Raw genomic sequence first — 72,089 nt, forward strand, 5'->3', positions numbered from 1 at the left:
AGTTAAACAAACTGTATTTCTATATATCAGCAATGAATAGAAAATTAAATAAAATACTATTTACAACAGCATCAGTAAGCAACAAATTCGCTAGGAATACAGCTAATAGAAACACATATCTCTACAACAGAAAACTATTAGGGTGGCACAAAAAGTAACTGTGTTTTTTTTTATTACTTTTAATGGCAAGAATTGCAATTACTTTCACACCAACCTAATAATAAATATTACTTAAGGTAAAGAGAATCTAAATCAGTGAAGGATATAAGAGCTTCATTGATTGGAAGAGTAAAGATATTAATATAAACAAATCAATTCACCCAACACCATATTTATCTGTAGATTCAGTGCAATCCTAATTAAAATTTCAGGTTAAAAAAAATTGAGAAGCCTATTATAAAGTTTTATGGAAAGCAGAAGGCCAAAAGAAAAAAAAAAAGCCAAGGCAATCTTGAGGGAAAAAGTGGGAGAATTTATACTATCAGATATTAAACTTATTATAAAGCTACAGTGATTAAGTGGATATAATATTGGCTCAAGGAAGGACAAAAAGATCAACTTATACAAGAGTACCTGATTTATAACAAAGCTACCACTAAAATGCAGTGACAGATAACTGTTCAATAAGTAATGCTGGATTAATTTGATAATTAAGAAAAGTAAAAGCTATTTGAAGAAAACATAAAAGAATATCATCATGACCTTGGGATAGGCATTTTTTATACAATAGGACACAAAAGCATTACTACTAAAAATATCAGATTAAATAAGAATCTTTGTTTATAAAAATGTCATTATGAGAGTGAAACGGCAAAGCACAGAATCTAAGAAGACATTTGCATTGCATATGCTATAAAAAAAAGACTTAAATCCAAAGTATAAAAGAATTTCTACAAGCCAAGGAACTCAAGGGGAAAAAAATGTGCAAATTTCTCGACAAGATAGGATATCCAAATGGACAAAAATCGTATGTAAAAGTGGCTGATTCATTAGTCATCTGGGAAATGCAAACTAAAACCTCAATGTAATGCTAGTATAGAACCAAACAGAAGTAAGAAAAGTAAAAGAAGAAAATGAAATATCAAATGTTGGTAAAGATGTAGAGCGTAAAAGATAGAGAGTAAAAATTAATAAATATCATTTGAGGAGACTGCTGGGCACTAGCTATTAAAGCTCGTCATACACATACCCTAAAATCCAGTAATTTCATTCATATTATTAAAAAGAAATGTATGCACACGGATACCAAATATATGTACAAGACTATTACCTGCAGTATTCTTAAGACTCCCAAACTGGAAAGAATCCAAATGTCCATTAGTAGTAAAATATATTTTAAAAAAGTACGGTATATTCACACAATGGAATACTGTGCAACAATTCAAAAAGGACAAAACTGTGTAAACGAATTTCACAAATATAATGTTAAGGGAAAGAAATCAGCACAAAAAGGACCTATTGTTTGATTCAATTTATGTAAAGTTAAAAAAATAGCAGTTAATACTAATGGTAATGAAAGTCAGAAGAGTGGTTTTCTTTCTTGGGGGTAATGTCTGGAAGTGGTAAGGTAGGTTTCTCAGATTATAGTTATAGCCAACAACTTGATCCAGGTGATAAATAGGTTTGTTCAATTTGTAAAAATTTATAGCATAGCAACTTAGGATTTGTGTGTTTTTCCTAAATATCTATGTTAGAATTCAATGTAGGTTTACAAATGAAATGGGAGTAACAGACATATCCATTAAAATGTGGCATCAATTCTATCAGGAAATATACCATTATCAGTGTTCACACATCCAGACCAATAATGAGTAAAAAATATACGCATACAGGGGTCTTCTAAACATTACAAATATACTCTTCTAAGAATCCAGCCCTCAAAACTTAGCTAACTTTTGCCAGTGTGGTAATAATAGTGTGAATTTAAGAGTGGAAATGTAAACATGCAGTAAATTTCAAATAATTTTATTTTAAAATTGGATAATTACAATTTTACTATAACAGCAAGACTGGCAAGCAGAGGCTATCTCTAGGAATTAAGATTAGCACAAATATTTGCACAATAAATGATTTTTTTCCCAGAAATTCCACAACATAATCCTCAGGGTGTATCTCACCACTATTACATTCAGCCCTTCCTATCTGCGGATTCCGCATCTACAGATTCTCCCAATTGTGGATGGAAAATACAATATTGGAGAGATGCAGAATATGCAAATACAGGAGGCCAACTGTGGGACTTGAGCATACACAGATTTTAGTATCCACCTGGGTTCCTGGAACCAATCCACTCATGATACAGTGGGATGACTGTAGTTGGAATCCTTCCAACTGCTACAGCAAAGAAGTGAAAACATTAGTCATCACCAAGTTCTCAGTGTATTTCCTTGGACCATTAGCTAGAAAACTCCATGTAAGTTTATTCAGCTACCGGTCTGTTTTTAAATTCTTCTATGTATATCATACATTTGTGTTTAAACACATTTTGTCATATGATTTTTTAGAATAAGATTTATATTAATTCAACAAACTTACAAAAAAAAAACTGCAGAACACTACAATTTTCATGAAATTACTGAACAGAAGATACCTTGTTGGCCTTTTTAGAAACCTCTCTTTGGAGTAATAGGATAGTCATTCATCAGTAAACAGAGATTGTTTCCAGGACTCCTGTTGGATACCAAAATCCTCAGACACTCCTGTCCCTTATATGAAATGGCACAGCATTTATATATAATCTACGCATATGCTTCTGTATGCTTTAAATCATCTCTAGATTACTTACAATACCTAACACAATGCCTACACATCACTTCATTCAGGTGGACTCAAGGTAGTATTTAGCACACAGCAAATTTGTTTTTCAGAACTTTAGAATTTTTTTTTCCGAATATTTTATCTGAGATTGGTTGCATCCAGGGAGGTGGAACCCACAGATTCAAAAAGTCATGTGTGTGTGCATACATACAGTGTGTGTATGCTGTGTTCTGGTAGGGGAAAGAGGTCATGAAGAAGTGACTCAAGTTTACTGAGTGAAGAAACACACAAATTTTATTTAGAAAATGAATGAGCATATTTGCAACAAACTCCCAAAATATCCACCATAAGATGGCCATAATATTCTGATGATCAAGGAGCACACATGTACAAAATTTATTGGATTACTGCAATTCTCAGAGGCACAAAACCTGACATGTTGTGATGTAGTATATAATCAGTCGTAGGGGGCGGGCGGGAAGAACATTAAGTCCTTAAAACGGCTTAGGAAGACAAACACTAGATCTTTTTGTTTTTCTACCTTCCTTTGGACAGTGTTATATTTCCCTTTCTTCTTTGCAAAATGTTTCTAAATTCATTTGCTCAGGATGTATTTAAGATAATAACTTAAAACAACAGTTGTTTACACTCTATGCATATCATGCATGTTCTACTGGTTCAAGGACAAAATTAAAACAAGATTTTCTCTGTAAAGCAAATATATTTATTATGCACTTTCATATACATAGGGATTTTTTGAGTAATATCATACAAGGGATAAAATAAAACTTTTACAATGTGAAATTCAATGTACACTTTAGGCTATTTACATACCCCAAACCAAAGGAAAAATAAAAAGAAAGCATTTGTTTGCAACTACATTTGCTGAGAAGTGTAAATGGAGGACATTAAGCAAAACAAATATTTGCATAGCCAAACAATATTGAGAAAAGTATTTACTTCTATTTTTTTAAGTATCAAACTATTTTTTGGTGAGAATTCCAGTGAGGGTGAGGGTGAAGACAAAGAACAAAAAATATTCACTGTACTTTGCAGTACACACTGATTTCAGGTCATTTTTCCTTCCAAAACCTTTCTTAGAAACATTCAGATTTTTATTTCATTACTGTACTTTTATCACTTTCCTTATTATAAACTCATGATATTTAGGGAACAGACACAGACGGAATGTTATAAAAATGTTATAAGCACATGCCATCATAGTTGTGTAGTGGCAACAGCTGATTTATAAAATTTAAAGATTTTAATTTCAAAAATATCTATTAAGGAGTTTTATATTTGGAGGACAATTTTTACTTTTTAATAGAGCAGAAGCCATTTTCATTTAGAGTATTAAATCCCCCACAGAAACAAATAAGCAAAGCAGGGCATCTCCAGCACCCATCCTATCATCCTTATCCTAACTCAAAGTCATTTATGTTCTATTCTAAAACATAATTTATATAAAAAACATCCGAGGAATACTTACTTTTGAAAATCGTATTTTTCCAATAGGTTCTCTTCCTACCAACTGCTTCAAGTGTATATAGTATGGATATGAAAACATTTAGCTCTTTGAAAAACATAAATCCCTTATGCAATGTCATATCTTTGCCCTTTGGACACAAGGTGCAATTTTGTAAAAACAATAAAATTAAATAAATACAATTTCAATAATTCAAAGTTAATAGAAAAACTGGCAGCTTTCAGGGTTCTCTTTCTAAAGAAAAATACATGTAATAGAAATTAGAGCTTCATCCTCTATAGTAATGTAAATGTACTGTATTTATGAGTAAAGTTGGTTCTAATAATAGTATGTGTTCATATTTATTAATAGACTCATTAACACTTTTAAGGCTACTTTGCAAGAGTCCTATTAAGTGTATTTAATAAATGTCCCATAGGGACAAGAATTCAATACTTGAAACATTCACATTTGAGTTATTAATATTGCCATGTCACCTTAATATCAATTGAACTTATCAACTTATCTCGTAGTCCTCACTATGACTCACAGATGACAGACAAAATGAGTTTTGCTGACTTTAAAAAATAAAAGCGAGAAAAGCCTTACAGTAAGATTCAAGTGAAACATTTATCATAATTACACATTTCTATTTCTACGAACAATGTATCACGTGTCCTTCATATATGAAGATGACATTACTGACCTTTGTTACTAGGACATATTCTAAAGATTTTGTTCTAGAAGTATCAATGGTTTTGTGCTGAATCTCCAAATTCTCTTTCCTCATTCCTCCTTATCAACAGTACATGAAAAGAACAGAATTTCTGGGCTCTATAAGATTAACAGGCCCATTCTAAGATCAAATTCACAACCTTGGCTTCTGAACTGTTATGACAACTTTTCCAGACATATAAACGACCCATCTAACCTACAGCTCCACTGATTTAAGAGTAAGGAGACTAAGGCTGTGGGTCACATGCTCATTTGAACCTATTTTACCTTCCTTGTCATGAATTTCTCTCTTAACCCTGGCATCCAGCCCTCCTGCATGCAAATGTACAAAGAAGAAAACAGGAAAGAGTATGAGGATAGAAAAGTGCAAATCCATCACTATTAAGTCACAATAAAAAGTACATGTGCTATGATTGACAGGTGAGTGGTGTCATCTGTGAAGGACAGCACATTTTATATTCATCAAGAATAATCATTCATCCAACCAAACCATTAAAATTAATCCAGTTGATTTTGAGTGGGGCTATTTTGGTCATGCAGCAATTTACAAAATAGAAACAGCTGTGAGAGAAGCCAGCAAAATTAATTTATTTAGCCAGGAGGAAGAGGTCAGTTTAGTCAATGAATTATTCAGGGATCAAAAATCTACCCTTAGATAGTCAGGTGCATTTCTCTCTGCACACACATGAGACTGAGGCATGGCTTTGTCCCTGAGAATTTTCATGCCTCAGGAATGATAGTCTGTCTTCTTAGAGGTGGAATGACAAAGTGAATGGAAGGTGAAATTGTATCCCAGTGGATGAAATAGGACTTTGTTCTGCCTACAGACTGGTTGGTTGTTTGTCCTGATATGTTTAGCCAGAGATGAGAAGAATTCTACTGGGAAAATCCAGATTTAAACTACTTAAAGCAGCTCCCTAAACTACTACAAAATATTTTTTTAATCTGCCAAGAAATCATTTTTTCATTTCAATGTGATATTTATATAGAAACTGATTTTTATCCAATGCTGAAGGTGTAGTGAACATAGAACAGTTGCAAGATTTGTTTTATTGAGTAACATTTTTAAAGATACAAGAAACAGGCCATACACTACAATACAATGTGACTAAAACAGTATGTTTAAGTTTCTTTTGCCACAAAAAGAAAAAAAAAAATAAATACAAGGAACACTGCCTTTTCATATATATTTGATCATGGCACATGCACATTTTTAAATCAAATCTTAACTTAAAATACTCAATTTTTCTTTTCAGCTTTTATCAGGGAACTGCAGTATGTATCTGCATTTTTAAAAAGTGCTTATTCCTGTGTAGTGAATACAAAGCACACAAAATGAAATTTTTTAAGCACAGAGGGTTACACTGAGAAGGCAGCCTTACTATTTAGGCACATTACAGTAATTAAGGTAACTGTACTGCAGAGATCACATTCTTCATTTTTTTTTTTTTCCAGCAAATCAACAGGCATATGTTTTTATCCAGTAGCTGAAGAACCACTCCATCACAATGTCTTCTGTTTCACAGAATAGGAAACTAATGCAAAAGTTAAAAAAAAAATAATAATAATTAATTTCTACATTGTATTACAGAGCTACATATCATTTTAAAACTTTATATAATACATTTACCTCTCCTTATCTTTATCTATATATTTACCATGCAAAGCACACAGTAGACTTAACTATTATTTAACTTATAAGGCACTTTTTAAATTCCACAAAATGTTTACCTTAATTCTGGTGTTTCATTTTTAATATGTATTTATACTTTGCCTTTGAAACAGATATCATGAAAGTTGAAACGATGTACCATCAGAACTAATTATTTTAAAAATGAATTGCATTTGGGGACTGAATTAACTACTTTATTCAAATTATTTTTGAATGACATTTGACTCATCACCCCTAGATTCACACTGAAGGCTGTTTATTATTAGAAGATATGGGGAATTTATCTTTAATAGTATTTTACCTATCATATCCCTAAAATATATTTACAAAGAAGCAGCAAAAAGGAAAGACTACAATTTCGTTAAAGGAAGAAAAATCATTAAGCAAAGTGGGATAAATATAGCTGCAGTGTAACCTAGGAAAGATCCCTAATAAAATCTTCAGATTTATCTCCAACATAGGAAATGTGCTTCTGAAAAAGCATCTAAAGTATAAAACTTTCATATCTATTTTTCTACTAACGTCCCCTGTATTATTAACGAAGCATCCTTTGTCACGGGGAGGAGAAATAAATATTTTTATTTAATAAATATGACTATTTTATCTAGGTATAAAGTGCCTTAAATACCAATATTGCAAAAACATCCATTTACCATTCTTCACATCTATGCTTTATGTGTGAAAACTTTACTTGGAAGATTCTCAAGAGATCATAAAACATACCTTCTACTAAGTTTTTTACTTCTTTCTGGGTGAAAAGGAATGAAATTAATATTTACTATCTACTAAGTGCTACAGACATTGTTGTACTCAAACCAAAAAGATGAGTTTGAAACAGCCCCTCCCTCTGCCACCATCAAAATTGTTTCAAAAGGAGGAAATAACTGAATAGGAAAGAATTCTTAATCTGGGATCCATAAGTAGTATATTCATTCATTCGTTTGTTCACTTATTCAACAAATTTTTACTGGGAAACTACCATAGGTCCAAGTACTATTCCAAGTACATGAAATACGGTAGTGAACAGATAAAAATCCCTAACCTCACACATGTTGTATTTTTAGTACAGAGGAGAAAAATAAATATAATGAACAAAACATCTCAAGTATTTTAAATAGTAAGTGCTTTGGATAACATAATGCAGGAAACGGGGAAAGGACTGCTAGAGGCAGGAGAATTCTGATGTAAAGGGGTGATGAGGAAGGTCTGGCCCAGATGACATCCGAGTAGAGATTAACTGAGGGAATTGGCCTTGTGATCAGGGAAAAGAGCATTCCAAATAGAGGGAACTACACTTTTGTTTTTTACTCTTTATGTTGACAAAATATTACCTTCTATAATGGTGTTTCCTTTTTATAGTTGAAGCTAGGGTCAGAACCTTCAATCTGAAGCTTCAGAGCTTGTTTAAGGCTTAATTCTGTCTCTGAGGAAGGGTATCCCTCCAACACTTCCTGATGCCCTCTATCTTGCATTGTTCGTGGGACTGAAACCCTACCAAGAAAAACCTGGTTGCTCTGAAGATGGTAATTTGGATTTGTCATTATTCCATTTCTCTTCTTCTGTTCCCCACTTTGTTGGTGAATAAGAAACTGCTGTTGAGATCGACCAATTTCCTGCTGAGCTGACGGTATCGTAATTTTGCACTGAGATTCTGCTGGCATTTGTTTAGGTGGTGCAGCAGTCCCGGATTTGGCTATAGGTCCTCTTTTATCAAACTGAGTCATTTCATATTCTAAAACCTTTGGCTGTGAAGAATTACTTTGTTTCGCTTTTTTTCCAGCTGATCCAGACTTGGCAGAATTTTCTGATTTCCCCCCTTTATTTGCTTTAGTTGACTTCAAACTGGGCTTTACTTGACTCCACTCAAATTCACTACTTGGTGAATTATGACTCTGTCCTAAGGACTGTGTTGTGGAAGATGGGGAAACAATTGACTGTCGACTTCTACTGCGTGGCAATGAATGCTGCTGAATTTGTTCTGTAAATGACAAGTTATGAAAGCTATCAATTGGCACTGTTTGAGCTGTTGCTGTAGATGAAGTAGTTCTCAAAGATGAATTTTTTGAGCTTTTTAGGGAATTATTTGACAGTGATGACTTCTGCCGGTCAACTGTAGAATCTGGAGATTCTGAAGGAGAACTAAATGCATGAGCTGGCCCATTAGGTAAACCACGTAACGAAGGCTGCATATCCCCTCCACCAGTACTACCAGAGCTATTTGATTTAATTGTTAATGACTGCATTTTTGAAGACACTGACTGTAGAGGTTTTTGTTCCATTGTGTGAACAGGTGATGGGGAACAGCCATTCAAACTAGATGCACCGTATTTTTCTAATAATTTAATTATTTGAGAATGTCCATTTTTGGCTGCAACACGCATAGCAGTGCGTCCAAATTGATCAGCATGGTTTGGATCAGCACCATGCTCTAATAAGACCTGCACAACATCAATGTGCCCTTCCTGGGCTGCAATACAGAGTGCAGTTGCACCTTGGTTACATGTATGGTCAACTATAGCACCATGCTCAATTAGTAGCTGAACCACTTTTACATGGCCCTGCCAGGCTGCAGACTGCAAAGCAGAGCGCTTTTCGTTGTCTGCAGCATTGACATCAGCATGGTATGCTATCAGAACCTGCACCATTTCCATATGGCCTTGCCAACAAGAGACATGAAGTGCTGTCCTTCCTTCAGCATCACTTGCTTCTACATTTGCACCATTTTCTAAAAAATATTCGGCCATTGTAAGTTGATTTTCTAAGGCCAAGATATAAAGTGTGGGCCTGCCATCAGCATCTTTGCAGTTAACATCAGCTCCATGGCTAAAAAGCAATTCAACAATGTCCCTGTGCCCTTCTAACGCAGCAACTCGCAGTGCGTTTCTTCCATCATAACCTCTTTGATCAATGTTAGATTTGTTTTCCAATAATATTTGAACACAATCATAATGACCCTCTTGTGAAGCTAATATGAAAGGGATTCGTCCATCATTGTCAATCTCATTTGTTCTAGCACCTTGTTCAATAAGTGCTTCACATATTAATCTGTGCCCTTCGAAAGCTGCCATGTGCAAAGGTGTCCATCCAGCATCATCTCTGTGATTTTCATCTAACCCTCTATCCAGTAGAGTACGTACCACCTCAACGTTTCCTTGTGCTGAAGCTATACTGAGGACTGTCCTACCTTCACTATCAATACTATCCACAGCTGCACCCCAAAACAAAAGTGTATTTACAACTGATGCATGACCCATAGAAGCTGCTGCTAAGAGGGGTGTACGACCATTGTTATCTGTGTGATCTACATCTGCTCCCCCTTCTAGAAGTAAGTCAACCACATCAACATGTCCTTCATAGGCAGCTACCAGCAGTGGAGTCATGCCATCTTTATCACAATGATCTACTTCAGCACCTCGATCGATTAAAAGGCTAACAACTGATGCGTGTCCTTTACTTGCAGGCACACAAAGTGCAGCTACAGAGAGTGCAGTCCTGCCATCAACGTCCTCATGATTTACTTCTGCTCCATGGTCCAGGAGGTGTTCCACAATCTCCCTATGTCCCATGTATGCTGCTGCTATCAAAGCAGTTCTACCTTCATTATCAGCTTTGTTCACTTCAGCACCATGTTGTAGCAAATTCAGAACAATATCCTCATGTCCTCCCCATGCTGCTGCTCTCAAAGCTGTTCGGCTATCAGCATCTGCACAATCCACTTTTACGCCAGCATAAAGTAGTGCAGAAACTACCTCAGTATGGCCACCCCAAGCAGCAGATCTTAATGCTGTCCAACCATCTTGATCAGTATGATTAATATTTGCTCCACACCCAATCAAACAATTAACCACCTTAGTATGTCCTTGTCTAGCCGCTAGGGTGAGTGGTGTATGTCCATGAGCATCTTCTATCTCTAAATTTGCTCCCCTAGAGACAAGTAAATTGACTACATCAAGACTGCCACTATATGCGGCATTAGCCAATAATGTTCTTCCATTTGAATCACACTGATTTACTGAAGCTCCATTATCTAATAATGTCCGAATGGAATCCTCTCTTTCTAAGGCTTGTCGAACTATGCATGATGTGCGATCGTCTTCACTGTTGACATGAGCCCCAGCTTTAACCAACAGCTGCAGTACTTCTTGTTCCTTGGGTATTAAAGTAGAAAGGGAATCTCTAACAGGTGTACCGTTCCATATCATCCACAGAGCTAACTCCGCTGTCTCTAATTGTAAGTTTGAGTTAATTAAGTGCAAGGCAAATTCTTGTGCTTCCAATGGTGTTAAATTCTTGGCTTGACAGGTATAACTCATGGCCAACATTCTGTGTCCTTCTGCTGCATTACATAAATACTTCTGAGTACAGTGTTTCACATCCAGAAGCCACTCTGCAAAACTATAGTGAAACAGTATTTTTGTATTTCCTAGTCCATCAACAAGAAGTTTGGAGAGGACATCTAACTTGCGTTGAAAATCTTCCAAAGTTAACGACATGTTTTTGGTCCATACTGCATGATATAATTCCGTTATGGTCAAAGGTCGGCAGGCTGCAAGAATCACATTCAAAATAGGCTGAACCTTTGCAAATTGTTTTCTTACAAAAAGTCTTTGGCATAGCCAGAGATATAAGCCGTTTAGAGTTCCTGGGATGTCACGAATTTCTCTTAACATAATAAAATTTTCTACAACTCCATCTAAAACTCGTTCTAGGTAAAGAAAGCATCCGCTGCTTTTAATGTGCAGTTGATTTAACATCTCTGCAGTTTCTTTTGTGAGGTGTTGTCGCAAAGCTTCTTCTTGATCTAAACGATGAAGAATGTACTGCTGAACATCCTTGACAATATATGCCTTCCGAAGGTCATCTAAACTTATTTTTCGAAAACCTAAAGAAGAGATAAAAAAGTAGATGTCATCAGTTGAAAAGGATTAAAGAAGTTACCATATCTTCAAAGATAATGTCTTCAACATATAATAAACTAACAAACAAATCAATTAATAAATTAATACTAATAAGCAGATCAATTAATACCTATTAGTATGTAAATCAGTTTTCTTTTCTTTCTGTAAAAGCACACTGATGGCAGAAAAATTTCATTTTCCTACCTACAAATCAAACTACTTATTCCTTTAGTAGCTTGGTGCCTCTCTCAACTCCATTGTAATAGATACTAATTAAGAAGCAGACAGTCTTACATAACCATAAAAGTATCCAGTTAACATTATCTGAACTCCCAAGTGATTAGGAAAAAAAGTTGCAGGAGATATAACAAGTAAGGTTTCTTTTTACGAAATATTTTCCATATAAATAATTTATATTAATTAATATTAATAATTTATATTAATCAAGTGCATAATTTATACACTTGAATGTACACTAGCCTTAATTATGTAACTGAATATTTACATCCAATTAGAATATTCAGTTATTGCATTTGAACTACATTACTGTACATTTTATCAAATTAAAATAACTAAATCTCAGACCATCAATAAATAGCTTGAACCAATTAAGATCCAACTTTTTGGCCAAATTATGGTAAAAAAACTTCAGCACTGTAAAATAAATAAAAAAATTTAAATCAACCTAAAAGTATACTAGCTATAGCTATTTTAAACTCATTTTAAATTCTTTAAAGGAAGCCATAATTTCACTGTCTAAAGGGAGATGACATCATGATGTACAGATATGAATTTATTAGATAATTGTGTATTCATCTTACAGAACAAAAAACTGCCGAGTGAATGAACTTACCAAGTCTCTAACATGACCAGATTTGCATTTTGAAGGAATATTCTAACATCTAAAGAAGAACTGGAGCAAGTCAAGACTAAGGGAAAAACCTTTTTTAAAGAGGCGGTGATAAACTCTAGATGAAAATCACTATGAGCCTGAACACCCATGGTGGTGGCAGCAGTTGTAGCAGCAGCAGCAAAAATAACATGATGGACTTGGGAATTTTTAATCAGAGCTAGATTATATAGTGTTTGGTGAATGTGGAGAATTAAAGAGAGAAGGAGGAGTTGAAGCTGACATTAACTTGTGGTTCTGCCAACAGGAGTGAAAAAGAGACCACTGAAGGACAAATAATAGGTCTGGAGAAAAAGCTGATGAATTCAATTTTGTAATACTAAGCTTTAAGTATGTAGATAAAATGGACAGTTACTGAAAAAAACAACCTACCAAGAATGAAATATGAATAACAAAGTTGTCCTAATACAGTCTTTTGTATATAGATTTATATAGCCCTAAATCTATATAAAAATAGAATCTAATTTTACATATATGTGTATACACACACAATTATTAAATCCTTAACAGAAATAATTTCAAAAGATAAATTTCAAACAGACCTGAGTTTAAATGCTGAGTCAGCCTGATATGGTTTGGCTGTGTCCCCACCCAAATCACATCTTGAATTGCAACTCCCACAATTCTCATGTGTTGTGGAAGGAACCTGGTGGGAGACAACTGAATTATGGGGGCAGGTCTTCTCTGTGCTGTTCTCGTGATAGTGAACGAATCTCACAAGATCCGATGGTTTTAAAAAAATGGCAGTTGCCCTGCACAAGCTGTCTCTTTGCTTTCTACCATCCATGTAAGACTTGACTTGCTCCTCCTTGCCTCCACCATGATTGTGAGGCCTCCCCAGCCATGCAGAACTGTAAGTCCATTAAACCTCTTTTTCTTCCCAGTCTTGGGTATGTCTTTCTCAGCAGCGTGAAAACGGGCTAATACACTTCCTCTTACCATTATGTATTTTTAGTATATTTTTAAAATTTCTCAGGCCCAGCAGAATGGCTCAGTCCTATAATCCCAGTACTTTGGGAGGCTGAGGCATAGCTGAAGCCCAGGAATTTGAGACTTACCTGGGCAACACAGTGAGACCCTGGTGTGCACCTATAGTACCAACTATTTGGGAGGTGGAGGCAAGAGGATCGTCTGAGCCCAGGAGTTGGAAGCTGCAGTGAGCTAGGAATACACCACTGCACTCCAGCCTGGGTGACAGAGCAAGACCCCACTTCTAAGAAAAAAAAAAAAAAAAAAAACTTATCTGTCTTCTCTGCAAATCAGTTAGTAATCTGTGAAATTTGCTGTCAATCCTGTTAAATACAAAAATACATTTTTTTGTTCAAAGTAGATACATGGATAATATTTTCTAAACTTGAAAATATTTGAAATTGAATTCTATTGACTTCATACAAGGTAGATAATTTTTAGGGTGTGCTTGGAACATAGCTCTTATTGAATTTTTCCCTCGAAATCATTTTGTTTTAGCTTGTTTTATTATTTCTTTTTTTCCTGAACTCTTTTATTATTTTTTTCATCCTGGAGTAGAAAAATTTTGCCAGTATATCTCTACATCTATTTATTTTGTATTTATTTTGCTTGGAAGAGAGGCAGCTTCATCGATCTTTATCTATTGTAACTTTTGCAGCTGTGTTCTTTTTCTCTTCTTAAATTTAATTTTTACCTGTGTAAAAGTAGTGTATAATCATCAAATACACTGATTTAAAAAAATACACTGATTTAAAAATGTCTCTCTACTCCCAAATCCCAGTTCTCTCACCTTAGAAGCAACTACATTCAACTCCTTTCACTATTTCTTCTGCTATTTGCCACCATATTACTAAATAATGTGTTGTAAATAAATTGTTATTTTCTAAATTTAAACAATTATTTATTGACTTTGGACTATAGAAAATATCTAGCTCTCTTACAACTCCTCTGCCAACCCAATCAATAGTTATCTCTCACTCAACTTTCTTCACACATTTTTGGTCAAATCAATATTTGCTTTCTCCATTATCATGGCTATCAATTAGGTCAGATATATCAAGTAATTGCTCAATTCCATTTATATATTGCAGACATTTATTTATTTATTTATTTATTTATTTATTTATTTATTTATTTGTTGAGATGGAGTTTCGCTCTTGTCACCCAGGCTAGAGTACAATGGTGCAATCTCGGCTCTCTGCAACCTCTGTCTCCCAAGTTACAGCAATTTGCCTGCCGCAGCCACTCGAATAGCTGGGATTACAAGTGCCCGCCACCACGCCCAGCTAATTTTTGTGTGTGTGTGTGTGTGTGTGTGTGTGTGTGTATTTTTTGTAGAGACAGGGTTTCACCATGTTGGCCAGGCTGGTCTCGAACTCCTGACCTCAAGTGATCCACCTGCCTCATCTTCCCACAGCAGGCATTCTTTCTGAGTATCTCCTCCCTCCTCCCCAAGCTGAACTTGTGGAGCTCTAGACCTTCAGCACAGCTGATATCCTGAGACTTTTCTTTAACCTTATCTTGGGAATTTCCTTTGTCACTTTTGTTTGTCTCTCTTTTTGTTTTATTTTTCTTTCTTTCTTTTTTTTTTTTTTATTATACTTTAAGTTCTAGGGTACATGTGCATAACGTGCAGGTTTGTTACATATGTATACTTATGCCATGTTGGTGTGCTGACTCAGCATTTAAACTCAGGTCTGTTTGACTTTAGTCATTATGCCACGTGGGAGCATTACTCCAGGAGCTCGGCAATGTCCCCTTCTCCTCATTTTTCCTCTCTTGATGTTTATTTCTCTTTATTCTGAAAAAAAATTCTGTAACAGATTCTTGGGCAAGAACTTCCAAACTCAGAATGCAAAAGTTTATTAATCTTTCCTAAAAAGAAAAGAAGAGAAACAATCTATTATTATTATTATTATTATTATTATTATTATTATTATTTTGCAGTGAAACCACAACAGCAACAAAAGAAACAAAATCTATCTGCTGAGTGCTGCTGGATTCTGGAGATACAGTGTGTTAAAACGGATATGGCACTGTACTACTGAAGGGTCCATTCCAATGGGGAAGATGGACAAAGAGACAAAAAACCAAAAATAAAGTATTAACTTCTAATAACTTTTAAGAAGAAGAAAAGGGACTGGCAGAAAAAATGATGGGAACCATGGGGACTACTTTAAATTGGGTGGCCGGGAGAACCTCTTTGAAGAGATAAGGTTGAGGCTGATTTGTGGCAGGTGAGAATGAGCTCATCACATGCTAGCTGGGGAGAGAGCATTCCAGACAGAGAGACTCGAAGTGGCCCAGTCGTTCTTTGGTTGGCAAGAATGACTACCAAAATGTCTAGTCTGGTGTGGACAAATACCTCTCAATAACTAATCCTATTATTTTTTATTTTCAAATATTTATTTGGTTTCTTGTGTGGGCGGCATAATTCCAGCCACTAGGAAATATACTCTTTGAACACAAAGAGCTTACGGTCTAGGAAAGAAAACTTGCAAGTCAACTGGAGATAACCAAGTGGAGTGGAGAGGCTTTATATAAGAAGAGCACCTAATCCCAATTTGGGTAGGAGTGACAGAATCAGGAAAGGTTTACTTAAACAAACAGTGCCTAAGCAGATGTAACCCATACAGCAAGAACATACAGGGGCTTATTATTGTCTTCTTGAGTTGGATAGAAAGAGTTAAGTAGATGACTTCAACAGTGTTATGAGTTGAATTGCATGCCCCACCAAGTTTGCATGTTGAAGTCCTAACCCTGAAGATCTCAAAATATGACCTCTTTTGGAAACAAAGTTATTGTAGAAGTAATTAGTTAAGATGGAGTCTTTAATGGTGGGCCTCAATCTCATAGGACTAACGTCCTTATATAAAGGGGAAATTTGGACACAGAGGTAGAGACACACAGAGTGAAGAAGATATGATGAGACATGATGAGAAGATGGCCATCTACAAGTCAAAGAGAGATGCCTGGAACAGATCTTTCCCTCATAGCCCTCAGAAGGGCTTTGAAGGGCCTTCACTTATAGATGAAGAGTATCCACACCCTGATTTTCTGGCCTCCAGATTTGTGAGACAATAAATTTTTGTTGTTTAAAAAAAAAAAAAAAAAAAAAAAAAAGATAAATTTCAATTATGAAAAACTCACTCTTCACCAAAGGAGGGTTCAAAACATACCTAGAAATTTACAGCAATCTACATTTACCAATGATGTGAGACGATTTGCCTCCAAATCTTGTTCTGTGTGTTCATTTGTTTTTGGCTTTATCAATTCACTTAAAAATTTAAGTTAGATAAGGGAAATACCTAGTACATTGCTAATAAAATAAGTTACTTAAGAAATAATACTATCTTACATTATATAGTGTTTTAAAGTTTCTGAAGTTATGTAATACTTTACATTATTTTAATGTAATACTTTATATTACATTACTTATTTACATGAAAGATCATATAAAACATTATGAATAAATATCTAAAATTTAAACCTAATTAACTAAGATGTAGTGGTTGGAACTTGAGATTATTAAGATGGAAACTCCACAGTAAGAGGAATGGTTCTACAGAAAAGAATAAAAGAGAGCAACCTTTGTTGAGAGTCAACTATTTCTAACGCAGCACTTTAAGTACTCATTGTATAAACTTCCTTGTCTGTTAAGTCTGTGAGATAAATATTTCTATTTTTAAAAAATGAGAAACCTAAAGCTCAGAAAGGCTAAATAAATTGCTCACAGTAACACAGCTAGAAAGTGATCAATCAGAATTTTGATTGTTTTGTTTGACTTCAAGTTTGCTCTTTTCATTAAGATAGGAACAAGAACAGAAAGCTGTGAAAGAAAACTCAAGTGTTTGATAGGGGAATAGAGGAGGGAGTAGGCACATAGGATTAATTCTATAAGAAAGTATAGAATTTCATAAAGAAAACTTACAAAGAATTTATAATTTAGAGAATAAATCTCCCCCTAATCTAAATACTTAATAATATGGAATTTAGACAGAAGAAATTATGATGTTCATTATCAATAATAGTTATCTGTTCATTAAAACAGAATTAAGAATATCTATTAATCAACAACTTAAATATCTTGAGTTAAGGTACTGAAAATAATTACTTTTTAAAATTACAACTTCTGACTAATACACATGTAATCCTCCTATTATGAACACACACAATATATTGCTATCAAAGCACTTTTAAACATAAGATAGGGTTGAAAAATAATCAAACCTTCTAGGGGAATAAAAACATGACTTACTGAAATGATGGACCACCTACCTCCCTATTGCTTTTCTATTCTTACTTGAATAGAAGTATTTTTCTATTCTATTCTTACTTGAACTTTTCTATTCTTACTTGAAACATTTCTATTATTTTCTATTCTTGCTTCAATTATTTGTCAGGGTATGGCATTACGTAGTACTGGTGAAAACAGAGTAAAAAAGAAGACCTGTGCCAATATTTATAAATTGATGCTTACTGAAATTACTTATTATCATGAAGAAACTGTGAGGATGAGCAATATGAAAATAAAACCTAAAAATATAACAATAAATTTAAGCAAATGCCAGCATATTAATATACAAATAACATATGTAGGCATTAAATAGCCATTAAAAAGACAATATGGTGACCCTGAAAGGTTTGTCAATGTTAAATTTAAAAAGCAGAAAATCAAATTGATATATAGCATGATCTCAACTAGGAAGGGAAACATATACAGAATTTAACACAACGTGTTAAGAGTGTTTAATTATTATTTCACCTCTGGTGTAATATTTGTGTATGTTGTCATTTAAAATATGTTCTAAATGGAGTCTGTATTACTTTTATAATCAGATAAAATAAACACATAAATAATCTTTAAAAAATCTTGGAAGGTTAATTTCTTGTGCACAAAATGTTTTGAAATAGGCCGCTATTTCTTTAAGTTCCGTAACAAGGCCTAACAACTATCAGCCTATGATAATATCCTAGTTGTAGTCAAAATTCTGCTTAGTGCCAAAGTGATTTTCATTAGATTAATCTGAAGCCATTAATGAAAATGCTAATGCTCAGTATGGTGAATACATCAGAAATGTTATAAAAACTCTCTTTCCAAAGGCTTAATCCTCAGATATGAGTAGGTGAAGCCAATTTAGACATAGTAAAGATCTTAATGTTACTGGCTATGATGATAATTTCAAAAGCATACAACTTGAAACTCATACATTTCAACTTAAAGCATAAGCAAAAACCAGAAAGATATGTGTAGGACACATAGAAGGAAAACTGGAAAATCTAAGGAGAAACTTGAATAAATGCACAGATATGCTATGCTTATGAGTAGAAAGAAAGCATATTTTAAACAGCAAATTATTTCTTATTTAAATTGCAATTTTATCAAAATCTTAATTTTTTTGGCTTATATCACTGACAGTTATAATTTAAAATATGATATTATAACCTAGAGGAATGCAGGTAAAATACATAATTTAAAATAATAATATTGATGGCTAAGAGGGCTGGGAAGTAATTGTACAAGAAAATTACAAAAATTAAGCCCAATATTTTATTTGCAAAATAATGCTCATAGATAGTTTAGAAGAGTAGATGAATAGTTTAGAAATATAGTAACAGCACACAGACATATCTATACGTACACACACCCAAACTTAATGTATGACGGAAAAAAATCACCAAGTAATTGTAAAGGAAGTCAATAAATTGCTGAGAAAATTTATGATTTTACAAATTATTTAAGTTAGAGCTTTATTTCATATCTTTCAGTAAAAAAAAATTATATATGGGCAAAATCATTAAAGGTAAAGTAAGAATACGGAATAGTAAAGGACAATACATTAGTTTACATATAATATACTTCATAATAATCATTACAATTTTAAAAAGCTGAAGAAAACAGATGCAAAGAATTGAAAAAATATCAAATAAAAGTCCTGAAAATCAGTAAGAAAAGAACTTTGACTTCCCAATAAAACATAAAGGTCAGAGAGCAGAATTTCATGGAAAAAAGGGAAATTGATGAAACAGGCATAAGGGAGAAAGGGTTCAACAGTAAACAAGAAGTACAAATAAAAATGATAGCGTATTTTTCATATATCACATTGACAAATTTAAAAAAGACATAATTCAATACTGGTGCAAGTAAAAAGAAACCACCCAACACTTTCAGGTAGGAATATAATGATATATATCCTTTTGGAAGGCAATTTAACAATACGTATTAATACCTTTACCAATATCCTTATATTTTTACCTCAAAATTCCACATCTACCATGAACAGAGAGGTGGTCATATTTATATACAGCCCAACATTTTAAATAATTAAGATCTCAAAAAAAAAAAAAAAAGAAAATTAACTGGAGTTCAAAATATACATACTCTATAATCCAACAATTACAAGTCTATGTTTATAACATAAACTTTCAGTACATGTGCACAATACATGAACAAGTATGTTCATGAAGCATTTTTGTAACAGCAAAAAACTGAAAATGATGTAAATGTCCATGAAAAGGATAATCGAAAAACAATAGAAGGTTTATTGATGGGAAGGAGTACTATCTACCAATTAAAACCAATGAAACTGATTTATAATGAATAAGGCTCAAAAATAATGTTTGCTAAAAAAAAAGAGAAATAAGAATAATAGCAACGATATATTTCTGAAGCACTTACTATGTATTAGGCATTGTCCTAAGTGCTTCATATGTAATTTGTCATTTAACCTTACAAAAATCCTATAAGAAAAGTAATATTATAATCCTCATTTCATAGATAACAAAACAGAGGCACAGAGAATATAAATTGTGTAAAGTCACATGGCTAGTGAGTGGTAAAAGCTAAGGTGGTGTATGCAGTGTTTCATTTATGTAAACTATAAACATACATAACATAAAATATGAGCTGAAAGCATATAAAATAAGTTAATAATACTGGTTTTCTCTAATGAGGAAAAGAAAAGAATGGTGACACAGGCCAAAAGGGGCTTCTACTTTACCTACGCCTGACATACTAAGTGCTATATAAGTGTTAGCTATCGTCATTTAAATTACTAAACTTTTACCAACTCCATTTTTATCAATAACAACAAAAAAGAATGTCATATGTGAAAACCAAAAGTGCTGCCATTAGTAGCAAGGGAATTGAAGAGGGACAACCTGAAAGAAGAAATAAAGCAGCTTACAGAAAATTATTTTAACAAACTAGTAAGATTTCAACATACTGTAAAATGTATAGAACTACTCAAAAGTTATATGACCAATTAACCATTAACTTAATTAATGTCTCTCCAATTACACTATATATCCTGTGATAGGTCCTTGTTTTACACTCCTTTTTTTCCCACAAGACAAAGAGGAGTGTGTTACATAATCTAATAGGAGTAACCACAACTTTATTATGGTAGTAAATAAAGAAAAGTAAAAAAAAAGTAAGAGAAAAGAAAAAATAAAAGAAACTCTGATATTGTACTTTTATATATTATATAGACTGTAATCTGAAACATCAGAAAAAGGTTTAAACTGATCATGATACAACAGCATAATAAATGCAGCCCCAAGATGTACAGCAGCAAATAATGGCATGAGATACTCCTAACCTTTACTAAAGAACTTAGGAAAAGAATCTTGAAAAAAAGGTAATGTTTAAATGATCTTAAAAACATGCTAAGGCTTTTTTATGTAAATTTCAAAAGGCACAGTTGAGAATAGCTGATAGAAGGAGCAAATGCAACATGCAGATCTTCAACTGCATACCTTTTCCTCTAAGAAACTAGTGCATTAATGAAAAGCATTTGAGAATGGCAGTACGTAATTATGCTTACCAGTAAACATTTTAGTAACAGCCTTACTCTGCTTTCGGGCAGAACAGAGAAGCAATAGCCATGGTGGAAAGAACTCATGGTGACCAGCTAAAAGTTCTGCAACAGTCCCAGATAAGCTGGTAGACGTTTGTTCACCTTCAGTAATGTTACACCCTTCATCAACAGAATCAACAAGCAGGTATAGGCTTTGCTGGGGAGGCTTCATTCCCAGTAGAGGGAGTAGAACACACCTGTAGAACACATACACATGAGCATTTTGAATGTTAAGTGGCTATAAGATTTATTATTCAACCATTAGAGTATTAATTATAAATTCTTTAAGAATAAAATAAAGTATTAGAAAAAAAATTATACAAGTTTCAATTCCTTACTTTAAGTACAATACTGGTCCCAAACAGTTTGTATTTCCAATTACAGCATTTTGAACAATAAAGAATGTGTGTGTGTGCGCGTGTGTGTAATTCAGCATAATTAACAAAGGCATTCAGAACTGAAGAAAACTGTATTTCAAAATTTCCTTTCTGATTCTTTTGAGTCAGTGCTAAAAAGTGTGATTTCCTTATGACAAAGCTAAAATGTGTTGCAGAGTGGAAAACAAAACAAACTCTAGGGATCATCGTAATAAAAAGAAAAAATATCAAGAGTTCTGTAGAATTTAGAAGTATTTTATCACCATTTTTCTCACAAAATTACTGCAGTTTATACAAGGTCGTCTTTCACAAATTTTATTTTAAAAGACTACAAAGATGAACTATATTCTAGATCTCATTTGACGTATTTTCAAATTGCAAAGTAAATAACAAAGTATTATGCTTTACTCCATTAATTAATGCATTTCCTATGCATGTAACTTATATTGCAGTTGAATATAACTTTTTCATAAATACAACAATGCTCATTCATTTTCAACAAATATTTACTTGATGTGTGCTGTGGGGTCAACAAGGTGCTGAGCAGATACAACAGTGAAGAGGAAGTAATCCATCCAGTTATGCACACCAAAAACTTACAAATAATGTTTTCTAAAACTGTTTTCTTAGTCTTTCAATGTAATAGCCACCAATATCTAATTTATCATCATGCAAGAATGAATATTTCTTTTTAAAAAAATCTCAAATATCCAGTTTCATCATTACTGTAGGCCAAACTACCTCAATTCTTCATCTCTTTTACCTGGGCTACCCTAACAATCTACATGCCTCCAACAGCTCCCCTCTTGTGAGTTTCTACTGCAGCCAGGGTCACTTCAAATGTTATTCCAGCCAGACTAGCCTTCTTTCAATGACTTCATGAGACACGATTACACATGGGCCTTTTCATTTGCAGTTTCCTCTGCCTGGCATGCACTTCCTGTCTCTCTTCATATAGTTTATCTTCAATTTTGAGAGTAACCTTCTCGAGGTCAAATCCCTATTACATGCATTCATAATGTCAAATACAGTTCTTTTCCACTCCACTATCAAATTTTCAATTTTATATTTCATTATTTAATGTCTTTTTTTTTTTTTATTTCTCTTTAGCTGTAAGCATCAAGAGAAGAGAGACTAAATTGGTTTTGGTCATCAGTGTAGCCCCAGAACCCTAGCATAGTGCCCACAGTAGAACCTACAGACTTGACATTGTTGCAAGCTAGAATGGAAAATCAATGAACTGCAATGCAGTGGTCTCAGTGCTATGAGAAAAAGTAGTAAAACTGCTAACAAGATAAGAAGAAATGACTAACAAATGCATTAGGTAGGGAAGGAAGAGAATGTCAGAATAATATTCATTTATTAGGTGCTCAAGATGAACTAAGTTATGAGGAACCAATCACACTGATACAGGAGGGTAGAGGGAAGGTGGGGTAATCCTGGCAAGGAACGTGCTGAGTTTGGGAAAACCTTCACTATTGTATCTTACACATATATTTTGTCCATTATGAGCACAAAGATGGCTGATGAAAAAATCAGTAACCTAGTCATATAGTACAATACATATACAACACAATATACTAGAATAATGTACATAATAAGTACCACTTCAGATATAGCACACAGGAAGCCATCTTAAGTTACTTTTGATAGGGAAAGTGTGGAGGAGAGGTCGGGGAAATTGGGAATTGAGGTTGGTAAGGTAATGAGCCAGGAGTTGTTTAGTCAGGAGAAACAGCTGGAGGACACAGGAAAGAAAATCTAGTTGAGGCAACAGCACATGCAAAGGCTTAAAGAAGAGAAAAACCAGTGAAGTATGGAAGAAAGAATTACGAGAATCATGAAAATGAGTAAATGCTGGATATTATAATAAATTGTGGGCTTTGCTCTAAGGGTATTAAGGAGCCACTGAAATATTTTAAGCAGAAAATTGATAACTCTGGTATATGTGAAGGAAAATCTGATGTAGGTAAGTCCAGAAGGAGTGACATACGAGGCCAATGCTTAGAACTTAGAAAAAAAAAATCTCCATCCAGAACTACCACTATCACCAAGGCCATCGCTGCCAACTTAAATTCAGTGTTCTATATGCTTTAAGTACTTCACACATCCATTAACTCATCTGATTCTTACATTAATTATTTTTATTTATTTATTTATTTTATTTTATTTTATTTTTTTTGAAACGGAGTCTCGCTCTGCCCCCAGGCTGGAGCGCAGTGGCGCGATCTCGACTCCTTGCAAGCTCCGCCTCCCGGGTTCACGCCATTCTCCTGCCTCAGCCTCCCGAGCAGCTGGGACTACAGGCGCCCGCCGCTATGCCCGGCTAACTTTTTTGTATTTTTAGTAGAGATGGGGTTTCACTGTGTTAGCCAGGATGGTCTGGATCTCCTGACCTCGTGATCCGCCCACCTCGGCCTCCCAAAGTGCTGGGATTACAGGCATGAGCCACCGCGCCCGGTCTCTCACATTAATTATTTAAGGTAGGTACTATTATAATACTGATTTCCAGGAGAGGTAATCAAGCCACAAGAAGATCAGTCACTTGTTACTTTATAAGTGATAAGAAAGGGATTCAAGTCCAAGGTCTGGTTTCAAAACCTACACAAAGGGGACCATCCATCCTGGTTTGCCTGGGACATTCCCAGTTTCAAGCACTGTCTCAGGACCCAGCCCCGCCTCTTCCCAGTCTTCTCCCCTAGTCCTGAGCACATCATAGTGGGGGTCACCCTAGTCTCCACTCTTACCCACTATGGTCCGCTGACTAGCCATAACCAAAGGTGAGAAAGTAAATTATACATTAGTAGCAGTGGGGATAGCAAAAAGTAGACAGATTTGAAAGAAATTTGGTGAGTAATATTAGTAGGATTTAGTGATTATCTCCTTTCTTTTGCCTATTCCAGGATATCTGCTCTTCTTTACCTAGCTTCTTATAGTGGAAATTGAAGTCATTTTTCATACTTTCTTTGTCCTCTAATATAATCCTTTAATGCTATTAATTTCCCTCTAAGCATTTTCAGTATCATCCACTTAAAAATAATTTCCCTTTGATTTCTTCTTTAAAACATCCATTATTTAGAAGTAAGCTATGTAGCTTTCAAATAATTGAGAATGTCCCAGTTATTTTTATCTGTATTATCACAGTTTAATACAATTGTATCAGATAACATGTTTCATATAACTTCCATAGCTTCAAATTTATTGTGACTTATTTTATGGCCCACAGTATATCTATCCTAGCAAATGCTGTGTATGCACTTAAAAAGAATGTATATACTGTTGTTGCTGGGCAGACTGTTCTGCAATTGACAATTAGGTTCATTTGGTAACAGTATTGTCCAAGTGTCCTATGTACTTACTGAGTTTTGGTTTATTTACTCTATCAATTGTTAAAAAGAGAGTGTTAAAATATTTGATTATAAGTGTCTACTTCTTAAAATAGTGTTAGTTTTGCATCCTATATTTTGAATTTCTGTTATAAGATGTACAAATTTTATGATTGTTATATCCTCTTAAGAAACTGGCCCCTGTATCATTAGGAAATGACTCTCTTTATACCTGGTAATATTCTTTGCTCCAAAATCTACTTTGATATTAACGTAGGCACACACCACCTTTTTCTTTCTTTTTTTTTTTTTTTTTGAGACGGAATCTCGCTCTGTCGCCCAGGCTGGAGTGCAGTGGCCGGATCTCAGCTCACTGCAAGCTCCGCCTCCCGGGTTTACGCCATTCTCCTGCCTCAGCCTCCTGAGTAGCTGGGACTACAGGTGCCCGCCACCTCGCCCGGCTAGTTTTTTGTATTTTTAGTAGAGACGGGGTTTCACCATGTTAGCCAGGATGGTCTCGAACTCCTGACCTCGTGATCCACCCGTCTCGGCCTCCCAAAGTGCTGGGATTACAGGCTTGAGCCACCGTGCCCGGCCCACCTTTCTTTTAATTAGGGTTAGCATGGTATATACTTTTCTATTCTTTTATATTTAAGCTATTTGCCTCTTTATATGTGAAGTGTAATTGTTATAGGCAACATATAATCAAATCTTGTATTTTTACTCAAATTCTATCATTTAATTAAGATATTTATCATTTACACTTAATGTAGTTGCTGATAGAGTACAGTTTAAATTTATCATGTTTTTGTCCACATTATTTTGTAATGTACATGTATGTCAGTAGGATATATTACTAGGAATAGAATTGTCAGATTAAGAGGCACTTTCATGTATATTTTGATAGATTGCCAAAGTGATGCTCCCCTTATAAATTTTACATATATATACACACACACATATATATACACACATGTAATGTATATATATACTCATATATGTGTGTGTGTACACATTTATCACACATATATAGGTAATATATATATTTATACACACATAGGCAACAGCTATGTAACACTGGGTATTTTCCTAGCCCCTCCATAATAGTGATCAATGTTATTTACTTTTTCTACAGCTAGGTGAAAAATGGCATCCTCATTATAGTGAAAAAAACTATATTATATATATATTAATATTATATACTATATATTATAATATATAATGGCTGTACATATTTTGGGGGCACATGTGATATTTTGATACCTACATGCAATGTGTAATGATCAAATCAGGGAATCGTGGTACCTATTACCTCAAACATTTATATTTTCTGTGTATTAAGAACATTACAATTCTTCTTTTCTAGCTATTTTGAAATGCAATAAATTATTAACTTTCTCTATTGTATTACTGAATATTAGAACATATCCCTTCTATTTATGTACCCCTTTATGTTTTTAATTTATAATTCCTTACCATAAGGGCAATCATATTCACATGTGCCTAGGAATCACATTTCTTTTTCTTTAAATTGTGTTTTCATACACTTTACCCATTTCCTCAAAGACTACTAATTTTTCTCTTATTGGCACTCTTTAAGTGTTAAGAAATTGAGAGAGTGCCACTCCACTCCAGCCTGGGTGACAGAGTGAGATTCCGCCTCAAAAAAAAAAAGAAAAAAAGAAATTGTTTGTTGTATGTAATACAATTTTTTTCCACCACTTGTCATTTTTCTTTTGACTTTTTGAAAGGTTTTTCTTGGACATGTACAATTTCTTTTTTCTTTTTTTTTTTTTTTACTTTTATATAGATAACACATCAGTCTTTACTGTTTTCCGTTTATAGCTTCTAAGTTTTATGTCACATTTCTGAGGGGATTCCCCAGTTCAGTGCTAATAAGAAAAGATTTTTGCTATGTTCCATCTCATTCTGTTGTTTCACCAACTCTTTTCCAAGCAGTTAACATCTCTGCTTCATGCAACTGTTTAACTCACGCAATCACTCATTGTTTTCATTTAAGGCAATATATTTGGTCACAGATTCCTTTTGTTCGATGGAAACATTTTTTATGGTGTTTCTTGTGCCCTGTTTTTCACATTCCTTCCCCATTTGTTCTTGAGATGTATTTTATATATCCTGTGATAGCTCTTTTTGAGTAAATTCTTTCTGGATCAGCAATTACAAGTTGAGTGTATACCGTGTCCAGGCTGGCAAGAAGTCTCCTTACGCATCAGAGTTATAGGTATAAACAATTTATTTGAGCTTGGACTTCTCCCCAGTCAATTAAGATCAAAAGCTGTAGGGATGTACACAACCGGTAGAGTTTACTACACCCAATACCTTTTACTACACCAAATACTACACTCAATACCTTCCTCCTGCACATACATGGCTCTTCTGTGTGACTCATTGTGCCCTGCCCTCTTCATTCTTTCTATATGCTTATCTGGGTCCAGGAAACTTCTAGCATTAAGTCTATAACTTATCTCGCTGGAATCAAATGAGAGCTTTTGTCCTCTTGATATTCATCAGAATATGCACTTATTTCAACGAATAATGGTCTGCCAGCTTTGCATCTCAATCTGATATTCACTTTCACATCATACTGAGGTTTGGGATTATAGGTCTCTCATAGTTTCAAAACACAGAGAGCTTTTCATTCGCTTTCTTGCCTTGAAGCTATTTCCCAGTACTATTTAAAATGGTCTTCGTCATGTTAAAAGCAGATAGGATTCATTCCTAAGTCCTCTTTTTCGTTTTAGCACATTGTCTTCCTTTGTTTTAACACCAAGCTTTTTTTTTTTTCTTTTTCTTTTTCCATTCAGCACCTATTTCTAACACTGAGATTTTTTCTGTCAAGAAAGCTTCTTCCCCTGGGCAGTATTTCTTATTTCAGCACAAGTTTCACTCCTGAAATAAGCCTTCTCTGACCACCATATCTAAAGCAGCCCTCATCACCATCACTGTTCCTGCAATTGTTTCTTTGTAGCATTTATCACATTCTTAGATTAACTGGTTGGGTTACTTCTCTGTACTGCTTTTGTTATAAGGCTGAGAGTGAAGCTCCCGCACACCTCCACATCTCCTTGCCCTATTATGTAGGCTCCAGGAGGGCAGGAACTATGCCTATCTTGTGCACTGTTAAGTTTCCCAGCACTCAAAACCACTCTTAGCACATGATAAACACTCAATAAATTTGCTTCACGAATGAATGATACTTGATGGAAAAAGTTTTGTTACTTTAAAACAAAGGATTAAAAATTTAATAAACTCAGAATTCCCATATTAAGCTCCCTTTCAATTATTTCAAAAGCACCTATTTGGGGATATCTATACCAAGTGATACACAGATTTACATTTTTCTATTAGGTAACATTTGATCATTTGTAAAACGAAAATCCCACCAAAGTATGTATACACAAAACAAATAATTTAGACAGTCTAAAACAGACTTTTCTGTATTTGTGAATAATTACATACATGTATATTATTATTATTCCAAAAGAGATAATGTAATGACAGTTGGTTATCACAATCATACAAAGATAACACCGTATTTAAAGGCAACGGTATGATACAGGGTTTGACTTTGCATGTGTACCTTAACTAAATGTTCTACATTTCTTACCTTCATTAATATTTAGCCAATATTTATTACATTCTTAATTTTTTGTTAATTCAATTTAAAATCCTTGAGTTAGTTTTTCCCCCATTTTCAATTGTCTTAAAAATGAGGAATGCCAAGATCATCCTTCTGTAGCTAGCCTTTAATTGATTTACTTTTTTTTAAAAAAATGACAGATAAAATTATATGTATTTACCATGTATAACATGATGTTTTGAAGTAGATATACGTTGAGGAAGGCCTAATTCTAATTAACATATATAGTACTTCACATAGTTATAGTTTTTGTGGTGACACTCTTGATTTCCTGGCAGAGAGGCTGCCGAAATTCTGAAATGAAAGACATCCATTGTTCTTTTCCTTTGATACAATGAATTTACTTACTGCCTTTTTCTTAGGAGATTAATGACCTTTTAAAGCTACTATAAATAAATTATAAGGAATATACTATTAGATAGATAGATGAACAGATTGAGCATGTAAAAAGTGTCTTCAGAGTTAAAATTGTTTCTGTGAAACATCAGGTTTCAGCTCACTTTCTTCCTCACTTGTTCAGAAATAGAGTAATAGGAAGAGTGTCCCTCCTAGCCTTTTAACAAAACACCTCAGACAAGCTGGAAGGAAAAAAATCGTGAATTACAGACAGAATGTGGAGCCCTTGGGGCCACTGATAAACAGCATTCACACTCTCTTGTTGCCTTTTCTCTACTGACCCCTTAGGGCTTTAAAAAATACAGCAATCACCCTGGCTGGGAAAAGTATGGAATAAAGCCCCGTCCCCAGTCTAGGCTCTTCTCCCATATGACCCCTATGGAAAAGCCTTAAGGAGGAGTGGGTGGGGAAGAATGGAATAAGCATTACTTGTCCTTGAGGAACAAGTGAAATCCACTGCAGTCTACAGCAAGGGGATGGGCAGAATCAGAAGACCTCACCCCAGATCAAGGGGTATAACATAATCTTTATCAGAAAAACAGACTATGTCCCCATTCTCTGCCCTCACTGCTGAGAGAGTTGCAGAAAAGAAGAATTTGAGAGCTGAAGGTAGAGTAGATATTGAAAAAATCCACCCGGAAAATCAGCCCCTGCCCTAAATACAACATATTATTAGAAGATTTGAGGTCAGAGGTACACTGAGGGTACCCACAGGAACAACAAATATCAAATTTTGTGACTCCTGACTAGCTTAACTCACCTCTCCTCCACATTAAAGCCTCCTGCAGAAAACAAAAAGTAGGCCCATTTCTAGGTAAAGACTATTTACAACTATTTTCCAGTTGTTTGACATACAGTATGTGGCTTCAAAAATTAATTATAAAATACTAAAATAAAGGAAACACTTCTGAAAGAGAAAAACAAAGTTGAAGGACTCACACTACCCAATTTTAAGATTTACTATTAAAGCTAGTGCAATCAAGGCAGTCTGTTAAGTATTTGTTAAAGACAAATATATAAAAATTCTGGAAACAGCAGCATAAATATAGGAACATGATGTTTCACAAAGTTGAAGAGGTAATTCAATTGAGAAAGGCAGGTTTTTTGTTGTTGTTGTTGTTTTTTTTTTTTTTTTTTTTTTTTTTTTGTTTTGTTTTGTTTTTTTGCTGAACAATGACAAGCTGGATGCCCAAATGCAAAAAAGACGAACTTCAATACATATCTCTCACCCTGTCACACAAAAATTTACTCAACACAGATCATAAACTTAAGTGTAAAACATAAAACTATAAAACTTTCAGGAGAAAATCTTTGTAATATTGAGTTAGGTAAAGAGTTTTTAGACACTTCACCAAAAGCGGGATCCATCAAGGAAAAAAAAAATTTAAAACTTGACTTTATCAAAATTAGCTACAGCTGTTAGACATTGTTACGATTATGAACAGAAAAGCTGAAGACTGGCAGAAAATATTTGTAAAGCAAATTTCTGACTAAGGCTCATATTCAGAATACATAAATAACTCTCAAAACACTAAGAAAACAAAAATTGTTTTTAAATGGGCAGAAGATCAAAATAGACAATTTAGAGAGGAAGACAGAGGGGTGTCAAATAAACACAAAAACATGCTCAGCATCATCAGTCAGAGAATTTCAAATTAAAACCACAGTGTGATACCATTAGACACCTATTAGAATTGTGCAAATAAGTAAAACCCTGGACAGCATCAAGTGCTGGTGGAGAACAATGACATAGCCATTTCCAATGGTACAACCATTTTGGAAAAGTCTGGCAGGTTTCCAAAAAAGTTAAAGATACACCTACTGCATGACCCAGCAATCCCACTTCTAAGTATTTACCAAAATGAACTGAAAATATATGGTCACACGAAAATCTGTACATAAATGACATAAATGTTTACAGCAGCTTTATTTATAATCCCCCAATTAGAAACAGCATACAGGATCTTCTACTGGCGAAGGGATAAACTAACTGTGGCATATCCATACAACAGAGTATCACTCAGTCATAAGAGAAAAAACAAAAAAGAAAAAAAAAAAAAAAAAAACTAGGGTTGATTCACACAACAGCATGGGTGAATCCTAAATGAATTTTCTAAGTTGAAGAACCCAGTTCCAAAAGGCTGCACATACTATTGCATTTATATGACACATGGAAAAAGTAAAACTATTATAAGAATAAAATTTACATCAGTGTTTGCCATAGGTTAGAGTGGGGGAAGGAGTTTACCAAAAAGGACAGCAAGTAGGAATTGTTGGGGTGATGGAACTGCTCTGTATCACAACTAGGTGGATCCATGACTCCATGCATCTATCAAAATTATAAAACTGTACTCTACAAACAGTAAATTGTACTGTATGAAAACTGAAAATAACGCAAAATTATTACTTGTTAACGTTTCACTGAAACGCAAAAGACACAGCTTGGTACTACCAGGGAGTCAGGATATTCAGAACTCAGGAGACTATGTCCTTCATATGTGTAATATGGAGCAAGTCATTGTTAACGAGTTGCCCTCTTTCCAGTTGGTACTCTGAGGTTCTTCTGAACAGACCAATGCTCTTAGATCAGATCATTAACACTGAAGTCAGTGAAGCCCATCTAGACCTACCAGGATGCTGAATCAAACTATAGGATTCTGTTTTCCAGGATCTGATCAACAACTGGTGCCTTATCAATTTCTCTAACCTCATCAGCCCTGCGCTTGGTTCTTTAAACAGATCCTCCCTTTGGCCTTAGAACCTTCATACATGCCGGTCCCTTACCTATTATAATTTCCACTCCTCCTCACTTCAAGGTTTTTATTATTCTTTAGAGATCAGCTCAAATATCACTCATTCAGAAAGGTCTTTCCTGACATTTCTCACCCGACAACCCAAACTAGGTAAAGTTCTCTATGTATACACTCCTACAACATCCATGAAAGCCCTTATAACAAGTGTAATTAATCAAGTAACTAAGGAATTGGCGGTTTAGCATCCACTTTCAAAAACTTTGGGAGAGAAGGAACCACCTACATATTATTCACCACTGCATTTCCAGCAGCTAGCACAGAACTTCACACAAAGTGGATGATTTATAAATATTTATGGAATGAATGAATGAATGGGTTTATTTCATTATTGATATACAGAACAGTGCTTATTCATTCCAGTGTCATGCCTTTAAGATTAAACAAAAACAACAGTCCACTGTTGGCTTGCATTCAGCTCCTAGGTGCTTGTGATGGTTCATTTTATGTGTCAACTTGACTGGGCCACACGGTGCCCAGACATTTGGTCATATATTAATCCAGGTATGTCTGTGAAGGTGTTTCTGCATGAAATTGACATTTGAATGGGTAGACTGAGTAAAGCAGATTGTCCTTCCTAATGTGGGTGGTGGCCTTCATCCAATCAAGGATTGAATACAAAAAAAGGCTAACCCTTCCAGCTTACTACATGAGGTGGGACATCAGTCCTTTTCTGCCTTTGGACCTGAAAAATCAGCTCTTCTTGGGTCTTGAGATTGCTGGCTTTCATAATGGAATTTACACCATGAGCTCTCCTGATTCTCAGGCCTCCGGACTCCACGGAAATGAAACTAGTGGCTCTCCTGGGTTTGCAGCTTGTTGACTATAGGTCTTAGGAATTCTTAGCCCCAAAATTGTGAGAGTCAATTCCTTACAATAAATCTCCTTAAATACATATATGGCTCTGTTTCTCTGGAGAATCATAATACAGGGCTTACTGCAAAAATTTCCCTTCATATAGGTTACTTTCTTAAATTTATTCTTACATAATTTGTGTTTTTTAAAATGTGTATGCTGTATCTTACACTTGTACCTACAAAACATTTATATCTTCCTATCTATTTTTGCAGTATTAGTCTATTCTTACCATACTCCAAAGTACTAAACAAAAGTCTCCTACAAACAGTGCAATATGGATGCAAAATGTACTTTTATCTGGGAAAAACTGTGTGCCTCTAGTGAAAGGTCCTAAAATTAGGGCAGAAGAGAAAACTAATGCAACAGCAATCCCAAATTACTGATCACTGATTTCTACTTGAAAGCAGTACACAAGTTGAGCATTCCTATTCCAAAAATCTGAAATACAAAACCAAAATGCTCCAAAGTCTTAAACTTTTTGAGCACTGACATGATAACACAAGTGGAAAATTCCACACCTGATGTCATGGGACAAGCTGAAGTCAAAATGCAGGTAATGTGGCACATATACACCATGGAATACTATGCAGCCATAAAAAAGGATGAGTTTGCGTCCTTTGTAGGGACATGGATGCAGCTGGAAACCATCATTCTTAGCAAACTATCACAAGAAGAGAAAACCAAACACCGCATGTTCTCACTCATAGGTGGGAACTGAACAATGAGATCACTTGGACTCGGGAAGGGGAACATCACACACTGGGGTCTATCATGGGGAGGGGGGAGGGGGGAGGAGGGAGGGATTGCATTGGGGAGTTATACATGATATAAATGATGAATTGATGGGTGCTGACGAGTTGATGGGTGCAGCACACCAACATGGCATAAGTATACATATGTAACAAACCTGCACGTTATGCACATGTACCCTAGAACTTAAAGTATAATAAAAAAAAAAAAAAAAAAAAAAAAAAAACAAAATGCAGGTATACCACACACAGTTTATTTGTGTTCCCAAGGGAAAAATAAAAAAAAATTACCTTCAGGCTATATGTATAAAGTGTAGATGACACATAAATGAATTTCATGTTTAGACTTAGGTCCCATCCCCAAGATTTCTCATTACGTATATGATAATATTCCAAAATCAAACAAAACATATATCCAAAATCTGAAACATTCTGATGCCATATATTTTGGATAAGGTATACTCAACTTGTATTAATTAAAGTTGCTTTGCATTCGGAAATGGATAATGAACCAAAACTCTCAAGTACTAAACACTCAGTATATAGACACTGAAATACATGTTTGTAAAGTGACTTAACTGGTAAATATTTTAAAGCAATTTGGCTTTCTGGAGGGAGGTAATGGTTGGGGGGGATATAATGCATTTGTCTTTTAAATTAAATACATGTGTAATGTATGTTGATTAATTTTCTTCTTCAGGAAGTCAAGATAAATATAAAAATGGAAAACAAACACAATCATCCTGCTATGTTTAAATTGAGCCCCTCCCAAAATTCACGTTAAAATCCTAACCCCCAATGTGCTGGTATAAGAGGCAGGGCCTGTAGGAGACAATTAAGTCATGAGGGCAGAAACTTCATGTATGGTATTAATGTTCTAAAAGAGACCCCAGAGAGCTAGCTCATCCCTTTTATACCATGTGATGGCACAACACTGCAAGAAGGTGCCATCTATGAACAAAGAAACAGGACCTGACCAGACTTCAAATCTGCCCATATCTTCAGCTTGGACTTTCCAGCATCCAGAACCTAAAGAAATAAACACTGTTGCTTATAAGCTACCTAGACTATTGCATTTTGTTTTAGCAGCCTGTATGGACTAAGACACAAACTGACATTTATGCCTAGAATATGTAGAAGCATGATCTTTATGGATTTACCTATTTATTCCTCACCCAAATCCTGTAAATTAGGTACTACTATCACTTCCATTTCACAGATGAAGAAACAAAGGTTTTGAGGGTAAGTAGTTTGCTAAGTGAGACAAGTAGTAAATGGCAGAAGAACAAATAGAATCTCTTCATTTCAAAGTTCCTCTTCTTAATTATTGTGTTAAATTGCTTCTAAAAATATCAAAGAGTATAAGATAAGAGCGTGGTCCAATATTAAACAAGGAAGTTCTTAAAACCTGGCTAAACCAGGAAAGTGATGCTAATTTTTTAGCAATTAAATTAGCTGAAAATATTTTTGCGGAAGAAATAATATTGTAATGTTTAAGGTGTTCTAACTGAATATGCTTCTTTTCAAATTTCACTTTCCTGAGGGCATTAAACATTCCTGTTTGTTTGCTACAAATTCTTTACTAAAAATCACTTATCTCAATACTGAAATTCCAGAAAAATCAATAGATGGCAGGTGTTTGAAATAATTTTGCTGAAATTATTATATAATTAGTATCAAGGGTCTAATTACCTACAGCTCCCGAATTCACTAAATCTGGATCTGTAATTACTTGTGATGTATCAGAATACTTTTTCTGTATATCTGAAGACTGCTCTGACAGGTTTCATTTTATTCAGTTATCCCTTATACTATGCTAAATGCAGAATCATGATTTTTAATCCAAAATATCCTCCAATTTAATGGTTTTCAATTGTAAATATCCATTTTTTTCTACATTTATTACCAGTTACCTTGATATTTATGGGATTTAAAAAATTAAATTATATATAACATTAGCAGTTTATCCATTCTGAATTCTGAAGCCTGAAATCTCATTACTACCTAGAACGTAAACTACAAATGCATGCTTTGATACTAAATTTAAATAAATAGTAATGAGATTTGTTTTGATGCTAAATTTCATCTAGAAACTAAACTTTCTAAAATAGTTGTTGAGTATATGCTGACACATCTGCCTATCACTTTGTTAACCAAATGATTACATTCTTGCAAAAAGCCAGGTATTAAAAATATATTTTTATATAAGATGAGAAGTAGAAAAAGTAAAGCACTAACAATTCTTACTCAATATATCTTGTCTTATTTTGGGAAAACAAACCTAGATCTTCTTTTCTTAGGAGCAAAATTACCCATCCTATAAAGTAAAGCAAGTGGAACAGAAAAAAAAAAAAAAAAAAAATCAGGCAATACAATTAATACTTTCGATCGGGGAACAAATATTATCTATGCGTTTACCAGGATAAAAAACTAGTAAGTAAAATTGATAATTAAAATTAGTCCAGAGACTTAAATGTTAGACCTAATACCATAAAAACCCTAGAAGAAAATCTAGGTAGTACCATTCAGGACATAGGCATGGGCAAGGACTTCATGTCTAAAACACCAAAAGCAACGGCAGCAAAAGCCAAAATTGACAAATGGGATCTCATTAAACTAAAGAGCTTTTGCACAGCAAAAGAAACTACCATCAGAGTGAACAGGCAACCTACAGAATGGGAGAAAATTTTTGCAACCTACTCATCTGACAAAGGGCTAATATCCAGAATCTACAAAGAACTCAAACAAATATACGAGAAAAAAACAAACAACCCCATCAAAAAGTGGGGAAAGGATATGAACAGACATTTCTCAAAAGAAGATATTCATACAGCCAACAGACACATGAAAAAATGCTCATCATCACTGGCCATCAGAGAAATGCAAATCAAAACCACAATGAGATACCATCTCACACCAGTTAGAATGGCAATCATTAAGAAGTCAGGAAACAACAGGTGTTGGAGAGGATGTGGAGAAATAGGAACACTTTTACACTGTTGGTGGGATTGTAAACTAGTTCAACCATTATGGAAAACAGTATGGCAATTCCTCAAGGATCTAGAACTAGATGTACCATATGACCCAGCCATCCCACTACTGGGTATATACCCAAAGGATTATAAATTAGTCTACTACAAAGACACATGTACACGTATGTTTATTGCGGCACTATTCACAATAGCAAAGACTTGGAATCAACCCAAATGTCCATCTGTGACAGACTGGATTAAGAAAATGTGGCACATATACACCATGGAATACTATGCAGCCATAAAAAAGGATGAGTTTGCGTCCTTTGTAGGGACATGGATGCAGCTGGAAACCATCATTCTTAGCAAACTATCACAAGAAGAGAAAACCAAACACCGCATGTTCTCACTCATAGGTGGGAACTGAACAATGAGATCACTTGGACTCGGGAAGGGGAACATCACACACTGGGGTCTATCATGGGGAGGGGGGAGGGGGGAGGAGGGAGGGATTGCATTGGGGAGTTATACATGATATAAATGATGAATTGATGGGTGCTGACGAGTTGATGGGTGCAGCACACCAACATGGCATAAGTATACATATGTAACAAACCTGCACGTTATGCACATGTACCCTAGAACTTAAAGTATAATAAAAAAAAAAAAAAAAAAAAATAAATAAATAAATAAATAAATAAATAATGATAAAAAAAAAAAAAAAAAAAAATTAGTCCAGGAGTTTGGCCCAAATGTAGAACACAATTTGTCTCTGAATTTTGGACTAAGGCATAGTAATTTCACACTTTTATGAACTGTCTCCCCTTTGTTAAAACACAGCAGGAAAATATGGAATTGAAAATAAAAAGAAAAATATAGCCAGTCAAGAATAAGATAAACATTTCAAAGTATCAGAAATGAAAAAGAAGCATAACAAGACAAAATCTCTAGCTTGCCAAGAAAGTATGCAAGGCAACCTAGAGATTTGCTGATGGAAGTAAAGGGAATAGAAGTTCTCCCACTTCTAGCAACAGGACTCAGGCTCAGTTTGGAACTAGGAGCTGGAGCTAGGGCATGCCCTATTAATAATGAAAGAAAGATGAAACAAAAAGCACTGCTGACTACCACCCAGGGCTATGGCTTTTAAGAAGCAGCAGGGAGCACATAAAGTTAGTCTCAACGGAGACAGGAACTGAACCTAAAAAGATCATGGGTCAGTGACTGAATTTACAAAATCGTTAGTATTAGCTTGGAGTAAGAACTTCATATCTCAATTTTTAGCCCTCATTCAGGATCATACTGGGAATGGGGAATGGTGGAGGCAATCAATAACAATTAGAGCAGGAAGAGCAAAGAGGTAGAAATGGTAATAGAGAGGAAATCCAAAAGAGAGTGAAAAAAATTACAAAACTTACAACGCCCAGAAAGACAGCAACAATATCAATGATCAGAATATGAATTCATATCCAAATTAATTTATAAAACTCCTAAAGAATTAAAAGAAAATGTATTTGTAATAAGTATAAAATTATTTTTTTTTTTAAATTATTTTACAAAGGTACAAATCCAATAAAATTGGAAAGAGCCAGAGAAATCTTGTTTATAGGAACTTCTACTGCCAGATAAAATGTAGTAGGTGGCAGCACTCCAAAACTTTCATTGCACGAACTAGAAAAAAATGAATAAAATACAAAATTTATATTTTTCAAGATATGAGAGGGTTTGTTGAAGCAACAAGGTAAGATGAATTAGAGTTTCAGAAGATAGGAGCTCTTCCAAAGTGAGCAAAAGAATGACTTGCTAATTTCTTCTCAGGGGTTATTTGCTAATTTGGGAGGCCTATACTGATTTTAGTTACAGACTAAGAATCAGATTTGGCTCACCCTGAGGGACTCTACAGGAGAACCAAACCAGCAAAGCTTTCAAGAAGTCAGTTATATTCCTTTTATAAAGCAAAGTGCAAATGTGTGGTGTCCTGAACACAAGACTGAACTTCTTCAATGTACTTTACTTAAATTCTGGGCCATGCTTAAAAAGCTGGGCAACTTGGCCAACTGCATCTAAAACCCAATATGAAATCTCTCCTAGTATCTTGGAAACAAAATTCTGCTAAAGGGAAGGTGCTTACCTTAAGCATGTAACTCAGGAGATTTGCAAGAATTTGAAGGTATAAGGGGCAGGAAGCTAAAGAGCTAAACATAATTTCTTATGTTGCGGGGAAGAACTGAATTACCAAGGGTCTTTCAGAGCTGAAAAGGCTCTTCTGACTCTCCAACCAAAAGCTTAAGCGAACCACATAAAAATCACAGAAATAAACCAAGGATCTTAGTAGTATTATAAAAAAGTACCAGCCCAGCTTAATGCCTGACTGCATCAGCCCCTCACCCTATCTGTCCAAGGTTTTCTTGTTGTTGTTTCTTTGTTTTAATTAGCCTTTTCTGATAAAAGACATCACCTGGAAATCTACAATCATTTAACACACTATCAGACATACAATAAAAAGTTATTAAACAGAAAAAAGTCAGGATTATAGATTGATAATCTAGAGAAAAAAGAGATAATAGATGCAGAGGAATAATCCAAATACTTTAGTTAGTATAAACTAAAATAACCATGAACAATATGTTCAAGAAAGTTGAGTAGATGGATCAAAATAGATAACTGAAAGAATTATAATTTAAAAATGTAACCTATAAAAATAATGAAATAAAATTCCATTCTAGAACTAAAAAATATATAATATTTGACATTAGGAACCCTGAATGTATTCAACACCACTCTCATTAGAACAGAAGACAGGATTAGAAATTCAAAACAAGTTGATAGAAAACACCCAAACTGAAGCACAGATAAAAGAAAAACAGAAAAAATGAAAAAGATGTGTGGAACACAGTTAAAAGGTACAACATACATGCAACTGTGGTCCCCAAAGAAAAAGAACGAATAAACTAGAGACACTATACGATCTGAAGAAATAATAAAGGCTTTTCCAAACTTATGAAAAGCATCAATCCACAGATTTAAGAAATTCAATAAATATAAAATAGAAAAAATACGAAGAAACCACATTTTGGCATGTCATGCCAGAAATCCAAAGACAGAAACCCTTAAAAGGAGCCAGAGAAAAAAGGCATTATCTCCAAAGGAGAAAAAATAACACTTTAAGAAACTTTTCAACAGAAACTAAAATTAAAAAGATTTGCAAAACATGAAAAACAATGCCATTCTTTTAAGTTTATTTTTGTTTTGGAGAATATAGTTATCCTTTTATTTAAATGTTATTTATATTAACATGTAATGATTAAATATATGACTATATTTAAATTTTATCAGTTTAAATTTCAAATATAGCAAACACATATTGATAGACATAACTGGCATAAAAGTTATTTGAGGATCTGAATACTTTTTCACACCCCACATCCAATATGTCATATCAATCTTGAAACATAAATTAGGGTACACTTTTCACTTGCATTGATACTTCACCAAATCAAATCCAAGCACCATTGTCTCTCCCTTCAATTACTGCACTGGTGCTTACTGGTTTCCTCAGAAGGATAAAATTGCTATTTACTAAAAACGAAAAGACTAAGGGAGCAGCAAGATGTGGGATGGAAGTCAGAAGTCTAATTTTGAACATGTTCAACACTAGAAATCTAAGCAAAGAAGTTGAGTAAGCAATTAGATTTATAGGTCTAGATTCAGAGAAGAGGTCATGGCTGCATAAATAAAATTGGGTCCACTGAGACACAGTTGATAATTAAGGCCACTAATGAGCTTTATGTAAGAAGCAAATGTAAACAAAGAGAAGCCAAGATTTTAACCCTGATGTATTTCAAAATCAAAGGCTGGTGCTATGGTTGAGTGTTCCTGCCAAAATTCATGTTGGAGGCTAAATTCTCAGTATAGCAATGTTGGGAGGTGGTCTCTTTAAGAAGTGAATAGGTTATTAAGGTAGATTAATACGTCTCTCTTTAGATTAGATCTCCAGGGAATTGATGAATTCCCAAGAAAGCAGGTACGTTATAAAGTGAGGTTGCCTCTAGTGTGAGTTCTCTTTGCATGCACCTGCTTCCCCTTCCACTTCTCTGCCATGCTGTCACATAGCACAAGGCCCTCATCAGAAGCCAGGCAGATACTAACACCATGCTCCTGGATTTTCCAGCAACCAGAGTTATGAGCCAAACAAACCTCTTTTCTTTAAAAATTACCCAGCCTTAGGTATTCTGTTATAGAAACACTAAATAGACTAATACGGTTGGTAACATATGAAGAAAAAGTTGTTGGTATAAGAGGAGAGAACCAAGTGAGAAAGTGAAGAAAGTGTTGCTACAAGTGGGGTGGGGTGGGGAGTGGGTAGCAGGAGATAAGTTATGTAAGATATTTCTGCTGCGTTGAGTATTGAGCATTGGATTTAGCAACATGGAGGTCTTGGAATACTTACAGAGTGGAAGATAAAGCTTGATTATACTCTAATAGGATCATGAATGTATGAAAGAAACAATACTAAATATAGACAAAATTTTTTGAAGAATTTGCTATCAAAGGGAACAGTGGAGTAGTAGTTGAAGAATGATATAGGTTGGGGGAGTGTTTTAAAAAGGGTACTAGTACGGGATATTTGAATAATGATGGGAAAGGGTACAGTGCTTAAATATGTCATTGAGTAAGTGAGATGGGATGGGATCTGGTAAATAAGTGAATGGAAAAGGAGCATGGATGGTTTAACCACAGTTAGAGTGTAGATCCATACTCTACAACCATAGTTAATGTAAGGCAGACTATGTAGATATAAATGCAGGAGGGTTAGTACAGTAGATGTTCCAGTAAATGTGTAAATGTTCTCTTCTAAATATATATGTGTGTATATATGCTATTTATTTTTATTTACTTTATTTTATATATATGCTATTTTATTTACTTTTTATTATATAGGAAGACAAGTTAACAGCTAAGAGTAAGGGTTGGGAGGTGGGCAGGGAAATATTAGAGGTTGAGAAGACAGAAGTGTGAAATGGTGAAGTAGGCGAGCAAGGGAATGGATAGATAGTGTTTCTCAGAGTGTGGTATGAGGACCCTAGAAGACTCTGAGAACTTTCCAAGGGGTCTGTGAGGTCAAAATTATTTTCAAAGAAATATTAATATAATATTTGCTTGTTTCACTCTCATTTTCTTCTGAAGGTATGGTGGAGCTTCCAGGGACTATATGATGTAAGGTATTGTAAGAGACTGGTATTGTAAGAGACTGAATGTCCAAACAGTCCAACTGGGATTTTTGTTAGGATTGTATTCAATCTATAGGTTATTTTGTGGGAATTAGCCTGTTTACAATATTGAATCCTCTAATCCATAAAAATGATATACTCCTCCATTTACTTTTCTTCAGTTTTTCTTAATGTTTTGGTTTCCAGTGTACAGACTGAACACATCTGTGATTAATCACCAAGCATTTGACTTGTTTTGTGTTATTGTAAAAGAAAATTGTCTGTAAATGTATTAAGGAAGTTTGAAAACTGTTGCTATAGAACAAAAAATGTACAAAACTAGAGTTTGTAACAAGTATGTGTGTATACCTATATATCTCCCCTTATGGTCAAACTACATAGATTTTATAAAAAGTAAATTCATAAGAAAGGTCATCTATGGGGTGTGTGTGAGTAGGGTAGCTCTGAAATAGAAAGGATACCCAGGGACTTCAAGTGTGGATTTGTTCTTTAAAACAAGACAGAAAACTCAGATTAGAAGCACATATGACAAAAAAAAAAAAAAAAAAAAAAAAAAAAGAGTAGGTATATGTATGTTTGCTTTCCTGTTTACTTTCCCATATCACTGAAATGCTTTAGGGGATGAAAACGATCTATCATTTCCCCAACAAATTGCTTATAAGGATTTCTTCTCCTCTGGGGCCATTCATTTTTCCCTTTCAATTCCTGTGACTTTCATTGTTTGTGATCTGTGTCCCTCTAAGCAGCAACCTAACCAACATATCAACTGAGATTGAATTCAAGTTTTTTCTCCTTTCCAAATAAATATTAATTTTAAGTGATAGTCTCAGAAAGAATGATAGCTATTCCACAGATGAAACTATGGATTTATGGAAGAGAGGCAAAAGGTGACCTCATATGACTCTCATCAAATAACATAAATCTAATGCTATTCAAAATATTTTCCACTTGATAAAAATTAATTTCAACATAAATTTCAAAAGATACAAATAAAATAACCAAAATAGGGTTTAAAATAAATCCTTTTCACCTATAACTATATAATTTACATGTATAAATTGTTCCACAAAAAATAACCATGGACTACTTAAAAACTGAACATGGCTAAAGCAGTAACAATTATCAGTGTGAACAAAATTATAATGTTTTAAATTAAAATATAAATAGTTATTCATTAATTCAAGAAATAATTACTAAGTTCCTACTGCATTATAAGCCCTGGATACAAAGAGGACAAGAAAAGCAAATACTCTGTTGATACCAATGGATGGGCAGAAAGTCAAAAGAAACAAATGCACAAAACAGTTCCAGATCATGACAGATACTTAAGAACATGACAGAAAATTAAGAACAAAGACAGCTAAACGGGGTGATGTGATTTAGGACAATGACTGGCCAGGGGACTTCTAAAGACTCAGTGAATAAGGAAAGCTCTCTGAGGAGACAATGTTAAAGATGGTACCTAAATGACAATAGGGCAAATCGCCATATAAAAATGTGCTGGCTGGAACATGGCCTATTTCAGAACATAATAAGGGCAATGTCGATGAAGAGCAATGTGCAAGAATAAAGCAGTACATGATAAGGTCAAGGCTAGGCAAGGGTAGACCATGTACATACAGCTTAGGATTTATTCTAAGCACAGTAAGAAGCCACTGTCAGGTTTTAAGCAGGGAAGTAACATGATCTGATAACTTTGCTTTGTGAAAATAAGAGAAACAACAATAATAACAAGAAGAGCAGTTAGGAGTTTAGTGCAGTAATAGACCAGGCAATAGAAAATAGGAGTAGTAGTGTTGGAGATAGAAAGAAGTAGAGGTATTTGTTTTATCTTGGAGACAAAACCAAAGCATTTAGTGGATTGAATGTAGATGACACATGAAATCAAGGAATCAATGGTGACTCCTATATTTACGATAAAAATTAATGACTTCCCATTTTAAATATTTAACTTTTGTATCGTTAGCTATTTTCACAATAGTGGTATATCATAAACACCCCAAAACGCTGTGGCTTAAAGTAACAATCATTTTAGCTTTCTTCTGCATCTCTGCTCTTCGTGATTTACTCTAGGGTTGGAGACAAGTTGCAGGTTGGGTCCCATCTGCTCCAAAGCTCTCTCCTGTTCCTTGGATCAGCAGCCTAGAAAGATCTTGTCCTTCTCACTGTGGTGGCAGAAGCACGAGAAGACAAGCTCAACTTTAAGCTTCTGTTTGGGTCATGTCTGTTAATCCACTGGCCAAAGCAAACCTTAACGGCTGAGCCAGAATTAAAAGATAGAGAAATACACCTTTTTTTTTTTTTTTTGAGACGGAGTGTTGCTCTTGTTGCCCACGCTGGAGTGCACTGGTGTGATTTCAGCTCACTGCAACCTCCGCTTCCCGGTTTAAGCGATTCTCCTGCTTCAGCCTCCTGAGTAGGTGGGATGACAGGCATGCACCACTATGCCCGGCTAATTTTGTACTGTTAGTAGAGACGGGGTTTCTCCATGTTGGTCAGGCTGGTCTCGAACTCCCGACCTCAGGTGATCTGCCCACCTTGGCCTCCCAAAGTGCTGGGATTATAGGCATGAGCCACCGCGCCCCACCAAGAAGTACACTTTTCCTCTAGTGAAAGGACCTGCAATCTCTTATGACAAAGACCGCTAGTAGATAGAGGTACAAAGAATACAGGCAAAAATAGAGACAAATAAGAGAACTGTAAAAGGCTACCAGTTTCTGGAAAGCTTCAAATTATTCTTCAAGATAACCACGAGGAATATGTAATTCTTCTTAATACTTAGCTCTAGTAAGCAATTACATCAACATTTTCAAATTCTACTTCATCATTAAAGACTATACTTAGCTAAACACGTGTATAGTAGAGAGAAAATGGCATTAGAAATATTTCTGAGATTAGGTTAGCATAATAGATATGGGTTTGAAATTTAAAACAATGAAAATTATATGGTCAAAGACACTACTAAAACAACTAGAGGGTAAAGACAGGCAACCAATTGGAATACACTTCAAAGTGATTTGTTCATTTGTTTGTTTATAGAGATGGGGTCTCACTGTGTTGCCAAGCTGGTCTCGAACTCCTAGGTTCAAGCGATCCGTCCACCTCAGTCTCCCACATGTGTGAGCAACCACACCCAGCCAAAGAGATTTTTAAAAACAAAAAATAAGTATTTAGTTACCTTATTTCATAAAAATCAAACTATTTTACTTCACAAAATTGAAAAGGGCAACATTGCTAAAATCAAAGTAGAGACCTAAATGCAAACTGCAAAAAAATCAAATCCTCAACATATATCAAACAAAAGCTTCATATCTCTACTGTTCATATAAAGGTTTTACTAAACGCTAAGAAAAATAAGAATGTTCTCACTTGTCCATGCTCCCTAGATGCTTTAATATGTCTCATAGACTTAAAAATAATTCTTGAAAGAATGAAAGAGCATAATGTGCTCTGTTGAGGTTATAGAAATACACATTAGATGAGGCATAACCAAATCATTAAAAGTTTCCAAAGCTAAGCAGAGAAATGTGAATTTGTTATGTGGGTTATCACAGGCTCAGAGGAATATCCTAAAGAAAACACTGTTTTAGTATGGCTAATTAGGCAACTGTGAGAAAAATGAATGAAGTAGATCAACTGGAATGGGTGAATAAAAATTGTAGATTAGGATAAATGAATTCAAGGACTATCCCAAGAAAAAGATTAAATATTTTAGAGTAGAATATTATGACAGAAGACAGTCAAAGAAAACTCTAGAATCCAGCCTAGGACAGTGATTCTCAAAGCACTCTAATGCACACAGGATTCACTTAGGGATCTCATTAAAAGGCAGATTCTGATTCCCTAGACCTGAGAGTCTGCATTGCTAACAACCTCCCAGGTGACGCTAATACTGATGATCCTAAGATCACATTGTTTAGTAGAAAACTGCCTAGAAATAAGAATAATTATAGAACTTAGATAAGGCGTCAGTTTTCCCATATTTCTAGATAATAATCAAGCTTCCTATTATATGCTTTCTTATCCTGTTTCTTCCTTCTTAGCACTTACCAAAGGTGTGTTCATAACATGTATTCTTGTGACTATTTGTTCAATATATTTTACCTCACTTAACTTAGTGTTCTGCTTGTCTCAACACTTTAGCCCTAACACTTAGTACATATCTAACACACAGGTGACACTGAATACTTGATAAAAATAAATAAATCATCAATGAATAGAAATGCTTCAAGAGAAGCTAGTTTAAACATAGGTTAGTGAGGGACTACCAAGTGAAAGGATACATATTGATCAGAATGATAAGCAATTTTGATTGCTATCTTATTAGCAACCAAATCTGCATCAACAGCTTTATCTATGCATTGGTAGCCATGTAAGTAAATAAAATAATTAAAGGCATATGTGTAAAGAGAGAAGATCTAAGCTTGTGGGGCGAGAACGCAGAGGAAGGTCCACCAAAGAACCGAGTGAGTGGGAGATTCTGAAAGAAAAAAGTGCAAATAATGAAAAAAATACCTAAAACACATCATTTAAAGGACAAAGGCAAATTGAGCAATACGTTCACAGGCAATCATGCATAAACATCTTTCTGTAAATGTGTAGAGATGAAAGTTAGATTTCAGTAAGCTAGGAAGAAACTGATGGGGAACAGGAAGGGAAACTGATAGGGAAGAGGAAGCAGCACTTGCAGATACAAACTCTAGACAGTATGAGAGCAAATTCTGCGAGTGATAAAAAATATAGCATTTTTTTCGGAGGAATAGAAAACATATTTGTCTTTGAAAATGACTATAGGAGCCAGGCTGGCACATGTAAATACATGAACTGGTCCTAGTATAGAATAATAGAGCATAGTGAAGACTGAACCAAATAAGAGCATGCAGAGCTCATAAAAGACAGCAACTGACTTAAGTCTTTAAGATTACTGCCTCAAAGGAACGAGAACCCAGTATTGTCAAAATTTCTAGGTGTTTTTTTTTTTTTTTTTTTTTTTTCCAAGAAAAAGCAAAAATTTGGATATGTATACGAAATTTGCTGCATTGGGAAAAAAGCAAAACAAAACAAAACAAAATACTCAACTTGTAGAGCAGCACTTCACTCTCTCTGGTCTAAAAGGAATCTGAATTATCAAACAAATTAGATTGCAGAACAGAACTAAGAATGTGGCTGACTTCAAAGTTCTAAGTATGCAAACAGGAGCAATATGTTATGCCATTAGAGCAGAAGCGATTAGAGGTTGAGGACTGGTTCAGCAAATGATAAAGAGTACCAGGAACCAAAGGAAGCAGCACTTAGATTGAAATATAAAAGGAACAGACAAGCTAGAGTAAAAAGAAAAGATTTTCAGAAGGAAAAGGGAGAAGATTTGAATAAAAGGAAGTTTGTATCTTGAAGTAGAAAGGATATAGTTAAAAGTTGGAAACAATAGATCATTCAGTGAAAGGTGATGATCTTTAGGTTAAAAGACAAACATGTAAAGTTTTGATTATAAAATTATATTGATTAACTTATTTTATTTAAAATTTGAATAGTAATGGCACTTTAGAAGGATCTTTTAATTTGACAATACTTAAGAATAGATAATGACAGTCATCTTAAATAGCACTAGTTATACAAGATTGATTATGAATGTAATATATTTTGCCTTGAAAACATACAAGTGAGGGTAAGAAGGAGGCGCACATTCCAGCCCCCTTCTGTTCTTGGCCCCTTTGTTGAGTGTGCCAAAAATACTTGGAGCCAGTTGAGACAGGAGATAGATATCTGGCCACTTAAAACTATCTGGACTAATGCCATATTAATATATGCTAAAGAACAGACAGTAGGTTAATAAATTAATAATCACTATACCAGTCTGGTCTGCATTTAAAACTGACCTAAATCATGTAACATTTCAATTTCCTTTCTTGTTTAAGAGCTTCAGCCTTCTTTCAATTAGGTTCACACATATTCTAGATAGGCAAGTAGCATTATGTACTCATTCAAAAGACAGTCATTTAACAATTATTATATGCAAAGTGCTATATACAAAGCACCATGGGAAATATAAAAAATTCATCAGTCATGAATAATGTCATGAAGAAGCATATGCCTAATAGGGAAGATAACAAAAGATATATGCATAAATAACTACAACACGGCTGGGCACAGTGGCTCACGCCTGTAATCCCAGCACTCTGGGAGGCAGAGGCAGGAGAATCACCAGATCAGGAGATCGAGACCATCCTGGCTAACACGGTGAAATAAATCCCGTCTCTACTAAAAACACAAAAAATTGGCCGGGCATGGTGGTGGGCACCTATAGTTCCAGCTACTCGGGAGGCTGAGTCAAGAGAATGGCATGAACCTGAGAAGCGGAGCTTGCAGTAAGCCAAAATCGCACCACTGCATTTCAGCCTGGGCAATAGAGTGAGACTCTGTCTCAAAAACAAACAAACAAAAAAAGTGCAACATAAGCTACAAACCTAAACAGATATAAGTGAAGATCCATAAATGCTCCCGGAGGAGGTAAGATTAGAAAGAATATTCAAACATTCCCATTTGACACACAAAACAAATGTCAGTATTTGGTCTCCCAGTTTGAATTCTTTTTCTAACAAGGCATACTGCCTTTCACCATTAGCACAAATTTTTCTATTAAACTCTCAAAACTTAGAGTTACTCATCTTTAACTCTTTATAAAAATTTTACTCCATTTACACTTAACCCATGGTATCCCTGAAAATGTTTAATTCTTCCTGTTAACATTACACAGAGCAAAATATTTTTACCCAACACAGGAAAACTGACATCACGTATCTGGTCCTGCAGACTGTTAACAAGAAATAAAAGTGAGGTAATGACATACACTAAGAACAAAAATTTGTATTTCCCTGCACCACATCCTTTCAAATCTCCAAAATGACCTTTCTGTTCAAAGTCCAGAAAGGTGTTTCTGGTTGAACAAAATAGCTATCTTCTAAACCAGTCACAAATCCTAATGCCACTACCCTCCACCCCTCACTAACTTAGATGCTTCAGCTTTTTGTCAAAAATAATTGGAATGTTTTACAATTATAGGGCTACTAGGAGTCCAGCTCCAGAAAAGACACAGTCAATGCAAGATATACAAAATTTTGCACTGAAGGCCTAAAGGGGGAGGCAGAATTAAAGAAATCAGCCTTTGGCTCTCAAAATAAGTAAAAATATAAACATCAACTTAGTTTCAGCAATGAGGAAATAAAATATTGTAAACAAATTAACAATAGTATTGTACTTTAACATTACAGATACGAAAAATAAAAATGAAAAAAAGATATCAATGTGTCTTCACATCATTCCCTTTAGGAGATCACAAAATTCTATTAATGTTTAAATGTTCATGTGTTTCATGAACACTATAACAAGTATTTACTCTGATGGTTATTTCTCTTTATATGAATAAGATAAATATTAATGTTAGAATTTGAGTTCCATGAAGGCAGAATTCTGTTTGTTCTATTGCCTCGTTTATCTCCAGCTGAAGTCTACCTAACACACAGAAGGTTCTTAATAAATAATGCAGATGAACTATGCTTAAAACACATAACACTCTCATTATTTGTCATACAAATTAATGAATGCCAGAAGAAATTTTGTGACAACTAAATCTAAGAAACTATGGAATATACTATACCATGTCAGAAGGGAAGAAAGTGGCAATGTTTCACTAAGATGAAGTTCCTTTCACTCTTCCTTAACTATCATGAACTAGTGATTAACAAATTACCATTTAGCCATAAAATTTCATGTATTATGTATTCTATCTACTATCATTAGGCATAAAAACAATTAAAGAAAACTAGGAAATAAACTGAAGAAAAGTGGATTTAAAAAGCATCCAGTAAATAACTTCTCTGCAATTTCCCCAGCTTTGTGAATCTGTGAATAACAGAGTTTTCATTACCAACTTTCTGTAACTATTAAATTGTTCCACACATGAATACAGATGCTCCTTAACCTATGATGGGATTACACCCTGATAAACCCATTGTATGTTGAAAATATCTTGAGTCAAAAATGCATGTAGTAACTCTCAACCTACCAAACATCATAGCTTAGCCAACCCTACCTTAAGCATGCTCAGAATACTTACGTTAGTCTATACTTGAGCAAAATCATCTAACACAGTTTATTTTATAATGAAGCGCTGAATATATCATGTAATTTATTGAATACTATATTGAAAGTAAAAAACAGAACAGTTGTATGGGTGCTCAAAGTAAGGTTTCTACTAAATACATATTGCTTTCTCACCATCCTAAAGTCAAAGAATCTTAAGTTGAACTACCATAAATTGGGAAAAGTCTGTATATGAAATCATCAATATTAGCAGAAATTTAAAGGTTAAAAGTAATAATACAAAAACTGGTTTTGGATTTAGTTTTTGTCAAAAGCGAAAAATAAATATTTTCCTGTTATTTGCTTACATTTATCAGTTTTAACGCTGACTTTGATGGCTAACAACAAAAGATAATAGATTTGCCTTGAGTTTTATTGGACTAAATTTACACATTATAGAGTCTACAAGAATATCACACCTCTCAAAGACACATCCCTTTGGCTGACTTTAATAAATCCCTCCCATATTTGAATTCTGTACCATCCCTAACTCATTCTAGAATACCACTCCCTCTATCACTATATGGGTAATCTGAAAACCCACACTCAAACCACACTATGACACAACTCCTGTTCTCCAGCTTTGCCACACATAACCTTCTAAACCCCTCCTCTTCCCATCAAGTCCTCCAAAGAATTTCTAAGATTACTAACACATATACACACATACATACATACACTCACACACACACATATTTAAAATCTCAGCCCTGCCATTTACTAGTCTGTAACCTTGAACAATTTACTTAGCCTCTCTGTACCTCAGTTTCCTCATCTATAAAATGGGAATAGTAACTACCTCACAGGATTATTATGAGGATTAAATGATCTAATATTTGTAAAGCACTTAGAATAATGATCGACACATACTGCTTACTATAATTACTATTAAATATTTTCAATATTACTTCCAATTTCTTAGATTTGAGGACATCATAAAAACAAACATCACTCTTTTTAGAGTGTTTCAAATCTCTCCTAGAAACACACTCACGCAGAAGTGAGCCACACACACACACACACACAAACCTCCAGTGCACAGTATACCAGAATCTGGAGAACAAACTTTTGCCCATTAAGAATGTTATTGTAGAGAAAAAGCTTATGGCAAAATGGGTAATTCAAGCAGAAGTGAGGCACAAACTAACAATTTGCCTGCTACTTTTACAATGAGCAGAGCCATGATAAGCAAAACAAACAAACAAACAAAAAAAAAAAAAAACAAAAAAAACGTGTTTTCAAGGAATTATGTTTTCTTGAACAGATTTGAATCTGAAACCACTCTGGAAAGCAACTTGCTCACTTCCTGGACCAATCCAATTACCATGGAAAAAAAGCTTAGCTGAAGTTAGGAAAAAAACACTTTCTTTGTACCACTCACTAAAAGTAAAAATAGTAAGATGATCCCAAATTTTCCCTATTTTATAAATTCACATATTTCAAAATATCACTCAGCTTTTCAATTATTTAATAGGAGAATAAATCCCAAAACTCATCAGCAAATTTTCTTCAGATTCTCAGTGGCCAATAATCTCCTTTAAAGAAACCCTTTCTTATTTAAAGAAATACTACTACTATAAGGAAAAAAAAAAAAAAAAGATACTAGATGCTATACTGATGATTACTCTAAGTTCAGTTCACCCTCTGAAAAGGTAACCTATTTTCAGACAGCTAAATGTGCTTCTCTAGCACAAGAACAAATTTCCCTTATCATTTATAGGCAATATAAATAACACTGTTATTAAGTAAAATTCAGATACACTTTTAATCCATATGCTGTGCAATACCAAAACCTAGATTTTACTTTCTTTGATATTCAAAGTGAACAGGTATATTCATAACTTCAGATTAAGGCCAAATGTACAGCACTAGTAAAAGTAACCCACAAAGTTAAAAAAAACCAAAAAACTACAACTAAAAATTAATTTAATTTCAGCATAGAAATCTGAACACCATGACATTTTTATTGTTACCTTTTAAATGCTTCGGCTGGGTTTCTCTCGCACTCCCCAGGTTGTAAAAGGCTTTGGACTGCTGGATCCCTTAGCTTGTCCTCATATCCTTGGAGTAGTCCACTGCGGCAGATCTGGGCTACTAGACCTCTAATAAACCCTCCAACACACAAAGTGTCAGAGTCCTGGGCTTTGCAGAAATGAAAGGCCAAAGCTTGGCGATGTAAACCTCTCTGCAAACTTGTAGGTGAACTTGGCCATAAGAGTTCAGTACATAGGGCCGTCTTGCCACTGCCAGGCCCTCCTACCAACAACACACCCCAGGCAGCTCCCTTTCCAGAGACACCACTAGCATTATTCCCAGAATTCATTACAAGTGATGGTGCATTGACAGTACTATTGCAGCAGTTACTTTTCTCCTGGAGGCAATGCTGAAGCTTGTGGAAAACCCACTCCCTACAGTAAAACTGCTTCCCTTGCAGTAAACTGGTTTGAGCCATTTTGCAGACTTTCTCTTCCCAAGGATTAGTCATAATAGGTTTTTTATCTTCATTTGCTAGAGTCTGGATACATCAACACAGGTCTTTCCATCCATTATGACATAACTTGCATACTAAGTTGACTCGGAATGACAAGAGTAACTAGTTACAGTAAAATTCAACAGCCACAGAGTGCATCTGTCAACAGAACGTGCATGACTTTATTTGGTTCCTTATTCTTGATCAGCAGTCTATGTATTAGTTGAACTGAGGGAGAAACGCCTGATTCCACAGCTCAGCATCACTTTTCCTATATCTTAATGAATCACATAACTCCATGGTTATAACTGGAGTTTATGTGATTGTGGATGTTTCAAGAACAGAGATGAGACAATGCATCTGGAAAACTAAAGAAAAAACCCAATCTTTCAATTTATACAAAATACTTCTCCAGATTCCAAGTGTCAATTCTGCATCTGACAATTAGATTCAGAAAAGAGGTCCATTGCATTAAATGGCATCAGAGAGATTACATTTACACGGTATGAGGTACGGTATGTAAGTAGCTCTGTATTTCTCGTTGAAGGATGATCACTCAAGAGTACTAGATCTTGCCAGTTTCAGGCATCTGGGCAACTGCCAGGGAACTGTTTCAGATTATAGTTTCTTATGTGGCAGAAATGACAGACCACTGTTAACACTTTCTTAATTCAAAGCATTCATAAAATGCATTTTTCAAGACAGCAGATTCTTAATGAACCTGTTCACAGGTTTCTTGGTTTTAAGATGTCCGGGTAATCAACAATTTCCACAAGTAACTAAAATAAAACAAACAAAAATACCTCAGTGCAAAATATCATATGTTAAAAACGTATTAAGGTCAATAAATGTTGCAGTGTACCAGTTAACGTAATCTGAAAAATCCACTGCTTCACCTTTGGCACTTTCAAAAAGTTGGACAAAAACCCCTGAAATAATCACATTCTCCTTTCTGCATTTTTCTTCCTTGTTGTTATGCTTCCCAAACAGCCACATTTTAATCAAGTTACCCAAGATTTTTGCAACTTCACTATAGCAAGGGGGGGGGGGAGATACTTTATGCACATACAGTAACACCCTTAACTCCAGCCAAAACGCTCATTCACAGTAGACTGGTAGAACAGCGCCAGCTAAGGAAGCTCTATTAACTTACACAGTCCAGTCAGTCAAGGACTGTCTACTCCTCCAGCCACACTTCTTTGTTGATAGTTTGCAAAAATCTAGGGGAGGATTACCAGGGTTGCAGCTGGATGGGAAACGGCTTTAAAAACAACAACAACAACAAAAAAAAAAAAACGATGGAAGATGATTGTTCCTATACAGAATGATAAATCAAACACAAGTAAAATGTGAATCCTTCCTTCCTCTAGGCCAAGGATGGAGGTCAGAGATAAAATCTACCACTCTGGCCGGATAAAAGGCTGCTAGGGAGGAATTCCTTCCAAGACAGAAAAAGGATAAAGAGTAGAGTGCTTCGGTGCTAGTGGGTGTCTGCCCAAAGGTCCGGCCTCCAGTTTCATCTGACAGACAAAAGGAACTCCGGGATTCCCAGCGCCGGGCACTACCTGGGGTTTGAACCGCCCAGACGAGCCACAGGGGGGCCACCTCGGAGAGGCCACGAGCTAAGGTGCAGCCTCCACACCGAGGTCTGCCCTTCCAGAGGCTGGGAGCGCCTCTGCACCCAGCCCCGCACCGAGACTGGGGTGTGTCTTTTGAAGGGGGAGGGGGTGACCAAGGTCCTTGCCAATCCCAGACGAGGGGTCGCCTCCCGGTCGGCTTCCGCCTCTGCACTCCCGCCCCATGCCCCGCTCCCGCTCCCGCTCCCACCCGGCCGACGGCGGAGCGAGGGAAGGGGGCAAATCTGGGTCTCGAGGCTGGAGAGGGTGGGTGGTTGGGTCAGGTTCAAGCCCCGGCCTCAGCCTCCCAGCTTCCAACCCGAGGGAGGGGCCTCGCTTCCACCGCCGCCGCCCCCCGGTTACCTCGGCCCCAGCCGCCGCCGTGGCCGCAGCCGCCGCCGCTGCTGCGGACTCTCAGTCTCAGACACTTGCTTAGCTGAGAAGTCGCCGCCAGCAGCGCTCCCGGGACTCCAACTGCAGCCGCCTCCTCCGCCGGGCCCGGGGCACGCTCCCAGCTCCGGATCCTCCTCTTGGCCCCCAGCGGCTGCCAGTTCCAGCTTTCCCAGCAGAATCGGTCGTGCTCGCCCCAGCCCCCACCGGCCAACCGCCGCCGCCGCCGTCAGGGCAGTGACTGTCTCAGGCAGCCCCCGGCCTGCCGGCTCCGCCCCGCCCCGCGGCCCCGCCCGACCGGCCCAGGCCCCGCCCAAGCCCCCGCCCCCGCCCCGCCGCTCGGCCTTTCTTTGCTCGCCGGCTCCGCCCCCGCGTCCTTCCCCTCCCCCACCGCGCCCTCCCGCAGCAGCCCGTGCCTGGGCGTGTGCGGCCGCCTGGGACCCACGGCCGGCGCGGCAGGGAGACCTCTCGGGGCGGCGTGGGGCCCCCGCCTTTCTCAGGGGAGGCGGAGAACGGGGCGGGGGCTGCGTTCTCACGTCCCCGAGCTCGCGCGAGTCGTTGCCCCCACCCTCCCCGTCACTACTGGGCCCTGATCCTTCCTTTGTCTTCCAGGCCGGAGGGACTCGCCGGCTGTTGGGGCCGTATCTGCTCCTGGGAGGGGCAGTTGGGTAGGGGGAGATTGCCTCTTCCCTCTCTCTGCTCAACCCTCTTGCCTCTCCCCGCTCAACCCTCTGGTCCTTCCCTTAACCCCCTTGCCTCCAAAGCCACTTCAGGCCCCGTTCTACCCCTCAATCGTCCGGTCTCCTTTCAGTCCATTAAATTCCAGGGATGCTTTTACTTTGGCTGGGACGAAGGGAAGGAAGGAAAGGACTGGGAAGAATGTTGCAAAAATAGAAATAGTGGGGGTTTACGGTGGCGTTCCTAACAGCCTCATGAAAAGGACGTGGCCTCCATCAGAGGGAGGTTGACAGCAGGCTTGACTGAGTCTCAGGCCCCTGCTCCTCAGGGCTACCTGATCACCCGCAGCGTCCACTAAAGGGGGGAAAGGTCCATGGTTATGTGGTGTCAGGAAATGCCCTAGAGGGCCTGCTCACAGGGGCCTGTTGGACTAAGCATGTCAGTTGTTTGCACTCACTGGACCTGAGTTGCTTAGATTCCAAATTTCTGCCAGGAAAATAAGTATACTGTCAACTGATGGAATAGGAAATGTAACATCTTTCTATTTTAATTGTTCATGCTAAAATCCAGAGTGCTCTATCTCTCATTCCTCATTAACTTGAATGTGTTTATTTGCCAAAATATTAAGCCAGTCTCCCATCTGGTTTTAGGAATTTCATAGCATAGCTATCACAATTAGAAAAATGGGTAAACAAATAGATCGTATTTGTGCTTACTCTTTCATATTGTTTATTCGTGCCAATTGAGGTTTACTGATCTTAATATTTAATTTTAATACATGTACCCTGAATTTTGGGCTTCTTTCCTAAACCACAAGCAGAAGAGGCAGAGTATAAATTCTCCAGAATTAGGGGGATGAAAATTGATTTTTAAAAAGCTACAATTTTGATTTATTTTTGCTTAAGCTGTTTTAATTCCCACTTAGCTTGTTTGCCACGCAGCTTTATTGTCATTGAATAGGTTGACTCCTTCAGTTTCATGGTTGTAAAATTTTATGTTTAGAGGAAAATTTAAATGAGAAATAAGTATATCACGTTATCATTTCTATTAAGCCGTTTGCTAACACGATATTTAAAATAATTTCTGCCCAATAGAGAAGTTACCGAAACTTTTTGTTTAGTGGGCCTCATTTATGATAACTAAGCACTGTCATGGAATGCTGTTTTAAATAACATCAGCTGTAACTAAGCTGTAATCAGTCTTCAGACCTATTTAGTTAGAATTTTATGTTTTTTGATTTAAAATTTATTTCACATTTTATTTTTATTGCTTTTTGCTTTCCTTAATAGAAAACCCTTAACAGTGACATACACAGACACACACACACACACACACACACACACACACACACACACACACACACAGACATATAATTTTATGAAACTTCTTTTTGTCAGTTACCTAAATGTTAAACGTGGCATAAGCAGAATACTTACTCTTGGTACATATTTACATACTTTAATCAGTTTCTTAGTTGTATTTTCTCCAATACCATGTACTCACATTTTTCCAAAGAATGCAATTTTTTTTCAATGTCACCTTTCTTATTTTTAATTTGTTTATAAAATTTCCTGAAATCTTCAGTTTCACATAAATTTGAAATTACTGACAGCTTTAACGAATGTTTCTCTGAAGACTATAATGTTTTAAATGGAAAATTAAGTAGTGAGATATGTATTAACCTCAAAACACACTGCTAAATAAAATATATTCTCATTCTAATTTTTCTATACTGAAATGTACAAATTTTTCAGTCCAAATCTTTTCCTAGCTGTTGTCTTTTTTTAAAGCTCACTTAGTTATATTGTGCAACAAGTATTTTTACAAAACAAAGCTCGTCATATAAGTCTTGAAAATGTATGTTTATTTTGATGGTTTCAATCAAGTTTAAATACTACAAAATTATGTCATCTCAATTTTAATCCATTTAGATACAAAATATAGTTTCATCCAGTTAGAAGCAACAGTTCCATCCAAGGATTCCACAAGTTGAGATATTCCAAATCACAATTATAAATTTCAAAAATTAAGTCTTTTATAATGTCTGTGTTCTCATCATACAGTACATTCAGTTCCTTGTTTGGTAGAGGTAAATTTCAGTTTCTTTATATTTGCAAGCTCTGTAATAATTATAACAATATCTAAAAGCTGCAAAAGTTGGATACTATGATCTTAGAGTTCCAATGATTTTACATGAAAGGCTATGAAAATTTAGAGGACTCATTTTAGTCCTCTAAATTAACTTGTGCAAGTCCCTCAGGTTTATTTACAAAGTGATGTTTTAGCCTTGGTGGTCTTTCAGGTTATGCCACATATTAAAATTTAAAATTTAAAGAACTCTGTGCATTGTACAAAAGGCGTTCAGCCTACTTGCTATATGCTCTACTACAGGATAAGTCAGTCTCCACTTCACATATTTCAGATATACCTCACGTAATTTTCTCCATTTACTACTGATTCTCAAAAGTGGCATTCTGGTGGCTTCTTGCATGTGGAAGGCAGCTGCAGCAAGCCAGGGCACACTGAACCGCTATACCACGTGTCTGGCAGGATCAGCAGCCTTAAGAGTTTCTCTGATTACTACCAAGCCCAGGATTTGGTATATATTATATGAATGTGTATGTGTATGTGTATGTATGTGTGTGTATATGTATATGTTTATGTATCAACCACCCATATCAAGCTATATTTTATTTTTTCAACTAGCACACTGCACACTGTCCTTCAACGGATAGTTACTTTGAATCTGGAAAAGAGTTATTACTGGCAGCCTTTCAGATTTCCCCACAAATTTAAAGAACTCTGTTTATTTTATCTCATATACTATTTAACGAGACCATGGCAGAAGCTGAAAATAAAACAAGGAAGGTCTACCAAACCATACCAGATTATTATAATGCTACTATTAATAACAATGTTATGTTTACATAAATTCACATTTTGTTAGTTATGTTCATTGGACTTGATGGAGACCAAGACTATAGAAAAACTTTGATTGACATGGGAGGCGTAATGATAGGAACGTCCAACTGTGGCTACCCTCTTAAATACTCTTTTAAAAGAATGCTTATTTAAGCCTTACATTTTAAAAGTAATTGTTGCCAGCTGTATTCATTCCTGTCCTTGAAAACAAGCCTGAAAATAGCTGTTGTTTATAAAACGTGTAAGATATAGGCCTTTCCTTCAAAGAATTAAACAAATCCCCAAATAAGATTTATTTTGCAGAATTACCAGTGAAGAGAAATAAAGATTCATTGGCTGTGGTTACTACGTGACTAGTTACGATTCACCTTTACCCTTCACTTTTTTCCACGTGCCTAGATAAAGCAAAAACTCTTAGTAGACCCCAAAATTACACCAACAGTACACATGACAGCATGGATCTGAAATTCATATTCTCATTCACCCCAAATATGCAGCAAGAAATGTAAAGAAGCAAATTAGGATTCTCTAACATGCTCCTCTGTTGGATTCCCAGAACTGCTTTTTCCTACCTTTTCTTCTATGGGTCCATATGTAGTTTAAATGACCTCCTCATGCCAACCACAAAGTCACCTTTTCATCAAATCTCACCCTTTCATCAAATCTCAGATTGCAATAAATACACTCCATGAAGTGTTCTTCGAACTACATTTTAAATATCCAAGAACAGCTGAAATTGGCTTAGTAGTAAGTTATATCCCTGAGGCCTGTGTCAGTCATATGGTCACATGCAATAGTAGCAATAATTACATGTAATTACATTAATTTGAAAATAATTCAATGTCATATGTGAAAGTAAACTTTCAATTATGTCCACTGTGCATCCTTTGACTAGATTTTGGTGAATCATTAGATAAATTAGTCACTTGCTTTGCTGCAAATAATTCATTCATTTGACAGATTCCCAAGTAAAAGAGAGATACTATTTCACTTACTGTCCTGAGACTCTCTGTTTTGTAGAACCACATATTATTTTTTCTTCGTCCAGGTCTCTTGTTACTTGATAAACTTGCATGCCTTGGCATTGGTAACCTCGGGAAGGTAGATTGTATTAATTTGGAAGTTTAATATTATGTACTAGAAAGCATAAAAATAAATTAAACAAAAAGTCTGTGGGAGTAACACATAAGACATTTTTCTAAGGCCACAGAGCCTCTTGTAAATATCACACTTCCCGTCCTACATACATTTCCAGGGAACTGTACTGATGATGTGGGCAGGGACAGCGTGTACCACAGCTGATCCAAGAAGCCTATGTCTTGGTGGTTACCTCTCAGAAAGTTTTGCTTTGTTTTTTTCTGAGTTAGGTGGTAAATGGCCACCAAGAGGTAATTCATAATATCCTGACTAGTCAATCTTACCTAAGTGCCTATATTTCTTATTAGTGCTTTCCAGTCAGCTTAATATATGATCATTCCTTTGGAATATTAAGATATATTTTTATTTTCATTTAATACTTATTAAACCTCTTCTGTTTTTGAAAATTATTCTGTCAGAAAAATGTAACTGGAATCACAAATCTAGACTAAAGTTTTGAGACAGGCTCTTGCTCTGTCACCCAGGCTGGAGTCTAGTGGCACAATCTCGATTTATTGCTACCTCCCACCTCAGCCTCCAGAGTAGCTGGGACCACAGGCATGTGCCACCACGCCTGGCTGATCTTCATATTTTTAGTAGAAACTGGATTTTGCCAGGTTGCCCAGGCTGGTCTTGAACTCCTGGACTCAAGGGATCCACCGCCTCGGTCTCCCAAAGTGCTGAGATAATAGACATGAGCCAGTGCACCAGGCCCCAAGTGTTTTAACTATGAAACACAGGGCCCTGTTAGAGATTATTGCTGTTTTACAAACATACTGAAAATACCAACCCACAATTATTTTCTATGTAAATGTGTAGATTTCCACACTGTTGAAAAAGGAAGCCATGATTTTATGCCTTTTTTCCAACTCACTGTGATAGCTAGACTCCAAAGGTACCCCCAGTGAGCCATGCCTCCTGGAATTCATGTCCTTAAGCTGTCACTTCATTTTGTATCTGGTCTTGCATTAGCCATTGGAATGTGACAGAAGTAACAGTGTGCCAGTTCCAAGTCTAATTTTGAAGAGGACTGGTAGCTTCTGCATCCTACTTTGGCATGCTCACTTGTAGGAACCACCATTAAAGAAATTTGGCTACCCTGCTGAAGAGGCCATGCAGAGGGGCCTCACAAGGAAGCCGCGGAGAGAGGCCCTGAGATCACATGGAGAGATGGAGAGGCCCAGCCCAGCATCCCAGTGGGCAGTGTGATGGGGGGAACTCTTCTGATGACTCTAGCCCCAGCCAACATCCAGCCAACTTTGGCAAATGATATAGCTCTGGAGAAATGAAACAATATGCCCTTGTTTATACCATCCTGGTTTTATTTGATACATATATTATCCATTTGCAAAATAATTAGAGAAATGAGATAAAGGTTAAATGAATTTTTGAAGTCATATAGACTGAATGAGAATGCATGCTTATTTCCAAATGTCTTTTCTCTCTATTACATACTCCTTATCTCATTAGAAACCTTCATCAACAAGGAAACCTCCGATTCTAGCCTATTAGACAGCCATTTGTTATTTCCAAACATGCAAAAGCATCTGGCTTCGGCATAATGCTTCATAATACGAGAGTCAGAAGCTCCCTTCTCAATTCACCTGCAAAGTTTTACATAAAAATGGAATGGTGGCCAGGCGCGGTGGTTCACGTCTGTAATCCCAGCACTTTGAGAGGCTGAGGCGGGCGGATCACGAGGTAAGGAAATCGAGATCATTCTGGCTAACACGGTGAAACCCCGTCTCTACTAAAAATACAAAAAAAAATTAGCCAGGCATAGTGGCAGGCGCCTGTTGTCCCAGCTACTCGGGAGGCTGAGGTAGGAGAATGGGGTGAACCCAGGAGGCGGAGCTTGCAGTGAGCGGAGATCGTGTCACTGCACTCCAGCCTGGGTGACCGAGCGAGACTCCGTCTCAAAAAAAAAAAAAAAAAGAAAAAAAAAAAAGGAATTTTCATTGCTGGGGAAGGGAGGAAGGGAGGGGAGGGTAAAGCAATCTAAATCGGAAGCACGTTGTCTCAGTAAAGCTATGTAAGTTCTGAATGCCTAGAGTTTGTAACTGATTCAAAATTTAAAAAGGAGGAAAATCACTGTTTTTCCAACATTTACCTTAAGGAAAAGTTTTTGTTTAATTTCTTTTTTTCATGGAGGATTATATGTTTGCTCATTATTGTCTATATATTTATATTCTATATTTGGATATTATTAAGAAAATTGTACCCAGCTGAAATGTAAATAATTCAGGTGAACAAATTCATTAATATTTTGCTCAAGAGTCCATGTTTAGTGCTACAGTATTTAAACATGGAGATAAACTGGTTTAATAGAACTCAGAGATCAAAATTTGATGTGAGAGTCCCACCAAATTTATTGTTACAATCTCAAAAAGCTAATAAGAAAAGTAAATCATTTGCAGCCGAATCAGGTGGATTAAGACCCCAAGGATGTGGGAAGCAAAGAAATCAACCTCACACTTAGAGACATACACTTTAAAAGAGAGAGGGAATCTTTTTTTCTAAGAGACCTCATGGAAGAAAGAAAAGGGTATATGGTCTGGAGTTGTTTGAGAGAGAGAATACATCTGAGAAACAGCTTGTCTGTAAGGTGGAACCATCATTTGAGCATTAAAGATTTTATGGTTTATGACAGTGTAATCTTGGTCAGGGCTACCACATACAGCTAGCTGCACAGGCTGTGTGCTGCACAACTTCAGGTGACACCATTCAAATGGACTGTGATGTGGTTCACATGGACTGGAGTACATCAAGGTTGTGAATGCAGTTAAAGAGCATGTTTGAGTATTCATAAAAAAGCCAAATTTCATGAGTTGATACAAAAAAGTTTATTTCTCTACTGTAATAAAAAGCCCATAGCTTATATGGCAACTGTACGATGCCATCAGGAACTGCCCTTCTTTCTCTTCTACCCTCTTGAGTAACTTCCATCCTCATTTTCACTTCACCCTTTGGTAAGATAACCAACTTCTTCCATGTTGCCTGGGGTTTTCTCTATTTTAAAATGAAAAGTCACATGTCTAGGAAAACTCCACAGTCCCTGATTTTACCAGGAGGGTTGGTCACCCCACAAGGTCTCAAAATGTCATTCTACCTCCATCTCCTCTTATCCATTAGAAACAGAAGATGAGGGAAGAAGTAGTGAATAAGTGGTAACTGGCACCTATATCAGGAAAATAAAACTTTTTCGATAGTTGTTAGCACATTTGTACTTACATTTAATTTACCAGAACTACACAAGGTAGGTAGGGAAGTAGATTATATTAGCTAGACACATTGCGGCATTGCTGGTCTAAAAAAACAATCAGAGTTCTATTAATATTGGAAAGAATTAGATAAATTATATTAGGAAGAAATTAGAAGTGCCTGCATAACTTTGAGGCTTTCTGTAATATTCTCAGCATCTCTGGAACACAGTGCAAACAATGAAGGCAAACTGGGACTGGGGATTGTCAAAAAAAGAATACCAGAAGGCTAAGGAAACATTATTTAGGGGTATGCATATCATTATTGAAATGATTCATTATGCACTACATACTGGCAAGAAATCAGATAAAACCAGGAATAGTGTTACCTATTTTAGAAGAAAATATCAAGATTTCTTTTAGATCCTGGGGAAAATACCCATATGAGAAAGTGATTTCTTTCATTTCATTGCAAACAGATTGTTTGCCTTCAACTTAATATTTATCAAGTAGTTCTCTTTTGTTCATTTTAACATATTAAACTTTAAGGAGGAAACTTTATTTAAAAATTTTATTAAAATGATATTTCTATTACACTGATAACAAATCAACAAATAAATTAACAATGAAAAGGAAAATCAAATAGAAAAAGAGGTAGTGATTTGATAACTGAAGGATTTTTAAAAATTTATTTCAATGAATATGTGTGTGGAAAGTTTAGCTAAGCATTTTAATGTCCCATGACAGTTTGAATAGATTATGGATCAAAAAGGAAAGCCGTTCATCTGCAAGTCATAAGTGACAACTGAATTGAAAACATCACCTTGTACTTAAATTAGACCACATTTGAATTAGTCTTATATGCATTTATTCTGACTGGAAATAAATAGTGCAGTAAGAATCCCTATGAAAGACATAATGTTTATATGTGAATGTTCCAATTTCTCCTAGTTATAGTTAATGGGATTAAAATACAGTTTAATCCAATCCAGCGATATTTAAATAAATATACTTTAGAGAGTTAGTAAAATATAATAGGTCTGGAATTATTCAAATTTTTCTTTGTGTCTACAAATAAATGAGAATGAAGTGAAGACTTGATAGACTAAGATTGTGAACATGCTGATAGTAGGAATTTTCAAATGTCATGGTGAAATATAAAACAATCTTTTGGAAAGAAATAACAAATTTGATTTTAAGGTGTGGACCTCATTTTGATTAAATACTATTAAATATTTATTATTATTATTATTATTTTGAGATGGAGTCTCGCTCTGTCACCCAGACTGGAGTGTAGTAGTGTGATCTTGGCTCACTGCAACTTCCACCTCCTTGGTTCAAGCAATTCTTCTGCCTCAGCCTGCTGAATAGCTGGGATTACGGGCGCACACCATCACGCCTGGCTAATTTTTTCTGTATTTTTAGTAGAGAGGGGGTTTCACTATGTTGGCCAGGTCGCTCTCAAATTCCTAATGTCAAGTGATCTGCCCACCTCAACCTCCCAAAATGCTGGGATTACAGGCGTGAGCCACCACACCCAGCCTAAATACTAATTATTTCTTTCATCATTATTATACTAAGGATATGATACAGGGTAAATAAAAAAAGATGTAGAGTAGAAGATATAGATACATCGTAATTATTTTTGAGTCAAGACATGGTGAACATAAACAGATTAATTTCTTAGAGAAAGAATCCTCCCTTATGATAACATTTAAAAGTGTAAATTGGAGATTCTATATATTTATATTAAGATGGTCGATATGTTTTGGATATTTATCCCACCCGAATCTCATATACTACACAGTATTGGAGGTGGGGCCTAGTGGGAGGTGTCTGGGTCATGGGGATGAATTCCTCATGACTTTCTTGTGCCTCATGGCTTGCTTGTGCTATTTTTGCTACAGTGAGTGAGTTCTCATGAGATGTGGTTGTTTAAAAGCATATGGCACCTCCCCCAACCCTCTCTCTTCCTCTTGCTCTTGTCATGTGACCTTTCTGCTCCTGCTTTGCTCTCTGCTATAACAATTCCTTGAGGTCTCTCTAGAAGCTGAGCAGGTGCCAGCCCCATACTTATACGGCTTGCATAACCATGAGCCAGTTAAACCTTTTTTCTTTATAAGTTACTCGGTCTCAGGTATTCCTTTAAAGCAACACAAGAATGACCTGACACAATGGTCAAGAAATTCCAATGATGGATTCAAGCCTGTAAGCTTGTGTACTGATAAAATGATCCTGGAAATTTTGACTTCTTTGAAGGAAAACCAAGTCTATATATCATTTTTGTATAATATAAATGAATTTAAAACATTTTAATTATAGCATTATTGTAAAACAATTAATTTTTTCAGAGGATGAATATTATCTCCTTTTGACTCATGGAGTAGAAGAAAAATGTCATTAAAGTGTTGATTTAAAAATGTCTCCTTCTTAACACTTCTGTCAAAAAGACCCAGCAGTAAAAGGGAAAGTTTTTGGAGGAGAATTTGCTTTTTGCCCCAAGTCAGCTTTTTATGGGGTAATATATTTTTTATATCTATTGCAACATCATATACCATAACCTAAAGCTTAGCGGCTTGAAACAACACTGATTTATAATTTCTCACATGTCTGTAGGTTGACTGGGTGTTTCTTCTGCTAATCTCACCTGGGCTTTAGGCAGGTGCAGCCAGCTGGTATCACTCACATGTTTGGGTCATCAACTAGAATGGCTGAAAGAATGGAGTGACTGACTGCACTTTCTACCTATGGCTTCTTCTCAACACGATGCTTTCGGAGTTCCCTGAGAGTTTAGGAAGGATACATAAATCCTCTGGAGACCTAAATTCTGGAACTTAGTGTTACTTCTGCTAGAGAAACTCACAAGGACAGCCTAGATTTAAGAGGTGGGGGAATAGATTTCACCTCCTTATGGGATAAGGTACAAAACATTATGATCATACTTGTAAAGTACCACAAATGGAAACCCTTAATAATGTAATAAACAATATAAAATCTTCACCAGAAAAAGAAAAAAGCACTCATACACAAATTCTATGTTAATTTTAAAGGAATGGTACCCTTCTATGTTGTAGGACCCCAGATCTTAAAACTTTGATTTAACCACCTGAAATAACTCAGAAACAGAAAATCAAGTACAGCATGTTGTCACTTATAAGTGGGAGCTAAATAATGGGCATGCATGAACAGAGAGAGGGAAAGAATAGACACCGGAGATTCCAAAAGGGAAAAGCATCAGAGACGGATGAGGTCTGAAAAATTACCTACTAAGTATAATGTTCACTATTCCAGTGATGGGTACACTAGAAGCCCAGTGCCACCACTACACAATATATCCATGTAACAAAAACTGCAGGTGTAACCCCTTGAATCTATAAAAAAAAAATTTAAAAATCCTGCTGGTTGGTGTTCAGAAGGAAATGAGGAATTTATTATTGGAAACTGGAGGAAGGGAGATCCTTGCTGTATAATAGCAGAAAGCTTAGAAAAAATTTGCTAAATGTAGAAAGCAGACCTTATAAATAATGAACTTGGATATTGGGTTGAGGAGATTTCTAAGCAAAGTGTTGAAGGTGAAGCCTGGGTTCTTTTCTCTGCTTATAGTAAAATGTGAGAAGGCAGATAAACTGAGGAAAGTACTGTTCAATTAAAAGGAACCATACTTGATGATTTGGGAAATTCTCAGCCTATATGGATGGCAAAATATGCAATAATTAAGAGATTGCTTCTGAAAGTATGCCACAGAGAGAAACTCAGGATGTGACTGTACAACTTTTTGCTGCAACCTCAGAAAAAACAAAAGGGCAGAGTGTTAAATACAAGAAATTAAAGGTATTTATCATAACTCTTCTCAATCAAACCAGAGAGCCTCGAGGAAGCTTATTGACATCATCCCTCATCCATGTCAGCAGAAGCCAAAAATGGAGAAAGAATTATCTCAGAAAAATCTGTGGATGACTTTTTGTCTAATGGAATGAACTGTGAAATCCACAAAAAGCCCACAAGGTAGTTGGGAATAATTCATGAGAAGAACTGACAGCTGAGACTGAAAGGGACAGAGACAATATGAAGAAGAAGGAGACTCTCTTAACCCTGAATTTATCCAGGCACGAAGCAGGGACTATTAAAACTACTCATCAACAAACACATGCTACCTTTTATGAAAAAGAAAGGATGACTCAAAGCCAAGATCCAGAGGACACAGTATAAAGCTACAGAAGATGTTCCCAGGCCTTGAAACCTAATGGAGTTCTCCCAACTGGATTTAAAACTGCTTCCATTTTCCTCATTTTGGACCAGAATGTTTTTAACTGTGTTTTCTATTGCCATGTAACACATGATCAAAAATGCAGTGGCTGAGCAGAGGTACCTGAGACAGGCTCCAGTGTTCTCTTGTACCCAGTATGGTATGAGGGAAAATCAAGTGTTTGTTATATGCTTTGGAAGATCTCACACATACCTGAGATCTAGTTGTCTAGATTATGGTTTAAGTAGGACTAAGGAAGGAAAAGCAGCAACTTACGTGGACCAATAACCAGAGAACCAATGAGAATATGGACATTTTTAGCAGAAACCAGTATGACTATATGATGACAACCATTAATCAGTTCATCCTCTTTCCATTTCCTACTGTTTCTTACTCAACTATATTTGAGCACAGAGGAATCCCTTGGAACATAGATCTAATTTCAAGGATCACTGGAAAGATAGACTCTGAGTTGACAAAGCAAACCCAGCATTGACTGAGGAAACCCAAATTTTTTTCTGAGGTTATCCTAAATGGACTGAAATTCTGAGATTAAGTTTCTAATATTCAGCAAAAGGGGAGCCAAAATAGAAAATCTTTGAATTACAGAAAAAGCAAAATCATGTTTCATGCACATTGAGTTGAAGACTAATTTTTTTTTACATGTTGAACTTCCAAGTGGATCTTATAACACTTTATTTACTTTATTTGTTGGCAGTTCCATCTTCTTCACATAGATTGTAAACGTTTGAAAGGCAGTAAATTGGTCTTACTTGTTTTGGTATTACCAATGACTGCATGCTACTTGATCACAAAGGTGCCCAAGTACATGTTGAATAATAAATACTTACCATCTTTGATTATTGTTTCTTTGATACAACATCCTTGTGATTCTTTATGAATAAAAAAGCTATTTCTGAGTGGTCACTGTAATGATTTAAAAATATAAACTTTTTCTCATTTAAAATTCATTTATTTATTCTTTTTTGACTGTATTGGTAATACAAAGAAAAGTAGGAAAAAGTAATTATATGTTTTAATGACACAGAAATTGGATTCTAATCTTCAGTATCCATATATACATATTAAAAGTAAACAGTGAGTCAGGCTCTTTTTATGAGTGCACTATTAGCCTTTAAGAGTTTAGATGTAAGCTAACATTAGCTAAATGAAAAATAAAACAGATAATGATAAACATATTTAGATCATTTCATGCAATAAGAATGAGTCAACTGAAAGGTCCAAAGGATCTTGTTCTAATTCCATTATGTATACCTTAATATTTTTATAGGGTATATTTAAAAATTCAAATGCCAAACAGTATAAGATAAGAAAGAGCAATTATATATAGGTGCTTGATCATAAAATTGCCCTAAAACAATTCCTTTGTCATTTATGTAGATTTGGGGGCAAAATATATTAGTTATAATTGACAGGTATTTAATAATATGTGTGACTGCATATGTGTGCCTGATTGTACCCATACATATCCACATAAATATTAAATCTCTTAAACTTTAAATTGAGAAATACGAATTTATAAAACCTGAAATCAACCAGTATCCAACAACATACCTGTAATTGTCTACCTCAATATTATTAAACTTTGTGAGAGGATATAACATGAATTAAAAACACACTCCCTGACTTGAAGTATATACACTGGAATTGGAAAAAGAAAGCAATACTGATAAAATAACTGAAGAATATTTATAGAACATGCCATAAAGTGAAGCCAATCTCTACATTTTAGACACTGTTCTGTGATTTGCAAGTTGACATCAAGCCAAATGTTACCACCTGTTGCATTCAATTTAACTTTATAAGTTCAACATGATCATAGAAGATATTATACTAACAAGAAACAGCTGGCTATATATTTTTTAAATATTTAAAATACAATAATGAGGAACTATTTTACTTTAACACTAAGTGGTATATTTTCTATTATAAGACCTCCTGCTTAGATGGCTTCTTTTAACTGGACAAACGGTGGGCAGCTGATTCAAGTCAGAGGATTTATTGATTGATCAGGCAGTCTACAGGGTGAATAGGCCTGAAAAGTTCTGCAAAAACTGAGATGAATTGGACCAATAACATTGTACACTATGGAGCAGATATGAGTATCCACAGAGAAAATTAGGCAGGTATCAGAGGGAGCTAGAAATGAAAGGATGCAGATACCATAAATTCCAGGGTCATGATGGCTCATGCTAAAGAAGAAGTTATGAGAACACAGAAATTATCAATAAGCAGGGTAGCTAAGGTAATAAAAAGGAAGAAAATTGTAAAATCAGTTTGTAAGAGAAACAGAAAAATAAAGACTCCAAAAAGGAGGCACTGAAATGAAACTAGTGGGACCATGTTCATTGAAGAATCATGAATTTTTGCTTCTGATGTTCCTAGTGCTGCTTTGAATCTAGTTCCAATCCCCACATGTCCTGATTCTACTCTGGATCTTACTCAGCTATTTCTGTATGTCTCATCTCTCTCACTGAGCCTTATGTTAAGTCTCTGTTACTTGAGCTTGTTTAAATGACTTTGTTCCTTGAAACCAAAAGAGCCTGATCAAACATTATGTTTTAGGTGCTTGGGAAACAAAGAATCTCTGTACCTAGAGTTTAGTCACCTGAAACAGGGAAAACATTATAAATAGATGATTCAGAATATATATCATAAAGACTGAATCATTATTCCCACAATGGATACCTTTTTTTTTCTGATTTTCATAATCCCACAAACATATAAATCCAGGCCTAAACTCTTTTTTGACTTTTGTTTCTTGTTTGCAAAAGGTTGTTGTACAACACCACTTGAGTGACCAGTGAAATTCATCCATGGCTTATCTCACTATTTTCAACAAAAAAACTTTCTGTCCTCCTAATTTTAGTTAATGTCACTAGGATACATTCGGTAATATTGGTTTGACACCATTGTGTCTTTTTTTATTTCATTTCTGTGAATTCTAACAACCTAACAAGACCCATAAATTGGTCTTTCTCTTTTCTCTTTCCTATACTAGCTGGAGTCCCTTAAATGGTCTCTTTGTAAATCAGCTTCAAAATTAATGTTAGTAAGAACAGCTCTGATAGGTCATTCATCCCCCCTTCTCAGAAACTCTCAGTAGATTCTCACTGCTACCAAGCCGAATCCTGATTCACTGACCTCTTTCAAGATCAAGTTTGGTTTCCAATACTAATACTCATCATTACTCTAAGTATAATTTCCACTTTGGTCAAACTGGGTAACCACTAGATGTTTCTATGTAGTTCGCCTTCCCTGCATCATGTGCCCGTTCTCTTCCCTCTTTTAGCATGTCCTTCCCATATATATATATATATATATATTTTTAACCTATCAAAATTCTGTTTCTTCTTTCTATCTTTCAGGTATAATTTAAAACCTATTTTAATAAAAAAAGTGTATTTCCTTAAACTTGTCACCAAATAAATTCTTTCTTACCTGAATTCTCATACAATTGGTTTGGACATCTCTAATGATAAATACTGATTATTTGTGGAGCTTATTTCCACTCTCATACTCAAACTTTTTAAAAGCAGGGACCATACATATTCATTATTGTATTATCCACCCCTATCCATTACTCTGCTTTGGCATTGCTATTACTCAGGAACTCTTGTTGAATAAATAAATGTACTGTGACTAACACAGGGAACCACAGAACTACTTTTATAAAAAGCAACCTCATTTAATATAGCCACAACATGATATTTTCATTTTAATTCAAATGAACATATCTTTCCATCCCACACAAATCTGTTCCTCCTCCTGGTTCCCTCTTACTGTTTGGCTACATTATCTACTTGGTTGCCCAAGTCAAAAACCTAGGATTCACTACACACATCATTTTTTCTTTTTCTCTTGATAATAAACTATATTTTTTCCTACTAAATATATTTTATATCTCTCCTTACTTCACTTTCTCACCATCACTGTTTAGTTAGGATTTTCATTATCTCTCTTTCCTGGTACTCCTGCTCCAGTTTCCACCATCTTCTACACTATTGCAGAGCAATCTAATCCTCCATGCTACTGCAAAAATGATCTTTTGAACACAGAAAAGTATGAACATCATTCTTCTTTGTTGAAATTTTTTTCTCATTGACTGCCTTTAATCTATGTTAGAGCTAATATCTTGTATATGGCCTTTTGTGATGTGTCACCTAACTACCAGTCCAAGTTATCTTTTGATCTTTTTCCCATATGCACTATGTGCGTAATAAATTACTTGTGCACATTATACTTTCATACTTTTGAAAGCATTCTGTGTAGGGACAAGGGTTATTTTCTTTAAACACTTTACCCTCAGAATTTGGTGGAGTGCATTTCACTGTCATTTAAAAGGCACATGGTAAATTCTTTTGAAACAATAAATAAATAAATACATAAATATAAATTATAGGAAAGGGAATTCCTATATTTCTTAAACCTTAAATCATTCTATATTTCATCATCAGTAATTATCGATCTTTTAAGGAATAAAAGAGACATTAAGAATTATCTTTGTTCATTGCAAATGAATGGCCGTAAATAAAACTTATGACTTGAGGCAGCAATAATATGGCCAGAATTTTTGTTTCCTTTAGTATTAAAAAGTAAAATGAGTACCCAACACTATAAATAGAATGCTAGATTATGCTTAAATTTACTATTTCACAAAATTTAAAAACACATACAACATTCTGTATTTTAGAAATGTGACAACATAAAACATGTTTATGGCATTTTTCAATGATGAGGATAATTGAACTAGCTTTTTCAGAAATTATTATTATCACTACTTTGGTCATCCTAATGCCCTTAAAACCTATATTATGTTAAAGAGAAAGGATGAAGAATTGTCTCTCCTTGGGATGATACACAAATTCTTATGTCTTTGGCAAAAAATATATCACAATAATAAGAAATATTATACTTCAATAAAAAGTGAATATATTTTATACCACAACAATTGGCATAAAATTGGGCAATATTCTGTCTGTGGCTCTCACCTTATAGATGAGAAGCAATAAAGTAATTTTAGAGGATTAAAAAGCTCCATAAATCTTACTATTCTCAAGTTATCAGCTTTATTTCTCTATTATAGGTGAATTGAACTTCGTTTTACATTCTATTTCATAGATGTCAGAGTTTTAAATATAATTAATATAAATTAACTTTTAAAGATATGTTAAAGTATTAATTATCCAGAGTTAAGACAAGTTATTTGGTATCCCAGTATTTATCCTACACCAAAATTTTATGTCACGAACACTACAATAAAAAATGAACAATAGAATTTTTAATGAAAGAAAGTACCTTGGATCTTAATATGTGAAAAGAAAGGCTGCAATATAGTACACTATAAAATATTCACTTTATCCTGAAATGATCATAAAATAATATGCTCAATTGATTCAGATGTTTGTTTTGTAGCTTTACAAATCAAATTTCATCATTTATTAACATGGAAATCTAATTAGTGGGCTTTTACTGCTAAATATTATTATAGATCCTAAAAGTACATTATTCTATTCAATTCTCATAACTCTCTAAAGTAGATACTATTTTAAGTATTTTACAAAAGAGAAAACTGAGACATGAATTGGTTAAGAGACTTTCCCGTAACCATGCAAGGTGGTAGTAGAT

The 72,089-nt window shown here is 35.5% G+C and overlaps 1 protein-coding gene across 2 annotated transcripts; it reads right to left on the reverse strand.

Moving 5' to 3' along the window:
* Positions 1-3,458: 3,458 nt before the first annotated feature.
* On the reverse strand, positions 3,459-54,500 carry ANKRD50 (ankyrin repeat domain 50). Of its 2 annotated transcripts, XM_010389098.2 has the most exons (5): positions 54,231-54,500; positions 51,755-53,030; positions 21,233-21,462; positions 7,961-11,511; positions 3,459-6,492 (listed from the first exon to the last, which is right to left on the reverse strand). In XM_010389098.2, the coding sequence occupies exons 2-4, from the start codon at positions 52,264-52,266 to the stop codon at positions 7,964-7,966; spliced, it is 4,290 nt and encodes a 1,429-aa protein (XP_010387400.1). In that variant the 5' UTR covers positions 52,267-53,030; positions 54,231-54,500; the 3' UTR covers positions 3,459-6,492; positions 7,961-7,963. The 2 variants fall into 2 exon arrangements, with proteins under 2 accessions (XP_010387400.1, XP_030781414.1); XM_030925554.1 differs by lacking the exon at positions 51,755-53,030 and having other exon boundaries at positions 54,231-54,494.
* Between the last annotated feature and the right edge of the window lie 17,589 nt (positions 54,501-72,089).

This window comes from Rhinopithecus roxellana, chromosome 2, assembly GCF_007565055.1.
Source record: "Rhinopithecus roxellana isolate Shanxi Qingling chromosome 2, ASM756505v1, whole genome shotgun sequence".
Lineage (NCBI taxonomy): Eukaryota > Metazoa > Chordata > Mammalia > Primates > Cercopithecidae > Rhinopithecus > Rhinopithecus roxellana.

Excerpts from the sequence above, each read along its gene's own strand:
- ANKRD50 (XM_010389098.2), bottom strand. The coding sequence starts at position 52,266 with ATGACTAATCCTTGGGAAGAGAAAGTCTGCAAAATGGCTCAAACCAGT. Across the intron at positions 21,463-51,754 it reads CCAGCCGAAGCATTTAAAAG|GTGTGTTCTACTCCCTCTAC; the intron begins GTAACAATAAAA and ends TGTGTTCTACAG. Across the intron at positions 11,512-21,232 it reads TGTTACTAAAATGTTTACTG|GTTTTCGAAAAATAAGTTTA; the intron begins GTAAGCATAATT and ends TCTCTTCTTTAG.